We start from the raw sequence: 71,628 nt of genomic DNA, 5'->3' as shown, positions 1-71,628 counted from the left end.
TAAAGACATTTCTGTTCTCAGAGTCTTTTAACTACCTTTTTTGGATTTTGTACTAAAGCGGGCCCTTTTGGCTTGTGTTTATGCAAACCATTAAGCTACTGTTCCATACTGTTTGAATATTTTTTATTGTTGGGGCTTTTATTATTATTTTATTGGTTTTTGTTTCTTGTGAACTTCCTAGAGAGACACAATGGAATAGGTTGCATAAAAGCAGAAATGCTAAGGTTTAATTTATCTGTTTTAAATTTAGATTCTTACACATACAACACACACATATTATTCAATTTTGCTACAATATTTTAATCCTTTGTATGGTTTAGATTTTTTAAATAAATTCAAGCATTTACCAGAAATCCGTTGTGAAAAATAATTTGACTCTTAGCTGAAATGTATAGCTGCCACATTATTATACGTAATAAATATTATTTTTAGTGCACTCTTTCTCTCTTTATATGCATTATTTCATTGACAAGATTACAATTTAGCACTCTTTCCTCTGCTTAATCATTTGTTTCTCACTTATTGTTTTTGACATCAATAACAAAAGGCACAAAACGCTTCATTCTTGCTGGGTGAGTTAACACATGGGGCCTGGTCTAAAGCAATCAGTCCATAACGCTATTGCAAATTGAGATGAGAGGAGCTGCCTAAAGGGAATTGAAATTAGCTAAGACATGCTGTTGTTGCCATCTATGAAGATCAGGGGAGGGATGCAAGGGGAGAGGTGAACCAACACATTGGCAGAGATTCCAATGCGAACCAACACAGCCATTTGAAAAGGATTGCCAGAGGACTAAAGGCTTTTCTGGCCCAAGCTGTCAGACCTCATGTCACATTAATGCAGTTGGCTGAAAGAAAGTGGGTACTGGGAAAGAAAGTGGGTACTGGGAATGCTTTTTCTCCTTCAGTTGCCATGTTACTACAGTGGCTGAGACATAAACTTCCTATTCTGGAAGAAGAAGAAGAAGAAGAAGAAGAAGAAGAAGAAGAAGAAGAAGAAGAATCTGTTGATTCTTCTTGATCCCTTAGCAGCTTTTGATACCATCAACAATGGCATTTACCTGGATTGTCTCTGTGGATTGAGAGTAAGAGGCACTGCATTATGATTGTTCCACCCCAACCGGCAGGGCCAGTTTCAGAAAGCAGCATTGGGTGACTACTTCTTGGCTCCTTGGCTCTGTGCAGTCCCATAGAATACCACCTTGTCCCAAATGCTTTTTCAATATCTATATGGAGCCACTGGAGCTATCATTGGGGAATTTGGAGCAGAGGGTCATCAGAACACTGTTTATAACCAGGAGTATTTCTCTGTCTCATCTGAGCCAGGTGTGGCTATGCAAATCCTATATCTTGAAGCAGCATTGGGAAGGACAAGGGCCAATAAGCTGGAGCTAAATCCAGGCAAGAATGATGCTGTGGGTGGGCAGCTCCCAAGCTCAGGAATCAGAGTTTGCCTGTTCTGGTTGGGGTTGTAGTCTCCCTAAAGGATCAGCTATGCAGTCTGGAGGTAGTCTTTCATGCATCACTGTTGCTGGAAGCTCTGGTGAGCTTAACAGCCAGGAATACCTTTCATCAGTTTTGGCTGTTCCTGGATAATGTTCCTTAACATTGTGGCTTACCACAATGATCCATGTATTGGTAGCCTCAAGACTAATTATTGCAATGTACTATATGTAGGGGGTTATCTTAAGGTTGGCCCTGAAGCTGCAACTGATGCAGAACTTGGTGGTTTGGTTGCTGATTGGGGTGGCCTGTGGACATTTACATTTTTGCTGTTCAAGGAGCTGCATTGATAGCCAACTTGCTACTGAACCAGATTTAAGGTGTTGCTATTAGCATATAAGGCCCAGTTACCTGAGAAAACACCTTCCTCCACATAGGCCTGAGCTCTGCAGATCTAAACTTCCAGGCTCCTTCACCACCTATGAAGGTATGTACTGTAGCCACCAGGGGGCAGGCCTTTTCTACTGTGGTGCCCAGCCTTTAGATAGAATCACCTCCACCACAAAGCAAGGCAGATGCCATCTGAGCATCATTACCCATGTCTTGGTTGAACTTTCATTAACAGACTTTTTGTGAATATTTTAATTGACTTGTTTATGCTACAAAGGGTGCTGTGCTGTTGTAAATGGATTTTTAATATACTGTAAAATTTGGGTTTTAATTTTTGTGTTTTTGTTTTGGTATTCTTGTTGCACACCGTCCTGAGCTGTTGTTTCTAATGAAGTATATAAATGCCTTTAATCATAAATAATTGTGACAGAGAAGTCCAGGGCTGTTAAAATGATTTATCAGCTGGATTTGTCCAAGGACAGTTGTGCTTAACACAGAAGGTCTTATAGTTACTGCTGGGACATAAATAAGCAGGTAATGCATCAATAAAAGACACATGTCTCTTGTCCCATAGAGGTTGTATCAGAAAGAATATTTCCACCAGCTGCATGCGTCTTCCATCATTCAAAGTTCTGGGGTAAATGCATAAGCTGCACCTGGTGGAATTTTCCCTTCCAGCTATATTATACCAACAAGCATATATATGCACATTAAAAATGGGGCTGCTACAAGCCAGTGGGGCCATGCAGTGATGTCCTATGCATGCTTACTCAGAGTTGTTCAACTGTAAGTATACACAAGATTGCAACCTAAGTACCACAATTTCAGAGAAGCTAGAGAATTTACCCTCATACCACCATTTCCAAAAGTGCTCTGGTGGGACAATCTTGCTTTAAAACATTTTGATAATCCATATTGTATCGTTTAACGATTGTGTGGAAACTGCAGAAGAATCCAGGATCAAGCTCATTATAATAAAAATAAACCTTGGACCTTTGCTGCAGCAGCTGCTAAATTGTAGAATCTTTCCCACATCCTCTGACCAGGGAAATTTGGCAAGCCCACTTTCATTGTGCTTTCAAGGTTATTAACCTGGATCCATTCACATGATTTAAAGAATAATTTAAGCTATGCTGTTATGCTGGGCTATTTTATTGTTATTGATGGGTTGTTGTTGTTGTTTGCTTTATTCTTTAATCCTAAAAGTTGGGATATACAGTAGATAAATAGATAGTTCTATACCTACCCACCCACCCTTGTTTTATGGAATCCAAGGGGGATTTTCCAGCCAGTGTGACTAGTACTCCTGGTGAGCTCCTGGTCTTGTTGTGGAATAATGAGACAAGTAGAGACGTTGACACAATCACGCCTAAATGTGTGCTCTAAGTGCAAGGAGCCTGAGAAGCTCCTGGCTTTCTTAGGGACTATGAGCAATGAAATGGGCTTGTACCGTAGACGTCTAAAGATTGGGTGACCTACAACCAAATTGCACTCACTATATGGCAGTGGTGGAGGCAAAGAAGGTGTACTTCTCCATCACAGTGAACTGTCCAGCAGAGCTTTCTTGAATGGTGAGTGGACTACTCAAATCTAGCCTTCAAGTAGCAACAGTTCACCACTCGGTGCTGTGATACATTTGTGAAGCACTTTGAGTTCAACGTAACTTGACACCATGGTTGTTGCAGAACTGAAGAGGCAATTAGTCTGAATGAGATCTGTGGGCTCAATTATTGCAGCATGAGGATGTAGACCAAATGTTTTCAGGGGTTAGGCAAACCACATGCTCTCTTGACCCTTGTCCAATATGGCTGGTAAGATCTAGCAAAGAGGAACTGAGTGGGTCCATAGAGTGATTAAAGCCTTGTTACAGGGGAGAATCATACCACTCTGTTCTTCAGAGCAGTCAGCATGACTCCTCCTGAAAAGGCCCTCCCTGGACCCTGAGTTCTTAGACAACTAATGCCCAGTCAAACACAACCATCTCTCGCCCCTTGCCTAAGAAATGGATGTGGCAGGACATGTCTGGATGAAGAGGACTACATGGACTCGTTTCAGTCTGGCTTCAGGCCTGGGTATGCACTGAAACAGCCTCAGTGGCTTTAAATGATTGCATTTATCTGGGAATGTTGCCCTGTTAATTCTTCTTTATCTCTTGGAAGTATTTGCCAACAGTGTCCTTCTGGAGTGTCTCTGCAGATTAGAAGTTTGCACCTGTGTGTTACAGTGGTTCCATTCCTACCTGCAGAAAGTAGCATTTGGGGACACCTGTTGGTTTCCTTGGAGTTTATGCTGCAGGGTCCCACATAGTTTTAGTCTGCCCCCCTTGCTGTTCAATATCTATGTGAAGCTGCAGGGAACTGTCATCCAGAGATGTGGGGTGTCATCAGTATGTGGGTAACAGCTAAGATCTCTTCATTCCATCTGAATCAGGGAAGTCTGTGCAAGTGTTTGACAGATGCCTGGAGGCAGCGGTGATCCAATAAACTGAGGCTGAATTCTGATAAGATAGAGACACTATGGATAGGAGACTCTTTGAGTTCAGGAATTAGGGAGATGGCCTGTTCTGGATGGGGCTGAAGGAACAGCTACATAGCTTAGGGCTATCGTCAATTCAAAACTGTCGCTAGAGGCACAGGTGGCCTTGGTAGAAACAAGTTTGTTTGTCATATGCGACTGTTCCTGGGCAGGGGTAGCCTACCCTCAGTTATCTATGCTGTAATAATGTTATGAATGGATTATTCAATGCACTCTGTGTTGGGCTGCCCTTGAAGATGGTTCAGAGGCTGCAGCTTGTGCAGACTGTGGTTACCCAGCACTTATGCAGGGCAGCTAGATGAGACCACATAACACTGACAGCATTGCTGTGGCTGTCCTCTTCCCAACCCCCTTCCTCACTTCCTACTCTCCCAGTTACTCCCACTGCTCCACTTATTAGGCGGCAGCAAGAGTGTGTTTATTTTCTCTGTCTCTCTTTTTCTGGACAGCTGGGTGCTGTCTGCAAGTGTCCACTATGAAATACCTCTGAGCCCAAATGGGGCCAAGAGCATTCTGGGGATATTAGCATGCTGGTGGTTGGAGGTCAGCACTTTGCTTTGAAGTGAGCCCAACTCCAAGAGATGCTTTTTTTTTTAGGGAGACACAGGGAGCCTCAGCTGGCACCTGTGGGCCCCAGGCTTACAACAACTGCTCCAATTCACCAGACATTTCTCCATAAAATATGACAAGGGGCAGTTAAACATTACCCTTGGAATCATTTACCTTGGGCCCTGAATCTATGATGCACAAGAGCTGCAGTAAATTTGAAGAGGAGGGAAAACCTTTTGTAAACTGTAACTCAAATTTATGATTTATTCCCCCCCCCCTAATATTTATAAGTGAGCTGTCTGCTTCAGCTTTTGTTTTCTGTCTTGAGGCCAGGAAATTTCTGCAGACATGAAAGACTGCATTTGTTTGTTTGTTTGCCCGAGGGATTCATTTGACACAAGTTTGAATCCAACATTCTAATAACTGGTTCTAATAACTAATCCTAATAAAAGAATTACCTATTTTTCAAGAAAGGGCTGTATGCACAGGAAAGCTGCAACTGGGGCTTTGATGTTTTATTCACAGCCATGCACAAAGAGAAAAGTTTGGCTTGCTTTAAAAAGCAGCTTGTCTTTTCAGTGGTCAATGTCTTAGGACTACTTTTAATTTATTACTCAGCAGTAACACTAAATGCACACATGCAGCATAGAGCCATATCCATGCAGGCTTTACATTTTAATGCATGCCTTGAAATTTGTCTGTGCATATTAAAAGGCACTATCTTAATCAACTTCCATTAGATGCTACTTCTTATCTGAGACAAATGCAGCTACCAAGACAAGATAAATTAAGGGACTGCCTATGCAAATAATTTAGCTAGCTTCCTCTGTGAAGGGAAAAGCACAGCAGCTGTGACATGATTCCAAAGCCGGCACATTTCCAAAACACACAGAGAGAGCCCAATAACAGTAAACCAAGTCCATGTCAGAAGAACAAAATACATAACCCAGAATGAACCGAGATGTCTGCATATAGAAGTGATAGGACTGAGGATAACCAATCTTTAATTCTTAAAAGAACACTTTCCCCTTCAATATATAATTTGGGAATGTTAACTGATATTTAAATCTGAATATTAGCAACATAAATATATAGATAGCTGACAGTGATTAAAATAATGAAGTGTGTTTTGTTTCTTTTAAACAGATTTATTCCCTTTTATATTTTTAAAAATTGTTTTTAAGTTTCATTCATTTGATTTTTTTTCTCTTCTGTTTTTAATATTTTGTTGGGAGCCGTCCAGAGTGGCTGGTGCAGCCCAGACTGATGGGTGGTATATAAATATAATTATTGTTATTATTGCTCTTGCTGTTCTTGTTGTTTCAATTGCAGCATTAAGCACCTGCTGAAATTTCACCTATTGAAATGAATAAGGCTTGAAACTGCTTAACTTCAGCTGGATCAAGATCATGAGTTTTAATGACAGGTACTGTAGAGCTGCATGGCTCTGTTCCACAATATACATGGTGTTGCTTCAGTTGAAACAACACAAATCACTGTTTGTGCTGCTCCAGATGAAATAACTTCTCTGGATCAAGCCATTAGTCCTAATGCACACAAACCAACTCAAATCAAGTGCTTCTGCATAACTGGACTTAGGATAACAGTCTCTGCTTTGGGGAACCAATCATCCTTCTACTCCTTTATGGGTCAGCAGTTACCTTGTTCTGTAAAATTTAATTTCTGGCATGTAATTTATCTACAGATTTAAGAGATTACGCTTCTACCTCAGATAACCTCTGCTCAGCATAGAAGCCTGGTCCTTGCTACAGACCTCCCTGAAGAGAAAAGTCTGCTCAGCGTCACTAGGATAATGAGACAAATACCTTTTTAAACCCTGCAGCTCTTATCTTTTTGCTCATCTACTTTCGGTAATCAGATTCTCCAAGTCTGCTACTGTAAATCAACCTGTACTGTTGACAGCAAAGAAGCTTGTTGCTACATAGCTAGCAAACTAGGTCCTGCAATAGCTGTCGTTTTGAAGAGGAAAATAGCTGGTTTCCACCAAAGGTTCTGGAAGGGGGAGAGAATTCCAGGAAGATTTGAAACATCGCTTAGAGTTGTGTTCAGTTGAGTCTTGCTCAGACCCATTGAAATTGGTTAAGTTAGTCATGTCCATTAACTTCAGTGGATCTGCTCTAGGCAGGACTAGCATTGTAGGACTAGCATTGATTACCACCCATAATGTTTACATTTCCAAAATAGCAAAAGAGGCTTAGTTAAAACTGTTAAATGACCAATTCCTAATATTGTGTTTAGATTTTGTGCTGTCACTATGCAATGGTGTGTGTCCCCCACCCCATTTCCTTCTGAAAGTAGGGTAGGCATTTATTTATTTTTATTTCTTGACTATTTTCTGGTTTGTTTTTTTAAAAAAAGAAGTACAAATGATAAAAAGCCATGAAACAGAACATCATACAAACAGCAAGAAAAGCCCATCTGAACTCAGAATTTTAAAACCATTACAGTACGTGGATAATCCCCCCCCCAGTCAAAAACCAGAGTTCTGACCATAGGATGTTATCTATCTCCTCCCTTCCAACTCTATGCCTATGAGGTGTGTACAGGTTTGAAGCAGCAAAGAACGCTGCTGCAGCAAAGCTATGCTATGCACACTTTCTTGGGAGTAGTTCAGTGGAATACAGTAGGACTTACTGGGCAAACGTACATAGAACTGTACTGCATAAACAGTGAAGAGACTATTTAATGACTTTGATAGAACTGCCACCAGCTTCCTCTCAAAACAGGAAAGAGACTAAGTTTGAGTTGAAGTACCATATTTCCAATGAATAATATTGAGGCTCATCCCCCCCCCCTGAAACCACCCAACTCTTCAAACCATACTTTTAAAGGCTACTGATAACATTGGTAATGTATGGCTCACAACATTTTTTATGGTGTGAAAAATTCCATTTCCATTCAGAACAAGATAATCCTTCAATAAAAGCAATCTAGTTTAATACAATGAAACTGAATTTCCAATGCTGGCAGAGAATTAAGGTATTTAGAAAATAAAAGTGTGTGCAAGATGCCTAATAATTTATTTGGCAGTGTTATCAGGTCTTGAAAAAAAAATATTAAAGGGGAACGTGGGATGGAGAGAATGTGTGTGTTCAGTTACTTTTCCCTGCCTCCTGATCTCCAATTTGCATGTCTTGAAATTATCCTAGTTGGTCATGATGCTGTAATTACTAGTTTGGCCCTTGAACTAAGTAAATATATATTATGTAAAGAATGTTCTTATACTGTCTTAGTCTCAGGAGATGGGGGGCCAAGATAGCATAGCAAGAAGGCAGGAAGGATACAGATATGCTAACTGAGGTTTTTGATGGCTCATTTGCCTCTATACTAACAAACTCACTTGAAATAAAGCTCTTTGTCTCACACTCTTGACTCAGCTCTAGTTGGCTATCAATAAAGCTGGCTCCACAGACAAGAGATTTGGACAAATGTGCTGAATTATCCTGCTCCCACTTTGTAAACCATGTCCTGTTTCCTGACAGAGTTATCTTGAGCACTTCCCTGCATCTGCCAGTGACTTTCATTTGTGTAAAGTGAGACTGCGGAAATGGAGAGGGTAATTATGTCTGGAAAGAAATTACACTACATCATAGAATCATAGAACTGTAGAGTTGAAAGGGATCTGGAAAGTCATCTAGTCCAACCCCCTGCAATGCTAAAGCTTGCTTCATCTTCCATGTGACAGCCCTTCAAATATTTGAAGATGGCTATCATATCTCCAGAGTACATAGCTGTCATGAGCCAGAGTCAGAGATCAGCAATTAAAAAAAAACTACTGGTGTGAGTGAAGTTAACTCTTTATTGAAAGAAACTAAAATAGTGCAGGTGTAGTGATCACAGCAACTCTTCCCAGTAGGTCTTTCTAAGGTTCCTCCCCTGGTTCCTTCCCCAGCAGCCTAAGGCTCTGGCATCTTGCCTCTCTTTGCTTTGCCCTCTTCATTTCTCTGTGTGTTTTGGGAGGGGGGGGGTAGTCACAGCAGGAAGGGGAGATACTCTGGCTTATTCAGCAGCCTGCCTCCAGTCAGCCTTTTTACCTCCTCTTTGCTTCTACATCAGAAGTCACAACTGCACTCTGCCAGAGAGCCTCCTCCTGTTCACTAAACCCTGTTACCTCTTCAGCTTCTGACACCTCCTCCTCCCAGTCTTCTCTTCTCATTGTTGTCCAACCACCAATCCCCTGGCTCTGAGCTTTCTTTGCCTGGAGGTTCCCTTGGGAGTTCCCCAGCTAGTGCCTCACATTACTTCTCTGCATCCAGCCAGTCCATGACAATGTCTGACTGCACTCAGCTTTCCCCTGCCCTTGTATAATGAAACCCAGTAGCACATGATTACTTCCTCCCAAGATTCCTAGTACTTCCACTTTATCAATTAGTTCTCCCCTGTTGGTGAGAACCGGGTCCAAGATAGATTATTCCCTTGTCGCTTCTTCCACCTTTTGGGAAATGAAATTGTCAGTGAGGCAATGGAGGAATTCTTGACATAGTTTGTGTTCCAACAGATATGGGGTAGTTGAAGTCTCCCAAACTACTATATCTCTCCTTTTTGAATGTTAGGTAATCTGCTCCAGGAAGGCTTCAGTCTGGCTTGGAGGTTTATAGCAGACACCCACAGTAAGGCTAGTGTTGTTTCCTTCTCCTACAAATCCTACACACCCACAATCTGCCTTCCATGCTCCAAGTCGTGGATCTCTTCACAAGTGTGCACATCTTTTACATATAATGCTACTCCTCCTCCCTTCCTGTTTGGTCTGTTTGTTCTGATATATACCATACCATTTCTACATTCCAGTAATGGCTATTAGGTCATATTTGCCATACTGTATTGAGAGCTCAAATTTGTCCTGCTTGTTTCCCATACTCTGTGCATTGGTAGAGACAACTGAAACCATGAGTCATTCCCTCCAGCTGTTTCCTTCTTGTAGTTTCTTGCCAGTTATCAGGTTTCTGTAGCACTGCCTCAGTTTCCTGTGCATCAATGAAGCTATTATCCCCAGTATCAGGTGCTTCCCCGTCATCTGTAATATCGACTCCATCCCTCTCAGGATTTAGTTTAAAGCTCTGAAGGGAATGGGAGAACTCAGTTGCTCTGTGGGCAGTTGTTATTTTTCTGCTCTGAAGCAGTTGTAACAACTACGTCCGAGTTGTAGGAATGAACACAACACATAGAATTGCATAGGTTGCATCAAGGTTATGTCTTGGACCAAAAATGGTAATACAAATGTATTTATATCAGTTAATATTAACAGCCAATCCACATGCTCATTTGATGCACTATGGATGCAGTCCTATACTTGTTACACTAGATGAGAGGCAATGTGATATATTGGAAGCCCCACTCTGCCTGCACAACACTAGATGACAGATACAGCTGCACAAAGCCTCAGATATAATGGTGGGGCACTCTGTCAATGCAGATGTAGCATTGATGAATATTGTTAAAGATGGAATAGATAAAATAGGCTAGAGTCATGCTTACAATAGTGGTGGCACAGGGAAGGAACTATTTGGAAATGGTTTGCATAAAGCATTTTGCCTCCAGAAAATCTGAGGAAATTGCTAACATATCTCACCTTGGGATGAGACACAAACATCAAACAACAAACTTGGCTTCACCTTCACTTTTTTCTATTATCTTGCATATTCTTTCCATTTTCTTCACTATTCCTTTCACAATATCCATTCAATCTAGCTGCTCATTTAGGTACACTGAAATGCCCAGTTATGAAAGTACTATGCTGCTGCATGCATATTTTACTCAGCCTAGAAAACAGTTTCCTGAACTTTTATCTATTTCATGTGCCAAAACATCTGGGCTCCAAATGTGTCATTGAAATCCTGTTTCCTTTGTTTCCTGTGACTGAACATTGACACTGTTGTCTCTGGGATTGCTTTCAGTGACCTAATCCAAAATTATTTGTTGTAAGATAAAGTAAAATATATTTTTGAATTTTATATTACAGTTTACATTTAAAATTAAAAAATGAGTAAATACTGCAGATTTTAAAGCAACGCAGCAAATTAAAAACAATTTCAGCTAACAATTTACAAAGCTTTTTCAGTGGTGATGCCAAAATAGTGGAAAGCCTTCATAAAGATTTACTAGCTCCCTTTCATTTTCTGTTTAGATCTTTTCTTAATAACTTTTTATTTTAGAAAAGTTTCCCATGTTTAGTAATTTGCTGCTTTCAAACAGGCTGGGAGATCTCAAGTAGCAAAGCAGGGCCAAACGTAAACAATTTAAACTTGGATGACATGGTACCACATTCAACTACTTTAAATAATACAGTATAGAGATATTTTCACTTGCCTTTCTTTGGACAGCTGCTGCCAAATTAGGCAGTCCTTGGCTAGTAGAACAGTCTAATTTATCAGGAAGTTTCTCACATAATTGTGGGATTAGTCAGCAAATGTGACAGTGTCCACATGGTAGAAAGATGATGCAACATGGTATCTTTAAAAGAAAAGAAAGTTGGGTCCTGCTTCACATACTTACAACTGAACGCTAAATGTGCATAAAAAGATTCAGAGTCACACTTGCCCTTTTATTTCCCTGAAGCAGATGTAATTGCTTCTCTTCTACAATTTTAGTTGGAGCATTGCATGTTGCTTTGTCAAAGGCAACATACTTTAATTTCTTACCCACATCATGCCCTACTTCAAACACTCCCTTCTAATGGAATAGTCAACTTGGAATAATCCCCTTTCCCCCAGCACCATTCATTCATTTATTTATTTAGCATTATTTGTTTTCTTTGTTTGCTTATTTATATTAGTTGTTAATGTATTGTTTATTTATTCACACATCAATACTCAAGGCATAATGCTTATATAACATCACCCATATGCACACAGGCAACACCCGTTTTATTTTATTTCTTCCCCCACTCCCACAATCCCAACTTCTAAAGGAATCCTTGCTAAAGGAAAGTAGCTACTCACTTAGCACCTTCATGTGTTTTTGGTACCATTACATCTAATTTATATTCCTCCCCACCTCAATCCCCTTTTGATTTACCTCATATATGCCCAACTGAAGAAATTTTTAATCAGTGTTGCATGCCCCTCCACTGAAGAGAAAGAGCTGCTATCCTGCGCAGGATAACACCTTAGAGATTACCGGTAATCTTCCCCAACCTGGTGCCCTGCAAATGTAGCTGGATCAGATGAGTGTTTCTAGTCCAAATTATCTTGAGGGCGCGACGGTTGCCTTAGATATTTCAAAAAAAACCCACCTCTTTCCCTCATCTTTTACTTCAGACCTGCCTGGCCTATATTTTATTTTCTCCTTACCTTGGGTTTCTTTTTATAAAAGCAATAAAAAACAACCCGTGAGCCACCTTGTTGAAAGTAACAAATAATATTAAGAAAACGTTTGACATTCACATTCCCCGCCCTCACAGCTCTTAATTGGTTCCCAACGTGGGGCACACGCCCCACGGGGGGGCAATTTGATTTTTGAGGGGGGCAATTCGAGAATGAGTTACTAACATTTAATGGCATTTTAGCCTTCCTCCACGTGAATAGGAGTTCACTTTTTGAATAATAAGAATTATATGTCACGGGGAATCAGGATTTCAGAGATGCTTAGGTGGGGCATGGCCAAAAAGGGTTTGGAACCACTGCCTTCCTTATTTATTTACGACAGCTCTTAAATTACCTTGGACCCAGTGGCGTAGCGTGGGGGGTGCAGGGGGGGCCGGCCACACCGGGCGCAAGATCTGGGAGTTAGGGTTAGGGGGCGCAAATCCACGGGTTAGGGGGCGCAAATTACTTGCCTTGCCCCGGGTGCTGACAACCCACGCTACGCCACTGCTTGGACCAAACTGCCTCCCCCCCCCCTCCTTTTTTTAAACTGCACTCTCTTGCTAGGCTATTCCTTCTCAGCAGCCCCGATTAACCCCCCTTCCTTGCTCCTCCGCTTTATGACTAGCTGAAGAAAGCGAACCCCTCCCGGCCGCCGCCGGGCACTCCCCGGAGTGTTTCGGGTACCATTTTGCGTCTATTGTGCCTTCTTCCCTCCTTCTCGGGCCCGCCCTGAGCCCGCCTCTTTCTCCCTTCCAGGGCCTGTCCCTGTTGCGAGGGCGGGCCGAGCGGGGCCGGCAGAAGGGAGGCGGGCCCCGAGCGGAGCCGAACAGAAGAGAGCTTTTCTCGGCGAGAGAAGGAGGCGGAGGCGGCTCTCTTGTTTTCTTTCGCGGCAGACTTAGCTCAGCTGGGCTGAGGGGACCGGCTGGCCGCCTTGCCCCGCCGGGTGCCATGAGTGGGTCGGGGCTGCCCGGAGGCGGCGGCGGCGGCGGGTCTGGGTTGCCTCCCCTGCCCAAGAGCCTGAGCGGCTTGTTGAATTCTTCTTCGAGCGGGGTCGGCCCGGGCGGAGCAGGCGGGCGCTGGCGGGACCTGCAGCGGCTCTACGCGCAGAAGTCCCGCATCCAGGACGAGCTGAGCCGCAGCGGAGGCGGCGGAGGGGGAAGGGGATCCCCGCGGCCGCCCAAGCCTCCCAACCTGGACGCCGCTTTGGCCTTGCTGCGGAAAGAGATGGTGAGCACCCGCCAGTTTTTGCTCTCTTTTTTTGCGTGTTTGTGCTTGGTGCAAGTCTTCCGCCCCACCCCCTTTTTAAAACTGCTCAGTTTTGAGTCCCGGGGCCTGGCACGAGAACGTCGCCTCTGAGCGCGTGCAGAGTTCAATTCCGGCGCCGGAAGGCTGTTGGCGATTTCTGCTCCCCTCGCGCGCATGCCGGTACGATGCACACGGTGGAAAGGAAACCTTTTGTTTGTGGCAGGCAGGGTTCGAGTTTTCATCCCAGCTCCTTGCGCAAAAAAAGGCAAATGCTCTTCTCTACTGCGATAGCAAGAGGTGGCAGCACCCCAGTTGCTGGATCTGCTTCCTAAAAGGAAGTGAGATTGGCCTCTTTTAGGTGGGCAGCTGAGGGGGCAAGTCCTAAGCCCTTGCCTGTGAGTAAGCACATGGGTGTGGCCAGTGCTTTTTCCTGGGGGTACGCAGGGGTACGCATACCCCCTAAACATTTTGTGAATCTGTTTGGCCTCATTGAGGGGCAGTTTTTCAATATGAGTAGGAAAATGAGAGTACAGTACCCCTAAACATTTTTTTAGGAAAAATCACTGGGGGGGGGTCAGCTGCCCCCAATCAACAACAAAAAACGGAGGTTCTGCCCCCCCCCCACGAAAGGCCTGCCCCCCCCAAATCCTGACTATGCCCATCAGTAAGCACCATTCAATTCTGGGGAGATATGGTTAGGAATGTGCAGTAAGACACTTTTCCACCAAGCCCTTAGTGTTTACCTGTTGCAGACTCGTTTTTTTGCTCTCTTCTTCTTACTTTAATACTGTTTTTAGTTGTAGAGTTTTTAATTCTTGTAAATTGCATTTGGGGCTCCCTCTTAGGTCCAAAAGGCCGTATATACACATTTTTTAGGGATAAAGATATAAAATCTATTTTTAGATAGATTTAAAAGCGATAAAGGTGGAAACTGGAAGCTGTTTTGCTTATTAATCACTATGGCTACCTTAGCTGTGCTGAAGACCTTGGGCAGACCCTGTGGAATTTTTATACTTATTTATTTACCCTTTGAACAGTTGTGAAACTGAGGAGTTCAAATGGAGAATTGCCAGGAGGTAAAGGGGGGGGGGGGCTGCCATTCTAGAATGACAAACCCAAAGGATGCATAGAGCTGGTTGTGCAATTCTTTGGGCCTAAGCCTGTGATGCTTACCCAAGTTGCAGTTAATGGATGCAAGACCTATCTAGGGATTGTGACTGAAACATTCCTCATGTGAGAGAGAAAAAGAAACTCAAATCGAAAGATTGGCAAACCAAAAAAAACCCCACCTTGATAGCATCTGAAGTATGTCACTATTATCTTCCCTTTTAAAACTCTTTTCTCATTCTGTCCTTCTCTTTGTTTCCTTCTAAAATAAAGTACCGTACTTAAAAGCTATTTCCTCTAAAAATGATCTTGTTCATTCTTTCAGTTCCTCTACAAATTCTTTTAGTTAGAACTAATTTTTCATTCTGCGCTCTAGTCATAGTTGCATATTGTACAAGCACACACCTGTTCTTTATATTCACTATTTGGATCAGAAGTGTTTTGTTCTGTTTCAGAAACTGGAATGTGACTTCTAGTAAGCAGGCTGCTTCTTTCCCACCTTTGACTTGTCTTCTGAAATGTAGGTTAATTGGCTTAATGGGCTTTTACTTTGCACAAGATTGGTACTTGGGCTGTGCACCAGATTGCTTACAGCAGCAGATTCACATTTGTTTTTAAAGGCGACTAAAAATTGAAGTGCTTCAAATATTGTTACACTAGCAGATCATGTAAGCAAACAAAGTATGGGCTAGATTCATTTTGAATATCAAGCATGGCTTTTTGTCTTATAAACCTATAAAGCAAGTTAAGAATGAATCCTTTCATTGTCCCAGAAAAGCTTTTGCAAAACCCGCAATCTAAAAGGTTTTCCCATTTTAAGTGGTACACATATGCCTTTCATGAGACAAAAGCTTCAGGTTAAACAAGCAACATTGCTCTTAGTGAAACATGACTGAATTATTAGGTATGCAAAACTTTTCCTTTGGATCGGTAACAAGAAACTTCCAAAGGCAGCAGAGATCTATGCCTGTCTGGCACACCCCTGATTAAGTAATCTGGAGCTATCTTTTTTCCTGCTGTAGGAAGGAAGTTGCAATGGTTGACAAGTTTTCTTAGAATTAGGATGTCAGCTCATGAATACTCACAGCATGTGATCACTCTAAATCTGGCTATTTTAAGATGTGATTAAAAGGTATTTTCTCTTTGCAGTATTTGTGGGATACTGCTATCAGTCTGCACATGGTCCTTGGAAACAGAACATGAAAGCATCATAGCATTGTCTAGCTCGGGCCATATGTGGTGTACGTATGGCGCACTGTATGTTAGGATCCTGTAAACTCCCTTCAAAAAACAGCAAAGTATCACTTTAAAATACAGAGTATTAGAGTCAGACACCTTCTCTTACACATGTCCTCTTTGCATTCATGACAGTGCCCACCAATCACAATGTTGCATACTGATGACACCCTCAGCTTCGCTGCACAAGGAAGAAATTATGTGTGGTGATGGTGAAACATCAACATCACCTTGCCCAACCACACAGATAAGATGCAGCGCTGCAAACACATACTAGAGTGCCCTTACCACTGTGAACCACTCTGGTGCGTCCAGTCCAAATCCCATAACTGGGATCCCTGCAGGTGCCCTTGCACCATGCACATGGGCCGGAGATCAGCCTTTGGACAGGAAAACATACAGGAAGGATGGGCATTCCTGGCATATCACCCAGCCTCACTTTTGCATGGTGAACCTTTGGCCTCCCCTTGGCAACCATTCAGCCCCTGATGAGGAAAGTGTGTCTTTGTGAGAAAGAAAAGAGATCTTTTGCATGGTAGGAGGAATGGAGATACCAGGTGGTGGGTGTGTAAACAGAGTAAGAGGAGCTGGGGCAGTGGATTTTAGCTCTCCATTAGCTTCAGTAGGAATGTTTTTAATTTACACACAGCCAAGCTTAGGGAAGCTTTGAAAACCTGTTGTTCCTCCTCCTGACACACTGCCCATTTTTTATCACTCTGCTGGTGGAATTGCACCCCGTAAGCCTGGTGCTATGCCAGTGTCAATCCCCATCACCACTGTTTATCATTAGCTAGTGCAAAGAAACTGACTGGCATTTTGACACCACTCTCATCTGCAGTACATGGTGCATAGCTTATTACTGTAAGTTTGTCTACTACAATTTGAAACTGTAGATATTCCTGACTTCACTAATGCCATTGCTAGTCAGAAGGTGTATTTATGGAATCTGGAGCCTGGCTGTGTGGTTTCTATTTAATGTTGAGATTATATCTCAAAGGTAAAAAACAAACAAACCCTAATTAGATGGTATCACACCCTCCACTATAAATCTTACTTGTATCTTTTGTATAGAAAAAGAAATTGTATGTTCTGGTAAGAGATATAAACCCAATTGTTTAGATTGCTTTTCTGATACCTAGCCTGCATATTTGTCTTGCTCATCCTTCACCCACTTTTACCTATAATTCTTAATCTTGCCACCCCCACAAATACCTGCAGTTGTTGTTTACCTATGATTCATTTCTGTTTTCCTTATGAATAACTAGTTGAACTGTAACACGGCTAGCCTTGCAAGTTAGTTTTGCCCATTAGTGGGAGGTGAGTGTTTTGCTTTGAAGGGCAAATGAGAAGTCATCACTAGATCCACCTTAAGGGGAGAAAAGCAAGCTTAATTTCTGGTTGTAATATCATTTTTGAAAGGCAGAATAAAATAATGTGCTGTGATCTTGGACACTGCAATGCCTATGCTATTTTTCTTTCTCTACTTGGGGGGGGGGGGGAGCCTGGCATGAGTTGTGTGAAAGGCAAGAATGAATGATGTGAGGTGTTTGATTATATTCATATTATTTTCCTAAATGTCCTTGTGAAAAGCTGCCCGTATAAGCTGAAGGTAGTTGCATATGGCTAAAAAACAGAAGTCCTATGGACCAAAAAGTTAAATACATTAAAAAGAACATTTATGGCATAGTGCAGATAATACAAAGTACTCTTGTCTTTCACATTCATTCAGTTCTCCATTACTGTGTAGGAAGGAAGGAGGCGGGTAATATATGATGAAGTAAGCCCTGAAAGAAGTTCTGTAAAATGCTCAAAGACTCTTGTTATACCTTGGGCAGTTTCTGTATTTAATTCAAGAATTTTAAGCGTTCAGAACAACCTGGCTTTGTACTTCATTCCTGTCCTTACTTTAAGCTACCCAGCTTCTGATGGAGCTGTCTTTTAAAATGCTTGTGTGAAAAGCTGGGAGTAAATAGGATGAAATTGTTGTAGTAGCTGGCTGCCCTCCACAAGTGCTACAGCAAGCAAGCATCAAACTGAGTGTTCTTCAAGGGGCAGACACGCCCACTCAGGATTTTCTGGGCCCATGTGGATTATGGATTTTGCCTTACTTGCAAAAGAGGGCATACATTTGCATACATTTTGTGTCATACGCAAATTTGCATTCTCTTTTGTAGGGTGGAGGACCATAAGATAAATCGGGGGCCATACAGGAATAACATGTCTGTCCAACAGAATGGGTGGTATCCAGCTGACTGCTTCCATTAGTGCAAATATTTCTCCATTTCTTTCCCCCCTCCACACTCCCCAAATTTGCTTTGGGAACCCCCAGAACAGATATGAGGGGTGTAAGGAATGGAGATGGGGAAGTTCTGGATTTCTATATAAGGAAAGGCATAACCTGTTAAATTACTGCTTGCCACATAGCCGTTAAAGGCACAAAAGCTCAGTTCTCCCTCAATGCTAACCCTAAACCATGCAAAGAACTCATGTTCCATGATTTGTAAACCCCTTATGATACTGTATATCTGTCATCAATTAATCTTAGGCTAGCAATACCTCATTCAGTACAAGACCAGACATGGTGTTTCAGCTGGCTGGCAGTGGGGGTCACAAGAGATTTTAAATTTACAGTTATTTTGGTTCAGATGTCTATTCTTGGGTAAAGATTACCGTACATTGTTTTAAAGGAGGAGTGTCTTTTAGGAGCATATGTTACAGCTATTTATTTATACCTAGTAAAAACTACAACAATATTACCAGCCAAGGTGAAACAGCCATCTTTTCTTCTTTTTAAGCAAAAAGGAGTAGTTGATCCTTTGACATGAATATATTCATTTAAGTGTATTAAGTGCAGCACCTTGCTCCCAAGAATCCCCGTTTCCTTCCCCCCATGAGTGGAAAAGCAATCACCTTCCATGTTGCTGCTACACCTCCCCAGCTTCATTTCTGTAAAAACAGAGGCACACACTTTTACGAGACTAGAATACACTGAGCTACACTGCAGGGTTGTCATACGGTATTATCTTCTGCCTCCCCGCTATCCAAGCAATATCAGCACAGCAACACAACTTTTTTGCAAGGATGCTATAACCCACACTTTCCCAACCTCACCACACCCTCCCCCTGAGGCAATATGGATAGAGTAATGATGGGTTGTATTTATATTTGCATTGGTAGGATTTTTTAAGTTTGCATACTCAGGGGAAAAATAAACTAGAGTTCAAAAGAGAATGGACTCTTTTCTTTGCTGGTACTTTTTGCTTTGGGGTAGACATGTTGTTGCCCAATCACAGCTATGCTAAAATCCTGGATTTCTCAATTATTTTCTTTGTGCAACAACCACTTATTTACCAAGGAAGATGAACAGGCACCCTCAGAATGAAGCAGACAGTCTCTGGAGAACAGTTGAGTCATACAAGTACTAGAGAAGAAAGACCCCAACATGGCTTCAAAATGAATGTGGAAGTCTATTCCCATCGACCCTTAATTTCTCAAGAGCACTTGTGAATCAGAGCTCTGCTTCATGTATGGGGGGGGGGTAACCACTGAAAGGCAGGAATAGTATATCTCACAAAGCGATTGCTTTGAATGGTACCTACACACTTTGCTTCATCATTTTCATTCTACAAGGGCTAGAGACAACTGCCCCCCCCCCGCCAACCAATCAAATGAAAGTGTGGAGCTGGGCCTGATACAGCGGTCATCCCTGCACCAGTTTGTCAGAATTGGGTTTTGTTGATTTCCTATGAAGTAGAATTCAAAGCATATCGAGGGAGGAGGGAGAGAACACTGAATGTTTCCTCAATTCATGCTTTCGTTCCCATGAAGTTGCTTCTCTCCCATAGGGACACACTGACTAGAACCTTCCACCAGGGGAGTAAAAAACAAAAAGGAGGGAGTTTCAGTCCCCCTTCTCCCACCAGCCCAAGGTGCACCTTAAACTACATTTATTTCCCCACTTTATAAGAAATTGGCAGTGACCCACTTCTGACACAGGTCTGTGCTAATCACATCTGGTTTCTCCTTAATGCAGTATCACCTATGGTTACACAGATCCTCTGCTATTAAAGAGGGCATGGTAACATGACTTAAGCATCAGGAATGTTTTGCCACGCTGCTTCCTGCATACTCCAGCTTCCCCCACAGCTGTTTCTTCCTTACTTCGGCAGGGTGGAATCTCCCACGTAATTTAATTATCCTGCTCATATTGTGTAATTGTCAGGTACAACACTGATCTTCTGAGTGAAGTCATTGTGGGGAGCAAAATGTGCAAGCGCTAGCATTTTAGAAGTAAAATTAAGCCATAAATACTAATATGTGTGTGTGTTCTCTTCTACAAGGTTGGTCTCCGGCAGCTAGATATGTCATTATTATGTCAACTATACTCCCTTTATGAGTCAATTCAAGAATATAAAGGTGCCTGCCAAGCTGTATCAAGTGCAGACTGTGCATATGCTCTGGAAAATGGCTTTTTTGATGAAGAGGAGGAATATTTCTAAGAACACAGCCGTTCCCTGGAGTAGAGCTGAGATCATCGGCGTCTAATTGGAACTTAAAGTGCATTCCTGCCTTGTGCTGAAGAAAAGACGCTCTGCTACTTTGCAGCCCATTTATTTCTGGCATGCTGTCAACCCGAGTTACACATTGTGTGAATCCTCCTTTAAGGAAAGCCATGTGCGACAAATTTTAAGGCGTCCTCAAGCATGTTTGACAGGCCATGTCAGTATAATTTGTGAACTGGGTCTTTCCAGTTTGCACATGTTGGAAAATGACTTTCTATTAACTGTGGCTTGGGATCATGCAAGGAAGAAATGACATCTGGAGTGTTCTGACATGTAAAACATTATTAGTAATAATTATATATGTATTTTGTAAACATTTGAATAGTGTTTGAACTGATGTTTTGACTTTTTATAGAAAATCTTGTTAAAAGCTCAGAGCATTGAGGACCAACATGTACCTTCTCCAGTACTGTATTAGATAGACTTTTAAAAATCTCAGATACACTTCTGAAAGCCTCTTACCATATTCTTTTCCATTGCAAAGTTTACAAATGTTAGGAATACTACCCTCTTTCCCCAGTGATCAGTTCACTCTTTCACTCACATAAGTTTTAGCTATTTTAATCCAATCAATTTAAAGTTTTGTAACACTTGGTATATTTTTACACAAATACAGTGAAAGCAAATGGGTCTTCCTTTTTGTGAGCTTATATAAGTGTAATTAGATTGCTTATTCAGTGAATAGTAATATAAATTTCACACAAACTGAGACCAACAGCAGTATTTTATACTCCTTAATGCTTGGAAGAGAGCTGTGAACTTTGTATCTTATAAATCCAAAGGATGTGTACAAATTATTTGTAGGTTATTCTATGCAGCTTTGTTTTTTTATACTATTGTAACAGAAAACTCAAGCTTGACCTGTAATTTATTAAACTTTATACCAAACATGGTGTGTGTGTGTAAATAAGTAAAATTATCTAAGTACAGCCAGGCCTGCTTCCTTCACAAATAAAACACAAACTGCCACCTCAGTCATGTTGTCAGGTTTTGCACAGAGGGTGCTTCCATGAAGGAATTTTCAGGAAACCAGTACATTCGTACCTTGGATCTCAAGCGCCTTGGCTCCTGAACAAATTGGCTCTCAAACAATCAAAACTCAGAAGTGAGTATTCCGGTTTTTGAACGATTTTCTTAAGTCAAATGTCCAGTGTGGCTTTCGCAGCTTCTGATTGGCTGCAAGAGGCTCCTGAAGCCAATCGGAAGCCGCACTTTGGTTTTCGAATGGTTCCGGGAGTCAAATGGACTCCCAGAACGCATTCTGTTTGAGAACCAAGGTACCACCATACCAGGATGGTCACCTGTGAGACTAGATACAGAATAAGTCAGTTGCAATGGGACTTAAGTGTAGCTATTTTAATCTGGCTGTAACTTATAAATTCTTACTATGTGTAAAGGTGGTGGAATTTGCTTGGCTTTGGCTTTCCACCATGCACACAAAATATATTAACAGCATGAACACTTGAATAGCTAGTTTAACTAGTGACCCTGCAATCACCACCAAGTAGGGCCTTTGTTGGTGACAGTGCCTACATAGGGATGCAACCAATGAATTTGTAATGAGGGCACAGACCTAGTACTGATTCTTGTATTGCAGACACCACAGTGTCCCCAATCCATCAGTAACTTGGGTAGCAACATGTCCCCAGGGCTACCTGCAGACAGTGGTCTGAATCTCCTTCATGCTTCACACAAGCATTGTTTTGGAGCACAATTCACACAGCAAGGAAGTGGAGCCCAAGCTACAACGCACTTATGTAGCCTATAGAGCAGTGCACAATCTACCTGGGATAAAGCCTGAAGCTCTATCCAGGGAGAGAAAGATTCGTCAAGTAACCAGAGAGGTGCAATAGCAGCTGTAGACACTGACAGTAACAACCTCTAGTGGCTTTGTTGCTTGTTGGGAAGTAAGGAATATGCACACATAGCTGAGCCTATTGGGAAGATTGCTGCATACCAATAGCCTATCTGCTGCATTTGGCCCATTCCAACCACATGTAAACCCATGTGATGAATCTCCCCACCACCCTTGCTATTTTGCCTGATAGGTGAGCCTTGCTGGATAGCAGTCCACATTTCTGCATACTTCCTCCCTCCCACCCACTGCAACTGCTTCCTGCACTCCGACAGCAGCATACACCTTATTTACACATTCTGATATAAATGCCCCTTCACAGGGAATCTGCATGTTGTTGCAAGACTGGGTTTGGACCCAATCTAGCTACGTTTTCTGGATAGCTAAAGGACATTGCAGGATTTAATCATAGAATTGTAGAATTGGAAGGGGTCCCCCAAGGGTCATCTAGTCCAACCCCCTGCAATGCAGGAATCTCAACTAAAGCATCAATGACAGATGTTTTACATTCACTTACAGGTATTTATACCTCCTCCTTCAACTCTAAAAAGCCTTACACTTGGGAAAGAATGCTCTTTCCAGAGTTGATGGTGGGGAATTTTGCAATCTGATGTACTTTACATATGTATATTGAACCAAGCTGCAGGGGGATATAGTCTTTTAACAAGATAGTATTTTTAGCTAGACTATGTGCCAAGATACACACTTGTTTACTCAGGAAAGCCTTGAACTTACGCAGGCTTTTGCATTACCAAAGAAAGCAAGGGAACTGTTCTTCATGACATATCTGCAAAACGTAAATCCTGCTATTGAGATTCCTATGAAACTACACAAAGTTCAGATTGCTCAACTTCGTTGTTTTGGTCTGTTTCCACATATACTGAGCATTCTTTGGAGAGTCACAAAAACAGCAGGATCTCAGGGAAGCAACGAAATGGCTTCCTGCTGTGGGCTTCCCTCTGTTGTCCAAAAAAAAGAAGTCAATATCTCTTGTGTCAATATTTTGAAATGTAGTTACATTTATTTTGGGCGAGCTACAGAGAATTCATTGGGATAAGCTACATTTAATGGCCTTATTAATGTCTTCAGCAGTTAAAAGACTTATGAAGATGTTTTCAATTTAAAAAGATGTAAATACTCCAGTTTTTCTCATGAAGCAAAAATACTGCAGGGAAAATGTATCGTACAATGCCAGTTTAATGTTCAATATCACCCAGAAGCCTGCCCCTCCCACCCCCAAAATATGCTTTTAAGGCTACAATATTACGCACATTTTTCTGACAGACAATCTCCATTAAATACAGTGGGGCTTACTTCTGAGTAACATGCATAGATCAGTAGCAGGACAGCAAAGAGGAAGAAACAGCTATGGCTGATGCCAGAGGTCAGTCAAAAACCAAGACTTGGAAACCAGTAAACTGCTCACTGAGCTGGTTATGCTACCATTTTAATTTTGCATGGGATTCCTGGCAAAGCCAGATGTCGTGTATGTCTTTCTCTTATTCTGGCCTTCCCAGGAGCCCAGCTGAGAGAGAAGAACCTGTCTGTTTTCTCCTCCTTTTCTGCAGTGCACAGATGAGTTGTCATGGAATGGCCGAATGCAGAGTTGTTGTGTGGGAAACCCCTCTAGGGAACCCCCAAGGGAAGAAGGCTCCGAGCCAGGGGATTGGTGGTGGGAAGACAATGTGTGGTCAGATGGAAGAGAAGACTGGGAGGAGGTGTCAGTGGCAGAAGAGGTGACAAGGTTTAGTGAACCCAGGGTTTAGAAGCTGTGGCAGAGAGCAGCTCCGACTGACTCTGAAGTGGAGGCTAGAGGGGAGAGTGGTCAAGAGGGAGAGTTGAGGTTGCTGATGAATCCAGGGAGTCTCCCCCTCCTGCTGAGACCTCTCCCTCCCGGTCTACCAGAACACGCAGAGAAATCGAAAGAGCAGAGATTGATTGTGCACAGACACAGTCTCAGATTGCTTGGGAAATAACCTGGAGAGGAGGGAAGTCAGTCCTCGCAACTTCCTCACTGGGGCAAGACTTGCTGGGAAGAGTTGTCGTGATCACTAGGCTTGCTCTGTTTTGGTTTCTTCGAATTAAGCATTAACTTACCTGACATTGTGTTTTTTATCGCTGACCTACATCTGACTCCGGCTCCTGACAGCATGTGAATTTTACCTTTATAGTAGGCTAGTTTCTATACACATCCATCTCAATCTTCAATCTAAGACAGCAAGAAGCATCAGAGTTCAAGGACACATCCCAGGCAGGAAAAATACTGGAGGTACAAAGCAGGGCTGTTGAGGGGTGTGGCTTGGGGAGAGTCCCAAGGACCTAACAGCCCTGGAAGGCCCCATTTTCTTCTGCAAGGCCACCAGATGTTAGTGGACTGCAGCTCTCATCACTGCCTACCGTTGGTCATGCTGCTTGGGGCTGATAGTTCAGCAACATCAGGAGGCCCACAGGTTCCCCACTCCTGGTTTAGAGTTTCATGCAAAACAGGCCAGTGTTAACTATAGTACAAATTAATGTACTAAGGCTGAATTCCTATACTTGGGAGTAAATCCTTATAAACTCAGCAGGATTATTTCTCAGCAGTCATGCATAGTATTTCACTGCACTTCCCCTTATTTGGATGTAAGTTTCATTGCACTCGGCAAACATTTTGGAAGGAGAAAGTGTTTTGACACTAAATGCTATCTTGTCCCTTTTTGCAAAGTCAAAATTTCAAGATTTAATAATGCATGTTTTATTGTGTTATGACCTCTTGTTTGTATATAGCATGTCTGCTCTTAAGTCTGTGAGGTTTTATTTTGGGCAGGATCCCTCCCTCACCTCAAAAAAATGTTTATTTATCTCATCAGCCCAGTGTTCAAGCACATAGTGCTACCCCTCAAGGGTCAAAGAAACCATTCAGTGGAGTTGAGAGGACTGGCCCATGTGCAGTAATTCATGGGTTCATTTTAGACTTCCGGAGCTAGGCTCTGTCACAAACAATAATTATGCCTGTCTGAATTGTGCCAGCTATTGCTTAAACTGTTTCGACTGGTTAAACACAAGAGCCTTTTGAATCATTTAGAATCCGGCAGAGCCAGAATGGCTGTATCAAGATTCCAAGAGGAGAAATATATATTTTTAACTCCGTCTATGGCTCTTTTTGTTCAAATTCATTCAGCCTAGTCACTTCTGATTTAAAATGTACTTAATGGGAATCAAGCTGAATATTTTAAATTAATCCAGTGAAACTTTGCGAGATTGGTAATTAAAATGACATGTTAGGATATATTAAAGAATGTAAGATTAATACACTTACACTTGGAGCTTCTGGTATGGTACTAAAAGCTACCCTTTCAAGAAGCTGAAATGCAGCTTGCTTTTTCAGTGCCGTGGTATATCTGAAGAAGTGTGCATGCACACGAAAGCTCATACCAAGAACTAACTTAGTTGGTCTTTAAGGTGCTACTGGGTGGTATATCGACAAACTGATGTTTGGCTGGCGATATTGTTGAAAAGCTTATATTGCCCAGCCGTAGTGGCTAGATTATAACCTTCTTCCTGACATCTACTTAGAGGGGATTTTTCAAGATGGGGGCTTTCAACTCCCCCTCCCACTTAAACAGCAAACCTGCTCACCTCCATATCACTGAGAAACAGCTTTTGAAACTGAACAAAGCTTCAAAAGCAGTTTGAACAGCACATCAGGTCAGGTTAGCATATCTGAAGGTTAAAGATTATACAGGGTCATCACAAGTCCCTTGAAGGATACCAACTGTTTCTTAGATCCCAGCAAAAGCTTTTACAGTTATGCGCCGAGGAGAGAGATGACTGGTTGTGATCTTTTACTGTTTGCTTTTATACGGCTTTGTTGTCATCACTGTGTTATTTAATTTCTTTAAAAGAAGTAGTGCTGTGTATTGTTTTATATATTCTGTTTTGTTCTCTCAAAGATGTAGGCCATGGAAAGTTTCCAGCCCAGCGTGGGGCTGACTGAGTTCTGTCCTCAAAGCTGCTGAGGAACAACAGATGGGAGGCTGGGAAGATGCATTTTGTTGGCACAGGCTAGAAGTGGCAGTTTATCATTGGTTTAAAAATATTTTTGACATTTTAAAATAGTTGCATTTAGCTATTTTAAAGTGAACATTTCATTATTTTATTCTTTTTGTAAATCACTCTTTTTTACAATCAAGTGGAATATAAATGTTATTAAATAAAAAATAAAAACAAAATAATGGCATGGGCACAAATGATTGTCATATGGGCTGTGGATATCCTGTCTACAGAAAAATTCCCTTAAGTTCAGTGGTAAAAAGAGGATTCCTGTGCCACTCTAGATACAGGGACCACCAGGAACATTTAGTCTTTAGCCTACTTGTTGCCTTTAAGCATAATAGAGAACAGCTGACATTCTTGTCTATGCGAGAAGATCATAGACTCATAGAAGTGTAGAGCTGGGAGTGCTGCACTTGAGAAGAACACTGCAATGGGGCAAAACTTATGGGATGAACCTGCCTCTGACCAGGTATTGGCTTTCCTTTTTTTCCTTCTGCTTTCTGATTTGGTTTTAATAATTGAATTTTATTATTTTACCTTTTATATGTAACTACTTGATAGTTTATCATAGAAATGACAAGTGACATATAAATTCTCAAAATAAAATATTCTTTGAAATGAAAGGCAGTACAGAAATGTTACCCAAAAAACAAGGGTAAGTAAGGATATTAAACATCAACACAGATTCCTAATACCTCTACTAGTTCTGAGTCATCGAGTTCACTGCAAAGTTTATCAAATATATCAGAGGGCTTCTCACTGAACACCAAAATTCACCTAGACCACCTTCTTGTTTGAACCTTATAATTAAGTATAAATAAAACAGATGCCTCAGCTTCTACGAACACAATTCCATGGAAGAGAACTGCAAAGCCATTGGGTGGGGAGCTCCAGAAGTCATCCTTCTTAACCCACTTGGTTTGGGGTAGAAAAAAATTAATAGCATATAACTTTCCAAGTACAAGCTATTGTTTCCCAATGCGGCAGTTAAGTACAATTAATTTTGGGAGACAATTATCTATTCCAGCTACCTCCTGTTACCATTGCCCTAATTAAATATGCTATCGTCCACAGAATGAAGTTTTACTGTACATTCCAAACACACTTAAATCATACATAGGCGCCACTCATATGTACCCAGGTAGAGCTTACTTTTGAGTAAACATGTGTAATAACGCTGTCAAGTTCATTTTCAGGGAAACATAAGAACAGTACAATTCTTTATGCACTTACTCAGAATTAAGTTCCATCACATTACTCTCAGGTAAGTGGGTATAGGATCACTGCTTAAATCTTTTCAAAAAGAACTTTAAATATGCCTCTTACATAAACATCAACATTAAGAGATTTACAAATGAAGCCCACAAAGCATCTTTATTATTTGAGGATGTATCAACATCAAATTTAAAATGTGGTTATCCCTCAAATAAGTAGTGCAGCTGCCAGCAATATCAATATCCTTGCAAAGGAAGCAAGTGCTCCAGGCTTACACTTGTCTACTCAGAAGTTAGCCCCACCAAATTTAATGGGGCTTACTCATAGGTAAACAGAGGATTTCAGCCTTAACTTTACTGCAATCTGTATGCCATGTCATAAGCATTGGTTTGCTGTTCATTCTGCTGTAACAGCTTTCAAAAGGTGGTCAGACTAGGTGTCATAGGATATCATTTTGTCTTCATTTCCACAAATGCTCCCCCTCCCCCCTCATAAACTACTAATCAGGCTTTTCTAAAATACAAAACACTAAACAGTGTAGTAGAAAAATGGACCACAACTGGATCCATAAATATCTAGGACAGCAGTACCACCAGTCCAATACATTTTTGACAAATGAAAAATACTGAAGTATGTTATAGAACTAACTACATTCCATCAGTGCATCATTGCACTTTTCATATTACTATCTCCTCTTCAGCATGGAACTTTTTTTTTATGTTCATTGTCTCTTTACCACTGCATTTATAACGAACAGGTAGTAAACAGTGGCAAAATAAATGACTCAAAAAACATCATTTCCTTTATATCTTCAAGTAATTCCACCTAAAACAAACTAAATCAAGATTGCTTCAAACATTCCATCCTATCCTCTGGAACAAGCTGATGATAGCATTTTCAAAAATTAATCCACTCACAATAGCCACCAGACAAAGTTTTCGGCTTGTATTCAAGGTAACTGCAAAAGAAAGGAAAAATGGGGTGGGTTCAATTCCTAGTGGTTTTCCAACTGTGGTTATGAATGAATTAGTCTGGACAAAATCACATTTCTAGTTAATATGTGATGGCTATGTGAATAAAATATGCATGACTGGGAACAGGTAAGTTGTGTTAAACATTATCACAGTTGCAAACTAATCATTTAAGCAGGAGTGGGCAACCTTTGTTCCATCAAGGGCTGAATTCTTTTGGAGCTAATCTCTCAAGGCTACATGCTGTGGGGGTCAGGACTTATCACCCCCCCCCATCTGTTAATACTATCACCACCCCAAAACCACCCTCCCTCACACTATCTCTCTATCCCTCCTCCCCCCAATCTCTTTCTTTCTCTCCCTCTCCTCTCTCTGCCACCTCACGTTTGCCTTCCAAGGGACCACAACTGCACTAAGGAAAAATGGCACAATTTTGACCCAGCATTCCTTTCTAGTAATCTAGTCGTTTCTGTGAGATCTTTTGCAACCCAGTTCCTTCCCAGTGATCCAGCCTTCACCATTACTGCCAGGAAAATGAGAAAGAGGCAGTCCAGACTGACCACAAAGCACAGTACTACTCTGTACTAGGCCACTGTGCTACTCTACCTACCATGCTCTGCGGTTTGACACCTGCCTCTCTCTTGTTCTTTTTTGTGGCAATTATATGTTTATGAAAGAACGGCATTACTTGAGGGGGAGGGTGAAGAAGCAACACTGTCCTTGTGCCACCAGCTAGATCATTGGGAAGGAACCCACTTTTCCTGAAATACTGCATCAGTGATACAGAACACCTCTATACTTGCTAGAAGAGACAAGGGCAAACAGACTGGTTTACCCAAGTATGGGATGTAATGCATATGAACAAACTAACATAATAGTACATGTTCAAGGCAAAATGAAAAACTGTTATTCCTTTGGATTATTGTGCAACTATTGTTGTAATGTCAGCTTTGCTAGAGTCAAAGATTAAGCTTTCAGTCTTTGCTATCTTTTGCACACTGAACAGATTTCACATTTCTTCAAGTCTGCTGTCGGGCACTACAATCTCTCTAGTTTCCACTCTCTGAATTAAGTTTCCTTCTTTGATGTTTTACATATTAATGCTGAATGCCGGCCTCATGCAGTCAAAACCATGAAGATGGGGTGGCACCTCTATGTCTGGGCTGAACAAGTGTCCTGACTTGCTTTACAACACTATTCTACAAGAGTAAAATTAGGAATACCTCTAATTGCTTGCGAGTTTGAGGTCAAGACAAACACTTTAATGAGCAAGAGACACAAATGAGAATAGTCATGTTCCCAAATAACAGCTGGAATCAACAGAAGTTTTCCATAGCTGGATAGCAGCAATGCTTTCAGAAGAAAGGTGAAATCTGCCTTGGTTGTCAGGACTACAGCTCTTGCTAGCCACAAAGCAGTGAAGATGCCAATCAAAAAGGCAGTTTGTTCTGAATGAGAGAGAGAGAGAGAGAGAGAGAGAGAGAGAGAGAGAGATATTAAGGCATTTATTAAACAGTTAGTCATTAGAAGGTATACCAGACAAATTTACAACATAAATTTGCTAGGTGCCTTTAAGTAGTTTTCTGTGGAAAAGAGTACATTTCGGATTGGATTAGATGTAGCAAGATGTGTGTATGACATTTGTTAGGTACTTTACCTTGCCCAAGGCAACTCAAAGCAACTTACAAACAAATGAACAAAAAACCCCACATAGATACATTAAAACCAGTTGCGGAGGGGAGGGGGAAAGCCCAACAACTTCAGAGAATGAGCAGAGCCATGGGGAAGGAGGCAGTCCCTAGGCATCATGCTTTGTGGAAGTTTAAGATATGATAACCAACACTTTGCACTGTGCTTAGAAATGGGGAGCTGGGCATGACAAAAATCAGAAATGGCCAGAAACAGGCACAATTGACACACCAGCTGAAGCCGAGCAAAATTACTTCTGGTCACACAGTCACTGAATATCCAGGAGCAAAGCTGGGCCCATGAGCACTCCCAAACTATGAACCTCATATTTCAAAGGGAGCACAGCCCCATAGCACCTCTGTCATGTCCAAACTGAGTTTCAGCTTGTTTGCCTGCATGTATGTAGCTTATCAGTAACCTCAAGGAATGGTTCAAAGCCTCCACACCCTCCCTGTGAAATGTTAAGCTGATAGAGAGCTGCATACCATTCACACACTAGTGACAACCAACTTCAAACTTCTGGGTAACCTCTCCTATGAGTTTTAAGGTGGATATTAAAGAGCATATGGCACAGCCTTGAACCTTGTTAGACACCACCAGTCATCCCAGTGCAGGTCAACCCACTACTGAACCACCACCTAGTTCTGCTCCCCATCACAATTTTGCAACTGGCTTCAAATGGTGGCTCCTGGGATTCTAGTGGGAAAACAGTAGAACTGGAAGCCTGAGACCTGACCTCCTTGATGCAGGTCACTATTGTTCCAATTTGAAAAGAGTCTGAGAAACAAGTGATTTTCACAAGGCTAATCAAGGGGCTTTTGGCTGAAAATAGATTTGGGCTCTGTCTCCCAGACCCAACCCCAACATTCTCTGCTGTAAAATACTTGCACTCACAAGTGCCTGCAATACTTTTTCATACATAACTACCCATTCAGATTGGTGGAATACTGTCAATTCTTGATTGTTGAGCATCCTCCAAGCAGATTATGTGAAGTCAAGTGAGACATTATGGAAAAATAAACTAACAATACAACACATCCATTGCACACTAATAATTACAATGCATTCAAACCAGTTTAAAATGTTTAGATAAAAAGAACCTAGAAATAATATTTGGAGCAATGACAAATTATACTGGATCTTACCCAGAGACGCTATCCCAAACATTCGATAAAAATCCCATTCCTTGGCATATCTAATTAAATCATCTGGTTCAGTGCTTTGGCTTGAATCCTGTAACTGCAACCATCTGATATAAGCCTCACAAAGCAAACAGAATATGCAAAGCTTCCCATGAATCTGAAATATGAAATAGCATTAGTTTCAGAGGCCCATGGACATCAAGCATTTAACACTATTGTTTACCATTACAAACTATGTTGTTTTTTGCAAGTTTTATTGGTGTTAGATGCATAAGTCATCATAGAAGTCAGCTCTCTCATACTAGAAGACGCAGAATGGAAAAAGGAAAGACTGAAGGAGCCTAACTGAACGCTGCCTCCACAGAGATGTGATGGTGCACACATCTTTCCCATCCAGGGACTTGCAACATACATATGGAAATGCACTGACTGCAAGAATAACTAAATGTTACTTGGCTCATAATCAGACTTCTGAATAACAGAACATCTTCCAGAGCACTGCTACACACTGTGCTACCCAAGGAACTCAATTATTATTCATTCAGTTAATATGTTATATGGGCTTTAGAGTGACTTTCAAGAGTTGTAATTATTTTTTGCCGTGGGGAACAGGACAAGACAAAACTTCTAGAAAAGGATGCAAGCTGAAGTTAATATAAGTACTACATGGAAAGGAAGAAGGAAAGACCAGTTTCACACCAAATATTTTCATTATGCCTCTCATAATTTTCTAACAAGAACCGCATATCTTACACTAAATTAAGATAAAAAGGGAAAGCCCCCAGGAACTTACATTTATCTTCGTATTGAACAATATATGTCTATAAGCCTGTGCTTTGCATAAGATAGCATTTATTAAGATGATAACAGGATCATATTCTATATACTTGTCCACCGGTTTCTGACAGGATTTCTGAAAGCAACAGAGCAAGAGCAAGTTAAAAACATCACACAGTAATATTGCAGTGATATAGATTCCATTAAAGCTCTTGATAATTCCATGCAGCCTCATTTTCAGTCTAATACAACAAAAAACATTCATCTGAAAATGCTGCCTTGATAGCAAAATATTTATACCTTCACAATTCATCCAACCATAGTGCTGGGTATGGTGCATGTTTTTGACTCAGCACACCAAGTTGCAGTGAACTGCCAGACATAGAAAAATGCATAGAAGCTCATAAAATATTACCACCAAGGCTGTCTATTTTTATCCACGTGAACAGGAATTTACATTTCAATATTTCATCATACACTGTTGAAAGACAGATATTTTAGGCTTAATTCTATACTACTTATTAGATCGAAACAGAGTCATGTGTTATACAAGATGATCTGCAAGGACCATAAAAATATCTGCAAGCTTCTTTGAGTCCCTGTCAATGAAAAAGATGGGGCATAAATTGATGATGATGATGATCCAGTCCTTCAATGCTTGGCACAGATGCATTCCAGAATTGCAGTAGTCGTAGCCCATGGGGTGGTGGTGTGTTGTAGCAGCAGCAGCACTAAAGACAAGTTTAATGTTAATAATTATTAGAAAGAGACTAAAAAATAAAATAGCAAATGCCAAATTAATATTATATGCCTGTGGTACAGTTAATCTGTTCCTGATACCATCATCTCAAAAGTATTGTCGAGCTGGAAAAGACTAATAAAGGCAGACTGATAGAGGCTCATAAAATTATGGACGATGGAGAGAGAATGTGTAGAAACAAATTATTTTCCCTCCCAGAACAAAAGTCTGTGTTCTTCAGTGAAATTGGCTGGGGTCCACAAACACCATCACCAAGTAGCTAGCAGTGAAAACTATAACTAGTGACAGATTATGCTGCCATGTATACACTATGACTGGAGTATCTACATTTTCAAAAAACCACCAGCAACAAAGCATAGCAGACAGTAATTTTCCCCCCAAAATAGCAATACAGTGCACTTGTACTGGATTTTTTTATTAGTGTTATGTGCTGGAGAAGGGTTGTTACAAACCCCAAATGTGTATATACTGCCCAATGTTCTAAAAACTCCTTGCCAGGCAATGATGATACAGAAACATTATATTTCCCTCCTTGCATCAGGAAGCATGGATGCCTCACCAGTCACTAGAAAAAATGGTTGGCTGCTGTATTGTTGGATAAACTCATGACCATATCACAATGCACACTGGTAGGAATAATTTCTCTCTGGTGGTATTGCTACTTACTAAAATTTTCTTTGACAAAGATGTTAAATTGTACCCAGCAAAATAGAAAGAGACACTTGCTCCCTGAAAATGAAAAGTATGTGCCAACAGCAAGAACAATCAGTCATATCAAAGCATTCATGTTCATGCAAAATTTACAAAATCTGCCAACTTCTTTTATGCAAGCAAATACTGGATTTTGTATACTTTCTGCTGGAGGAATTGCTTTTGTCCGGAAGACAGATAACATGCAGCAAAGACTATAAAATAGCACTTCCATTTTAGTTTTTATGTGAGGAAAATACATTTTCCTAGTAGTTAAATGATAATAAAATGCTGCCAAAGGACAGTTTGACATTGAAAAGATGTGACAGTAGTTAAAATGTGTTTTATTGCCATCTTTCAGGGCAGCTTCTTTTATCTAGCTTTCCCATCAACTACCTTGGCTGCCAGTTATTATTAATAAAAAAGTGAGCTTTACATCATGCTGTAAGCCTTAAGGACATCCAGTTTGCAATTTATATTATGGTATGTACTGAGCAGGACCTCAGCTATCTAGGTTCTACCCTTTTCCCCATCCAAATAAGAGCTTATCAGCCTCAACTTGGTGTCCACACTATTCCCCATTTTCAGAATGGTGGATCACTGTTGGGGAGATGCTTAAGTGGTTTTAAACTTGTGCTCTGAAGATTCTTCAGAGATTAGTTAGCAATGGCTAACTAATCATTTTGCTGCTATCGGAATGTTGGTCGTGTTCTAGGCCAAAAGCTCATTCCATGCCAAAAATCAGTGAATGCCAACAGACCAGGACAGCACCTATGTTTCTGCCTCCTCTGCCAATATTTCCCTTCCCACTGTATACAAATAAGAAAGGATATGAGAGAAAAGCCCCTCCTATAAAAAAGTCCTATTTTTATTACTATTTTGCAACCCATTCTTATGTTGTCTGAGCTTGTTTCCCTGTTACTTTTTTATTCCACACCACATACTGGGACTTAGAACACTTCATAATGGTCACCATGACAACTATATAAATACATTTAAATGCCATCATAACCCTAGCCATACAATATTCTTAAATACATTCTATTTCAAATTCTATTATTGCTTGGTGTTTTTAGACCATATGCTGCACTGAAGTTGATGATGAGATGAGAGAGTCATTTGTTAAACGTCATACAATACAGGGAAAGCAGAGTGTTAGAATGTTTGGGTGAGGAAGATCCAGAAATAAAGGGATGTACAGGAAACAGCCAGGACAGTAGGAATACAAGACAGAGGAAATACAAGAAAGAGCAGAGTAAGAGGCAAGATTAAGAGAAATAAACTGATACCCTATACATTTACAGCTCTGTTATACCACTTTATGTAGTCATACCTTTCCTCAAATAATCCTAGAAGTTGTAGTTCATTAAGTGTTCGGAGAGGCAACCCCCATGTTCCTTAAAAAGGTAAAGGTAAAGGGACCCCTGACCATTCGGTCCAGTCGCAAACGACTCTGGGGTTGCGGTGCTCATCTCGCTCTATAGGGCGAGGGAGCCGGTGTTTGTCCGCAGACAGCTTCCAGGTCATGTGGCCAGCATGACTAAGCTGCTTCTGGCGAACCAGAGCAGAGCATGGAAACACCGTTTACCTTCCCGCTGGAGTGGTACCTATTTATCCACTTGTACTTTGATGTGCTTTTACAGAGCTACAATTCCCAGAGTGCTTAAACAATCCAATCATCTTCCCTGGGAACTCTGGGAACTGTAGCTCTGGGAGGGAAATAGGATGTCCCAACAACACTCTGAACACTTAAACTGCAGTTCCCAGGATTCTTTGGGGGCAGCTATGACTGTTTAAGGGGGTATGATACTACTGTACTTTTAAATGTGCTGTACAGATGGGGAATAAATAAGGATACATCAAGGTAGGAGTTTTAATTTCTGTTATTAACTTTCTGCACAAATAGTTCATCAAGAGTAAGACAATATTTTCAGACCCTGAGAGGCAGATATTTATTTAGACAGCTCTTTACTACAACTAGGTTCATAGAGAAAATGTGCACAAGTTTCTTTTTTTACAAAGTTTTGATAAAGAGGCTCTCTATGTTCATGGTATGTGCCTTCAAGCTCTACAGAAGAACTGCCAGTGTCAACTCTACCTTAGAAACTTGGCTGCTGTCAAGCAGCACAACAAAATTCCTAAAGTAACAGGCAGAAAAAGCTAAATGGCAGCATCAGATACCATGAGAAGTACAAGAGGTACCGTATTTTTCGCTCTATAAGGCTCACCAGACCATAAGACCACCTAGTTTTTGGAGGAGGAAAACAAGAAAAAAATATTCTGAATCTCAGAAGCCAGAACAACAAGAGGGATCGTTGTGCAGCAACAGCAGCGATCCCTCTTGCTGTCCTGGCTTCTGTGACAGCTGCGCAGCCTGATTTGCTCCATAAGACGCACACACACATTTGTCCTTACTTTTTAGGAGGGAAAAAGTGAGTCTTATAGAGCAAAAAATACGGTAAGTGAAAGGAAAGCACAAGGTATAGGCATCCTGAAGCCCCACAAATCTAACTAGAAAGATGTCCATAGATGAGTAGTACAGCAAGGGACAAGACAATTTGAAGATCCTTTGCTTTGCTAGACAAAATAAGCTGCAGTTTATATTAAATTTTATTTCTAAAAATGTTTGTAGTCAAGACAGATAATGAAGAATGCTTGGATAAAAATTCATTGCAACACTCATCCTTTGGGAGGTAGAAACAGGAAAGAGTTAAAAGAAAATAAAAAGAGAAAGCCAATTAGCCAGGCGCTTTATGAGCCTGAAACAGAGAGATGGACTAAGGACATGTTTAATTAAATATAGCATGAACTCTATTAAGGAACAGATTATAACTATAATTAAATGAAGTCATGCTGGTTTTTCAAAACAAAATCAGAAAGCATGTTCTAAGAACAACAGATGAAAAACAGGTACAGGATGCAAAACTCAAGAAGTCCTTCATCCTTATTCAGCTTCAGATCCTTTATTTGCATTGTATGTTAAATATCTGAAACTGAATAAGCAAAAATTCAAATATATTTTGATTACTGAAGTTTAGCTGTTTGGTTATAAAAAAATTATCCTATGTGAACTGCCCTAATAATTATTTATTCAGATGCTTTTGGAATACGCAGGCATAAAGCTTACTTAAGTACATACACAAAGTTACATGGTTTTTCATAAGCCTTACAAGTTGAAGGAACCCCCTCTCCCCCACCCCTTTAAACACACAATAGGGCATTCTCTAAATAACAGTGCATTAAGTACATTCTACAATTTATGGAGACATATATTACACTTGAGTCCCTGTTTTGTGTATAAAATCAACAAAGCAAAATTCATGCAATAAGCCTGTCAGAGATGTATTCTATCAGTCTTTGATAAAGAACTGCACTCAAATAATTGTGTAACAAGTATGTCTAGATGAACCAATACCCCAATTTCTTTTTCTGAACTGCAGTCATAATAATAATAATAATAATAATTTTTATTTATACCCCGCCCTCCCCAGGCAAGGCCGGGCTCAGGGCTTTATTGTCATGAACAATAAAGGTTGTTCAGGCAGTGATTTGATTACCAAGGCAAACCACATTGAAGTTTTATTACAATCAAGTGATATATGAATCTAGTTAGTTAGTTAGTTAAAGGTAAAGGGACCCTGACTGTTAGGTCCAGTGACAGATGACTCTAGGGTTGCGGCGCTCATTTTGCTCTATAGGCCGAGTAGCCGGCATTTGTCAACAGACCGCTTCTGGGTCATGTGGTCAGCATGACTAAGCCGCTTCTGGCGAACCAGAGCAGTGCTCGGAAACACCGTTTACCTTCCTGCTGGAGTGGTACCTATTTATCTACTTGCACTTGACATGCTTTTGAACTGCTAGGTTGGCAGGAGCTGGCAACGAGCAACAGGAGCTCACCCCATCGCAGGGATTCAAACCGCCGACCTTCTGATCAGCAAGCCCAAGGCTCTGTGGTTTAGACCACAGCACCTGGTTAGTTAGTTAGTCAGTTAGTTGAATGAATGAATGAATGATTTTAGAAGATACAAAAAGGACAAGGGGGAGAGAGACCACTTGTATCCATCAGCAGAAAGGTTCCTCAAGCTTATGGAATAAATTTTGGGGGCACACACAGCAGGTTGCCACGAAGTGGAATAGGCAAAATCTGCTTCTCTCCCCATTACACTGTACAAAAGAGCCATCCATAAGCACAAATAATGTCATTGGATACAACCCATTGTAACTGCAATATAGTGCCAGTAGAGCTGTACCCTCAAGTCGGCATAATGAAGGAATTGCCAATTTTTGGAGGCCTATGGACATATCTGAAAACTGGAAAAAACTGTTGTTAGTGCCACATACACTACTGTCTATATTACTGGTTACAATACAATGTTTCCTCCAAGTCTTATTTCACCTGGGACACATGCACAGTGGGCATCTGGGAAAGCCTCTGTGAGTGCATGTGTGCCTGTGGGTACCAAATTCCTGGCATAATGTGGAAAGCAGTGGATCTAGCTCAAGGCCAGTGGATCATCTTTTACCGTTTATACAGTGTTTTTATTTAAATAAATAAAACCAAAAATACAGCCACTGCCCAAAAGGTTACAAACCATAAGATGAAAACATAAAACAGGATATGGCAAGAAATAGGAAAGATTTTGGTTGCTTTCTGCCCTGCCCCCACATGCAGTGTTGATTTATTTCATTTGCACAGAGGTACAAAGAAAGTAGGAGACAGTAGAAGAGCTTCTGTTGTATCTTTCCTTCACCAAACCACAGTACAAGTGAGATATATTCTTAACCACAGTACAAGTGAGATATATTCTTCTCACCTAAGGGATGGGGCACTTCTGATAAAATGATTTTTGTATTCTTAATCCAAAATGTAAAAACTAGAACACAAAGACGAACTAGATACAATTTATTTAAAAACAAATTAAGGAAGGCAAAAAAAAATAGGAGAGAAATATGGATCAGAAATGCCTTTTTTTAAAAAAGGAAATTAGTGGTTTCAGATATCAGAACTCATCAATGCTTCAAGATTTTTTTTTGGGGGGGGGGTTATTTCCTGTACTCCTTAAGGAGACAGTAGTGGAACCACTGTCTGAGAAGCCTAGTCTAGATTCCTTGGCTTTGGGGAATCCATTCAGTTCCAAATCTACAATATCTGAATAAGGACACCAATTATTAGTTCTATTCCAGGCCAAACTGAGACAAAATCTGCCTTGAATGACTTAAACCCACGGAAGATGATGGAGAGCCAAATGGGACTTAAAGGCACAATCTTTCTCAGGAGGACAGACCCAGAAGGTGGTACTAGGGGACTTTCTTTGCTTTATTCTTTGGCCACTGAAATTTCTAGTGCCTCAAGTTCTGTCTTCTCCCTCATGCTTATCAACATTTATATGCAATACATAGGCTTGGGCTGATAGGCTATCAGGGGAAGCAGAACTACCACTCTTCCCCACCGCCTAATATGACAGTTTCAACCCTAAACAAGTGTCTTGGGTTGATAGTAGGCTGCATCAGAGCTAACAAGATGAAGCTTCATCCACATAGAAGGTTATGGTTTAGGAAACATGCTAATTTTGATGGAGGCTGAGATGTGACTTTGGCCTCAGTACTATCTATTTAGGCGCTGGTGGTGCTGGTTGCTAGGAGTGCTTTTTTTTAGCAGGTTAGGCTGGTTCAGCAACTATGGCCCTACCTAGAGGAAGCTGACTTTGTGGCCTAGTTGATGTAGCCACATTGATACATGCCTTGACCGCATACATGTTGGATTACTATAATGCACTGTATGTTGTTCCCTCCCTTGATGACTGGTACAGAATGCAACAGCTAGAACACTTGTGAAAGCTAAGTGTGCAGATTGTATAACAACAAAAACAACAATTTATTTGTACCCTGCCCATCTGACTGTGTTGGCCCAGCCACTCCAGCATATATAAAAACATAGTAAAACATTAAACCTTAAAAAGTTTCCCTATACCTTCAGATGTCTCCTAAATATATATATATACAGTGGTACCTCGGTTTACGAACTTAATCCGTTCCGGAAGTCCGTTCTTAAACCGAGGTGCACTTTCCCTAATGAGGCCTCCTGCCACCAGTGCCTTTCCACCGTTCGAATTCTGTTCTTAGACCGAGGTAAAGTTCACAAACCAGGACACTACGTCCGGTTTTGTGGAGTTCGTAAACCGAATCATTCGTAAACCGGACTGTTCTTAAACTGAGGTACCACTGTAATTACTCATCTGCTTGACATCTGATGGGATGGTATTCCACAGAGTGGGCGCCACTACCGAGAAGGCCCTCTGCCATGTAAACACAGTAGCAACCATCCAAATTATACTGGGATTTGAATGATCAAGTTCTACTAAAAGTCTAGGTGAATAAGATACATTTTTACATGGCAGGCTGAACAACCCTGAGAACACCTGTGCCTTGAAGGGGTGAGAATTCCACTGCCAGGTGAGAGACAAGGAAGGCTGACTTTCATAAACCACACTATGAACTCTGCTTGCTGGTGAGACTAAAATACTCCCTCCACCCATCTCTACCTAAGGGCTTGCCCTGCCACACTTATGCAAAGTCTAAACACCTCACTTCAGTTCCACGCACGTGGACAGCCACGTGCAACCCCCCACGTGGACCGCCATAGTACAACCCACATGCCTTTTCCTACTTGCAGAATTAGCAATCCTAATACGTACCCATAGAAGGCGGATACAAGTACGTTATTGTTGTTGTTATTACTGTATTTGAAGTGCAGCCAATCCATATTCTAGTTACTGAAGAGCTCGGAAAACTATTCGCATATGTTGCAATCTATTACTAACCCCACCCCCGTCTCCCTTCCACAGGCAAGTATCTCTACCACCCCCCGATACATTCCTTTTGGTCAGTCAGCCCCCCTCCATTTCTCCTCGCTCGGCCCGATACTTCTCTCTCAAAACATGACTCACGCAAATAGAAATACGCAGCACGCCACGCTGGTAATCCTTGTACAGCTCAGGAGCCTTCCTACTGCACTCAATGCACCTATAAGCTCCGGGTTCTTCCATCTCCCTCGGTAGCCCTGAGTCGCAAGATCCCGTTGCCACAGAAACGGCCGTCCCCTCTCCTCGGCCTCGTTCACTTCCTGGTTCCGCGAGCAGAAGCGGGGAAACAGGAGCAGCCGCAGAGCATCTTGGTCTTCGTAGTTCACGAGCCTCTCGAAGCTCCGCGGAGACCCGGCTACAAACTACAATTCCCAGAAAGCAACCCGGTCCACCCGTTCCTCGCCGGGTCCCGGCGCAAAAGAGGGAAACGCAAAAAAGTTAAGTTACTGTGCGCAGGCGCGCTGGGAAGATGGCACCTGCCGCTGCGTTCGGGGGCCGTTGGCCAAGTGTCAGCGCGCCGTCGGGGCTGCTCTCGACGCTGCTGTGGCTGCTGGCGGCGACTCGGCTGGCGCTCGCCCTGACGGAGCAGTACCCGTCGTTATCGCTTCTTAGGCAGGAGCCGCGCCGTCAGCAGGGCCAAGGGAGCAGAGCCTGCCCGGAGTTCCTGGCGGCTGAGTGGGGAGGGGAACAGTACGCGGCGGCCGCAGCCGGCGACTGTGGTGAGTGACGGGAGGGAGGAAAGAGCCAGCGGCGGTTGCTCGGCTTTCTGGCGGGGAGGGGGAGCCACGCCGCTGCCCTCCTCCCTCTTCGGGTCCTTCCTGAGGCGGCGGGATCCTGAGGCGGCTGAGTGGGCTGTACCATTTCAGGGCACAGGTGGAGGGGGGAGATAAGAAGCTCTCTGAGCCCAACAGGCAGAGGGGTCTCTGCTAGAGCCTTCCATGCTTTGCTTTGGCTCTTATCTACCTAGAGGACCACCCCACCTCCCAGCAATTTCATATTCCGCGCCTGCATTTTGAAGTGGTACAGCCCGGCTCTCCGCCTCCTTATGACTTGACACTTCATTCCACTGCATGTGTGGACCGGGCCTGAGGGGAAGAAGGGCAGGGCGCGCCCTTCGCTTCTCTTTCCGAAGTGTGCTCCGCTCCGCTTGCTTAAGGGAGAGGCGGCAAGTCTCGGCTGGCTAGAAAGCGGCTGTGTTGAGTGATGAGCTGCTGCTGCTCCTCCTGCTGCTGCTGCCGCCGCCTCCTCTCCCAAGGGGCCAAACCGGCTCGTGCAAATTCACCTGTCAAGTTCTTTTGAGTAGCGGCGGAGAAGCGGAAAGCTCTTCCTGACTCTTCTCTTTGCTTGCCGCGCTCTGCAGAATGTCATAAACCGAAGCCCTGAGGCGCTTTCAATGAAGCGAAATCCAACTCCGTAGGTGCACTTTAATTTGCCCTTGCCTTCCCCTTCTGATGTTTCATTGCGGGGACCTAGTATACAGTTAAACAGCAGAAGAAGGAGAAGGCAAGGGCAAATTAAAGTGCACCTACGTACTTGGATTTCGTTCCATTCAAGAGCAAGGAACTAAAGTTTCCTTGCACATTTTACCTCATCTAGGTGCACACCTAAACATGTAGAGTGTTCTTTATTTACTGCATTTCCCCGTGTATAACACGCCCCCTATTTTTTGAGACTCCAAATAAAGAAATCTCCCATATGCAATATCCGTGTTAAACTTGAAAAAATAGTCTTATACACAAAAAAGGTACGTTTAGCCGTTGTATGGCATCCCATAACACAAGGTGCAATATTTGAACTATTAGCCTAGAAATGTTCTTTCCATGTGAACAGTTGTATAATTAGCACTGCATTCCTTAGTGTCCAAATTCTGTAGCCGTTCTAAGCTGAGCATACCAATTAACAGTGAAAATTTTTCCATTTTAGATTCTTCTTTTTTGCACTTTCATGACTCAGACTGTGAACTACAAAGGTCTCCCTCTTGTGAATCCCTGCTTTCCCTCAATACTGAAAAACTTTTGGTATGTTTATTTGTTCACTGTGTATAGCAAGGAGACTGCTGATGAATTTTTGCTGAAGTGACATATCTATTACAATGATCATAATACTTAAGAAATGTATTTATCAATCCAAAGGAAAGGAAATCAAATTTATTAGATTACATACACTGTTTGAAGACTGTAGAGGTTAAGATGCTAACAGTATTTGAACTATGAATATCACTGAAACTATAAATATTTTAACTTGTTTTAAAGAATATATGTTATTTTCCAGATCCATTAGAACCAACTGTTCTTGCTTTATCTGGTGTTAAATTTTGATGTGATAAGCACTTTGGACCCAATCTAGCTAAGCATTTTTAAGTCACATGATTTCCATGGTAGAATTAAGCCTTTGCTTGACACTGTTGCAGGGAAGTCATTGAGACTTAATTTAACTTTGGTTTGTTCATGTCCTCAATTTTTATTTTGGTGGTATTAGTTTAATTTGGTAAATGTTTTGCAGAGTCAAGCAAAGTCACTTGCAGAACAAAAAAGATTTCCATTTGCCACAGATGATGACAATACCAATGAAGAATTAGGTAAGAGGTTCTGTGTGTGGTTGGTGATCGGTAGTAGCTATATATAGTTGAATTATATCACTTATGAGTGCTGCAAAATGTTCTGAAACTAGTGGTACTGAGATCTAATAATCCTAATTCATTTTTAAATACTTGACCATGACTGTCCACAGAATAAAATTAAGATGAAGAGCATTAGGTTGTATTCAGTCCTGTCTGAGTGGACCAGACTATTACTTATGCAGTGGGAGTTCATGGTCCCCTCATCCCGCTTCACCCTGCCTTCCTGGCAGCCCTCCACATACCTGAAAAATCTGCTCTAGAAGGTTGGTGTGCTGGAGGACAGATTTTGGAGGATGGTGAAATTCCTGTCACAGGTTTGGAAGGCTGCTTGTGTAACATTGGAGTCTGCCCATTGACACTTATAAAATAATTCATTTTTGCATTCTGTCCTCTTAACCTGAATTCTCCAGTGTTATGCTCATGCTGAGTCTTTATGTAATAATTATTGTGGGTAGATTCATACATGCAGTTGGATGTGTTAACCATTTGACTTTTATCTTATCTTTATAGTAGAGATAACCACATAGGTGAAACACAAACACAGGCCTGCACATGTGAATCCAGCTTCACTTTTAACCTGTCACCAATCTTGCTTGTTCCAGCTGCTTATAGCATCCATCCTGGAGTTGGTCTTCTAGTCTAGCGGCATTGCACTGCCACCCTGTCATTATCCTGTGAGCATTTTTATTTACACATAACACTGGACTTCTCTGCTTTCAGTGGTACTTTAGTCAACTAGTTGTAAGTATGTCTACTTGGAAGCAAGTCCACTGACTTCAGTGGGACTTATTCCCAGGTAAATGTTTATAGACTTGCCTTCTGGAGCAGATTTACAGGGCTCACAGGGGATGTATAGGCAGGGAAGGTCCACTGTACAGCTAAAACTCCTTGCAGTAGTGATGCTGTTTAATGGGAAACCACATTAAAGACTTAAAGACACAGACTTTAAGATGGAGTGGCTTTCCAGGCTTTCTCAGTCCTATGTGGAGAAGCTAGGTTAATATCTTTATTGAATATTTCTATGGCTTTATCCAGATTGCCTGTTTGCACTTCAGTTACCCCCATAGATGCCAGAGATTGAATCGGGGACCATTTAAATGGGTGGGATTGGAATGTTTTTCTTTGTTACTTATTGCTGCCAAGTGGAAATTTTAAATTACCCAAAAGTGTACAGTGATGCAAAGTGTGGTTTCAAGCCTTGGGCTACGCTTTACAGGGGAAAAAAATCACTGAATATTTTAAATGTTGATACTTTAATGAAACTATTTCCTTATTATTATGTTGTATTTGATAGCTTATGAAATAACTTCTATTCAAAACTCTCTTTTCAGAAATCATACCCCTCAATTAAACTCTTTGGCAGGTATTCAGCAATTCTTATATGCATGGCAAATGTGGAATTCATAACATAACACTAACCCATAACACTATTTTGACAGCTTTCGCTTATGTATTGATTGGCAGTGGCCTTTATGATGAAGCTGTGCGGCACTTCTCCACAATGCTCCAGGTGATTTTTCACTCCTATTACATTGCAGTTTTAGACTTAGATAGTAGAACTCCCCAAGGTAGAATACCTGCCTTCCTAGAGAAGAGTGACAGATGGCAGAAACTGCGTAGCCTATGGGTAGACAAACTAAGGCCCAGGGGCTGGATCCGGCCCAATTGCCTTCTAAATCCGGCCCGCAGACAGTCCAGGAATCAGTGTGTTTTTACATGAGTAGAATGTGTGCTTTTATCTAAAATGTATCTCTGGGTTATTTGTGGGGCATAGGAATTCGTTCATTCCCCCCCAAAAAAAATATAGTCTGGCCCCCCACAAGGTCTGAGAGACAGTGGACCAGCCCCCTGCTGAAAAAGTTAGCTGACCCCTGGCTTAGCCTATATACTGTAACATAATTGAAGATGGATGGATGGAATGGAAACTTGAATCTATAAAAGGGAAATGGGTCTGAGGCAGAACTCCTTGAAGGTAACAGAGTTAAAAATGTAAACAGAAGGATATAGGTTGATGTGAAGAGGGATTTGACTGTTATGGAAATGTTACATGGGGAGGCAACTTAGCTTAACTTGACATGCAACTTCTTGGGGTCTTGATAGGAAAATTTCACAAACTATAATCGAGCAGGCATGTCTACTCCGAATCACAGCCCAGTATGATTACACTATTGTAAAAGTTCAGGCTGGAAGCTTTTGGTAGGTTGAATTCCTTAGTCCATAACTGCTGCAAGTCTCAAACTAGATATGACATGTGTGTCCATGTATGATTTTGAGTGGGGAAAATGGCTGGCAGAGAAAGAGTTCAATAGTGCTACTATTCTTCTACTCAAATTCACAGCCACCTAAAGCTGATTTTAGTGGCAGTGGGAAATGTACCAGAATGTACCAGAATGTATTATTTAATATATGAATATGAAATGAGATTTGCAACTACAGTATAGCAAAGAAGAGGTCTGAAATGAGCAATGGTTTTTAAAGTAATAAAACTGCAGAGGTTAATAAGGAGTTTACAGAGACAGTGCAAAGACTAAAGGAGCACACACACTCCACTCCTATAGTAGTTTCCCCTTTTAAGCATCTTCTGTGTAAAACTGCCCACCAAGCTGCTCTTTAATTGTATGCAGAAGCCCAAAGGAACTCCTTAGAAATGCAAATGAATGTGGATGAAATGCATGAATTTTGGCTTTGGTTATGTATGATGGAATGTAGCATTCACTATTAGGACAAGTGGAACCTTCTAAAGATTATTTTATTTTGCTTCAAATAGGAGCAACCAGAGCTTGTTAGTGCAATTTATGGACGAGGGATAGCATATGGAAAGAAAGGGCTGCATGTGAGTATAACATTTTTAAAGCCAAAATAAAGAAATTCCTTCCAGTAGCACCTTAAAGACCAACTAAGTTAGTTCTTGGTATGAGCTTTCGTGTGCATGCACACTTCATCTGAAGAAGTGTGCATGCACACGAAAGCTCATACCAAGAACTAACTTAGTTGGTCTTTAAGGTGCTACTGGAAGGAATTTTTAAAGCCGCACATGATAATGAATTTCATAATATATATGCATTCACCAGGGCTGGCCTAAGGCATTTTGGTGCTTGAGGTGAACAAAAAAAAGTCACCTCACCTGGTACTCAGAGAATAGACTGCTCCTGAACCTGGGGCCTCTATTTGTTTCTTACAGTAAGCGGTTAGAATTGCAACTTTGCCTAAGACAGAAGATTTGCAATAATGAGGCGGGGGTTGGTATTGGTTGGTTCTAGACAGCCGTGTGAAGGATTCTCTTTTCCTTCAGGATTGTTGGGATCAGACACTGCTGTCAATCTGCACATTTTTAGTGGACAACATCAGTTGTGTGACGTTTCCTTCTATTCAACTCCATGACTCCATACTCTCCACTTCCAGGGAAGCAGTTCCCCCGGCAGTGGTCATGGCACTCTAGCCGCGGGTAGTCAACCTTTTTATACCTACCGCCCACTAATGTATCTTTATTGATGTTAAAATTTCCTTACCACCCACCAGTGCTTGATGGAAGGAGGATTCAGCTTGTGCCGTAGAACCCCCTACTGCCCACCTAGAATCCTGTAACGCCCACTAGTGGGTGGTAGGGACCAGGTTGACAACCCCTGCTCTAGCCAATGATTTTTGCTCAAGAGGAATGTACTTATTCCAAACCCAGAAGTTATTTGTACAGTCCCTTCACTTCCGATTGCTTTTTAGGATACATATTATTTTTGCAACTACAATAACGATAAAATATAAAGATTTTTATTTCCCTTCTACCATCTGAGGCAGTTGCCTCATGGTGCTTCATGGGCAGGCCAGCCCTGGCAATAGCAGATTCACGATGGTCCCATAGTAACTGGAATACTTAGCCTTGTTTGTTCTGATGTTGCATGTATGTGACTCTTATCACACATCAAAATATTCCATGATGAAACCAAGAATTTTGATTCACTGAGTGTTGTACCATTTAAAAATTGTCACCATAACCTCCCTATGACTAAGCATACATTGTTACTTACATATTTCCCCCCCCCCCATTTTTAAGGATATAAAAAATGCAGAGCTAGCTTTGTTTGAGCTGAGCAGAGTCATTAGTCTGGTCCCAGATCAAGCTGAAGTGTTTGAGCAGCGAGCAGAGGTATTTCTTCCACTTTTAAAAGATTTTCTGATGTCTATACCTTATCTATACCTTATTGTTATTTTGTTTATCCAGTTATTTTCTGTATGTTTCTATATGTTTATTGTTGAAAGTTCTTGGTCATATTCCTAATAATATATGAATTAAGATTTGATGTTAATCAATATACAGCTATCAATACATTAAGACAAAAATAAAATAGAATAAAAATACCAAAGCTACTCACTCTCCTGAGGCAACGTTCTTCCGCTATTTCATCCAGCGGATTCACGGGACAGCCCATAATATCTTGTGCTGTATTCACCATGCTCTGTAGGCGCTTCCTATCAGATGATGTCAAACCAGCGTACCACACCGTGATGCAGTATGAAAGGACACTTTCTATTGTTGACCGGTATTTTATTTCTATTGAAAAGCATAATTACACTAGTGTTTGTAGCTGTCAGCCTTCAGAGGGTCCGTGAATGTCATTAACTCTTCATTTTCTTTGTTAATGTATAGAAGGATGCTTGTAATAATAAATGCAACAATTTTCTTTTAAGCTATACAGATGGGCTTAGAAAAAATTTAGTAGGAAGAAATACGTCATTTCAGTAAAACCCAAACCCACTTTTTCTCCTTCAGCCCTTTAATACCTGACAAAATTAATAGGACTTAGTCTGCTTTTTAAAGTTAAATAGATGTAATGTAATATATGCATGTGCTCCAATCTCCAATTTTAATGTACAACTTTTTTATGTAAATAATGCACTTGTTTAATTACTCAACGCAAAATTAATTTTTTGTGCATAGTTATTACATATTGCTACCTAAAATCATTTTGAAAATGAAGGATTATTTGTACAATCTTGCTCAAAGTATTATCTTGGTTTTACAGATACTGTCTCCTCTGGGTCAAATGAGTGAAGCGCTGGCTGACCTCACTAAAGCTATTCAGCTAAAACCCTCCGCACGACTTTACCGACACAGAGGTACTCTTTACTTCATATCTGAGGTTAGTTTTCAGTTGAGCACCTGCAGAGAATGAGCTGGGATAGGTGCTTAGTCTCAAGGGTCATATTTGCAATGTATTATAAGCTACAAGCTATTCTATCTATCTCCTTTAAAGAGAACTGAGTTTGGGAGGCAGGGGGAGATCGCCTATTCTCTTGCCCGATCTCTTGCAACAAGATAGCCTTACAGAATCTGTCTGAGGAAACAGATTCAAGTATTTTAGACTGAGAGAAACTGCTGATACATAATTTTGTTCAGCACCTATTTTTGCAGGAAGGGTGTACAAAAGCAATTTTCGTGATGATTTTTTAAAAGCATTTAATTTGTTTATTTAAGGCACATATACACTACTACTTCTTTAAAGAGTTCAAGGCCGAACACAATTTTTTTTTTAAAAAAAAAGTTTCATTCTTTTAGAGCACCAACTTAGTTACAAAAGTATTATTTCAAAAAGTAGAAGGAACAGCTGATATCTGTAGAGATTTTGGCAGCAGATTATTTCTGGGGACTTTTCTTGACTTATTATCACTCCAGTTTCTTCAGTTACCATAATTTAGGTTGCTTTTCCCCTGGAACCATTATAAAAATAGAGGGAACATATTTCTTTTGCAACCTACTGAATTCAGTGAAACTCCCAAGTAATAGGTCGAGGATTGTAGCCCAAGACCACCATAAACTGTTTTTTCCCTTTTAAGAGTTAATAATTTTGTGATATGGAAGGCTTGGTATCCTGTAACTACAACATTGTTTGTGTTGCCTTTGTGTTCAATCTAGCAGTTTTCTGTCTGATGGAAGTTGTTTTTCTGTCACAGGACTATTCAAGTGCCCATGAAGACTTTCAGAACTCCCTTGAACTAAACAAAAACCAGCCTATAGCTATGCTTTACAAAGGTTTAACATTTTTTCATAGAGGACTTCTAAAGGTAATTATGTTGAATAACTGTGCAATTTCTACTATATGTGTGATGAATGCATATGCTTGTTTGTTTGTTTGTTTGTTTATTATTGAATTTATATACTGCCCTTTAGCTGGAGGTATGTTACCATTAGCAATTAACAAAGTCTGCTTTATGATTGTTCCAATCCAGAGTGTTTAGCCTTATCTACTCCAGGTGTCTTTCCAAAGGTCCAGACAGGGGCCTTTACATAGCTTTTCACAGCTGTTAGTTGTAACAGAGTTGTTTAATGAGAATGGAACACTTTTGACATGTCAGATTCAAAATGTTTCAGCAGTAACTACCTTAATTTGTATCTAAGAGACTTCACAGTAACATAATTGTATCAAATAATTACATGTATCTAATTTATCAGTTGGCATTACATCTATTTGAGTGTTTGGATTGGTGCTTAAAATATCTGATAAATAAATATAGAACAGTCTAGAGAGATTTTAAAGTTGTTTAGTCCCCCACTCCTGTCCCTGATGTTAGTTATTTGTTGAGTTTATCATTTGGTTGATAGACCTTAGGCAAATTTGTGATAACAGAAATGTATATTAGTAGATTGGTTGTGTGATCCTAAGAGAGACTAAGCTTTTTGGACATTTCATATTTCAGTCTCTGAGGACATTTTTGCACATGCAGTTATAAATATATTGTCCAATGTATTGCCTTGTGTTTACCTGTACAGATCTCCCACAAAGTATTTCCATAATTATTCAAAAATCCCAATAGGAATCTTAATCTTAATAGCACAATATTTTAATTAACAAGAGTAAATGGTTGTGTTTTACCCAGGAAGCTATTGAATCATTCAAAGAAGCCCTTAAGCAGAAAGCAGATTTTATTGATGCATATAAAAGTCTGGGGCAGGCCTATCGGTAAGCAAAATGCATTTACATTTCACTCTTTGACCCTCAAATGTGAATTCTTTAAGGAACATATAGAAGGGAGGTTTTCATCCAGGCTGTGTTATGCTGGTTTGTTAAAATGTTCGGATATCACTTTAGTGATATTATATGAGACTGAAACGTAATTCCAATAATTTAATGAGGGGGGCAAGTTATTTTAAGATTACTTTGGAGTAAAAAGACTTCCTTTGCCTTAAATAATATATACTTTCAAAGTCATTTTCCTGACTGGTCTTTTTATATCTTAAATTAGACAATACAGTCAGATACATATCTACTAAGGAGTAGGAACAATTGCGGCCTAATCTTCAGTACATGCATGTAAGATTGCTGCTTGAAAAAAATCACAGATTTATTGTTAAAAATATTTTTAATATGATACTGATTTTTAGAGCCCACGTTGGTTAATTTCAGTAAATAGCAACTTAGCTAAATAAACATTTTAATTGCTGTTTTTTGCTATTTATTTATCACTTTAGAGAGCTTGGTAACTTTGAAGCTGCTACAGAAAACTTTCAAAAGGCACTGATGCTAAATCAAAATCACGTTCAGACAATACAACTTGGGGGAATGATGCTTTATCATCATGGTAGCCTGAATGAAGCTCTGAAAAACTTTAAGGTAAGCAATTGTGACGAGTTACAGCAGTTCCATCATATATACTCATATCTGTCTGTGCTGTGTGTGGTTATTATATATGCAAACAAACATACATACATAACTGAGACAACTTTAGGCTACTAAGCTCTCAAATGTGCATACAATCAAAAAGACTTTCATGTTCACTGTCATATATAAGAAAAGTTGCAGCCTTCTTGAGGGCTTCCTTTAGATTGAAAGACTGTCTTGAAATTTCTGTCCAGTGGATAACAGTAGAAATGGACTGGACAAAAGCCTTTCCCCTGTGGAAGGTTTCTGCTTGTTTGTTTTAAAAACTGGCACATCGCTTCTCCTTTTCTTCTAACTTCCACATAGACTCAAGATGGCTGGGACAAATTACTTTTCTACTGTTGTGGATGTGTGGATAAAGAGTAAATAAAGATCTGTGGTTTGTATATCTGCAATCTCACAAATGTATTGATTATTCTCTTTTCAATTTTCTAGAGGTGTCTGCAACTAGAACCATATAATGAGGTGTGCCAGTATATGAAAGGTCTTAGTCACGTTGCTATGGGGCAATTTTATGAAGGAATAAAAGCTCAAACTAAAGTTATGTTAAATGATCCTTTGCCTGGTCAGAAAGCTAGTACAGAGTACCTGAAAGTGAAATACCTCAGAGGTAAGTTGCTGCTAATGAAATATTCATTGTTTCATACCTAGATCCAGGACTTTTTTCAGCTAGAACTCAGTTCCGGCACCTCTCGGGTGGGCACCATTGCCATTATAAGAGAACAAGGTTCATGGTGTGTTCCAGCACCTCTTTTTCTAGAAAAATAGCACTGCTGAAACCTATGTTAACTTAAGTATCAAATTTGTGCACATTTTTTTAAAAATTGCTGTACGTACTGTACTGTGAAATTCTTTACAGCTTTCTTACCTCAAAGAAAACATAGCAGAAAGTTTTTTTCAGGTTTACATACGGTGGTAAAAAGTACTTATTTAGGCTTGTACATCAATCCTAGCTATCCATGAAATTTATTGCTAATTGGCATGCCCTTTCTGTAGATTTGTTTTTAATTGAAAATATAAAGTTATGTATATGACTACTTACGTAACTATTGGCTCAGGATATTTTTTCCTTAATAAAGACTGAATTTGTGCAGTTGTCCATATGTACCCTGATCAATTGGATACAGTTTGCCAAAGAGTTAAGTATGTATTTCAAGGAAAATGAGACATATTATTTTAATTATTTAGAAAATTTATCCCCCCAAAAATTCTTCAAGTAGAGTACATTGAAATGGCATTGTGAAGTTGTAAGGTTTAGTGGTTGCAGTGATGAAAGTTCCTCACTTAAAGAATCTCTGCTAATGGAAGAAATATTAGGGAAATGATCCACAAGTTTATACTACTTTAAGGAAGTACAGTGCTTTTGTATGGAAAGGTCCCCAGTTACAGCATGTAAACAGTAAACAGTGACATGGTTGTAGTTTGTGTGTGGATTTGGGGGAGAGCCATAGATCAGTGGTAGAGCATGTGCAGAAGGTCCCAGTTCAATCCCTAGCATCTCCAGGTTGGGCTGGGAGAAATGCCTTTCTGAAACCCCGAAGAGCCACTGCCACTTAGTGTAGACAAGACCAAGCTAGATGAATCCAGCTCAGTATAAAGCAACTTCATATGAGCTCCTTACGTATTTTTCTTCAGCACTGCAGATCGCTTGAAAAGCATTTTGCCTAGAGATCATTTAAGCTGACTTGCAGGAAAAGGGGCTAAATGATATTTACTTCCTTCACAGAATATTCTCGCTATCTGCATGCCCACCTTGATACCCCACTTACAGAATACAATATAGATATGGATCTTCCTGGGAAGTTTAAAGATCACTGGGCCAAAAATCTTCCTTTTCTCATAGAAGACTATGAAGAACAGCCAGGACTACAACCACATATAAAGTAAGTACAGTGGTGCCTCGCAAGAGTCTCTTCGTCTGCGGTTTTTTCGTCTTGCGAAGCAACCCTATTAGCGGCTTAGTGGATTAGCGCTATTAGCGGATTAGCAGCTATTAAAGGCTTAGCGGCTAAAAGGCTATTAGCTTAGCGGCTTAGAAAAAGGGGGGGAGCGGAAAAAAATCGGAACACTCGCAAGACGTTTTCGTCTTGAGAAGCAAGCCCATAGGGAAATTCGTCTTGCGAAGCAGCTCAAAAACGGAAAACCCTTTCGTCTAGCAGGTTTTCCGTCTTGCGAGGCATTCGTCTTGCGGGACACCACTGTACCGTATTTTTTGTTCCATAAGATGCACCTGACCATAAGATGCGTGTAGTTTTTAGAGGGGGAATGCAAGGGGGGGATTATTTAAAGGGAGCGCTGAGCAGAGCCTGTATGCATCCCAGGCTCTGCTCAGCGCTTCCTTTCACAAGCTGCGAGGAGCGTGTGTGAGGCACTTGCAGACTTTTCCCCAAGGAGGGAGAAGCCCCCAAGAGCCGCACACACGCTCCGCGCAGCTCTTTAAAGGGAGTGCGGCTATCCCAGGCTTTTGCGGGAGGTGGGGGAAGGGACAGAGGGGCTGCCCTATCCCTTCCCCCACCTCCCAGAAAAGCCCAGAGGCTCCCCGTACCCTGAAGAGGCTTCGCACGGCTAAGCCAGAAGCTAGAACAGCAAGAGGGAGCGCTGCGCAGCGATCCCTCTCACTGTTTTGGCTTCTGGGATAGCTGCGCAGCCTGCATTCGCTCCATAAGACGCACACACATTTCCCCTTACTTTTTAGGAGGGGGAAAGTGCATCTTATAGAGCGAAAAATACGGTAACTAAATTTACCAATTCTTGGGCTCTACTGGAAATGTTTGCTAGTGGTAGTTCAAGGTTTAACTTTAATCGCATGGCTTCAAATACAATCTATGGTTTTATAGAATGTGTTTGTAACAGGTACAAGTTGATTTCTAGCCTGCACCAACTCCAAAAATGTGTTCTGCTGAAAATGGACCTATTGAAATAAATGAACTACTCTGAGTATGACTTAGTCATAACCCTTTATGTTTTTTGTTGTATTTCAGATTTCTAGCACCAATTTCCCAATACTAGTTTCTTGCTGTTCTATACTACTTTTATACTGGTTTTGTGCTGGTGTTGGGTTTTATGTTGGTTTTACTGAGTTAGTTTATGATGTTTAATATATGTTGTTTGGTTGTATTATTGATCCATAACTTTTTAACCTGCCAAGGGGACTTAGTTGGTGGACAGCCTAATAAGTAATATTAATTTATGGTCCATTTTGTTCTTGAAACTGAGGAAAACCAAATACCTCAACAATCCTAGAGGTCCAAAATAATGAAAAGCTAGTGCAGAAAGTGGCTTCATTGTTCTACAGTATGCCCTTTAGTCTGTACTATAAACAACAGTTTCTGCAAATGTTTCGATTTTTTTTATTTATTTTTCACAACAATTCAAATTTTAAGGTGTGTTGTGGCTCTGGAGCTGTCATTTCACTTAAGAAAGGCAACTCTGGATTATTCTTTTTCCCCCCAGTTGTATTTCCTCAGAAGCTAAGGACTCTGTATAGCATGTGACATTCCTGCAAATGAAAGAATTCTGGAAAGCAACTCGATGATCTCTGAAACAGAATTTGTTAGATTATTTGTTAGAGGCTGCTTAACTATTGGTTGTTCAGGGGATCTCTTGGAAGTTGTGATCTTGGTATTCTTGCTGGCAGGATAAGCAGAAGTTAAGACTCCTTTAGATGGATGTGAACAGGCGGTCCTTGACCTTTCAATATGTTTGTTGAACTCCATCAGATCCCATGACTTCTATGGTTTAAATACAACAGATAACAGGGTCACTTATATTACAAAATTAATAATTCCAGTCCAACACAGAGCCTTTATGTTACCCCGACTGAATATTTTCCCCTCAGCTTTCATCAAGGGCAGATATTTAAACATCTCCAGAAATGATAGACATTGCGGATGTTTTTCGAATTTGCTGGACACTGTAGAAGGTATTATTTTCTACTGTCCATTGTACAACCGCTATGTAAATGCTTGCTATCCTCTTTTTTTGGGGTAGTCTAACATCATGGCACAATGAAAATATCATATTCTATTGGTCTGACATTAACCCAGAAGTAACTGCCAGGGTGGCTGAGTTTTTGTCAGTAGTATCTCTTAGAGTGGAAAGAAACTCCACCAAAAATCCTCGTTATTAAATATTTTACATGCCTGTTTATTTGTATATATAAATATATATATGGATGTTTTATGATGGCCTATATTTGCAATGCCTAATAAAGGTTTGGCAAAGTAAGTAAGACTCAATCAGAAAAGAAATAGCACAGTAGTTTTCCTGTAGGACTAATTGCAGTCGTTAACAGTCAACAGGTTTACCATATCCATTGGGTCAATCACCCATCTCCTACTACCCTTATGAGAAAAAACCCACCCCACCCTCCCACTATATATAAGGGTCTAGTGACTTCTGTTTCAGTGTATCTGAAGAAGTGTGCATGCACACAAAAGCTTATATCCAGAACAAACTTATTTGGTCTCTAAGGTGCTAGTGGACAATTTTATTTATTTATTTATGCCCAAATAGAGTTATAAAAAGGAAAGTTGCAATAAACCTTGGCAGGGGTTGGTAATCTTAAACCATATTTCTAATGTTTGTCTATCTCACGGGCTGCTACTAATATAGAATCTATGTAAGAAATCATCTTGATATTTAATCCTGGCTTTATTTGTGATTTTAAGGGATGTACTACTTCAGAAATTTGAAAACTATAAACCCGAAATGCAAGAGATTATATGTGTTGCTGATCAGTTGGGTTCCCTAATGCAATATGAGACCCCTGGATTTCTTCCAAACAAGAGAGTACATAGAGGTACACTGGAAAAACTTTATTGAAATATGGAATTAAAAGTATAATGGCGCTTGCTGTGATTAGCATTGGATAGTCAGCAATAAAACATGCTCTATTCATATGGTAGTTCAGCTTATTCATACATAAAAGAAAACTACTATTACAGTCCATTATGTACTGTAAAGTGTGAATACTTAATGAGGCAGCAACCTCCAGTGATATTAAATATTAGATCCTATGCAGTCATCCACTTGCATCTCTTAGACTGCAATTCTATGCTCACTTACTTAGAGAGTAAGCCTTACTGAACATAGTAAGGGCATGCATAAGGTAAAGGTAAAGGGGCCCCTGACCATTAGGTCCAGTCATGACCGACTCTGGGGTTGCAGCGCTCATCTCACTTTATTGGCTGAGGGAACCGGCGTACAGCTTCCGGGTCATGTGACTAAGCCGCTTCTGGCGAACCAGAGCAGCACCCGGAAATGCCGTTTACCTTCTTGCTGGAGCGGTACCTATTTATCTACCTGCACTTTGAAGTGCTTTTGAACTGCTAGGTTGGCAGGAGCAGGGACCGAGCAACAGGAGCTCACCCTGTCGCGGGGATTCGAGCCGCCGACCTTCTGATCGGCAAGTCCTAGGCTATGTGGTTTCACCCATATAGCCACTCGCGTCCCTCAAGGGCATGCATAGAATTGCACTATTTTGATGCTTCAGCTTCTGCCTCACGTTTAGATGTCAAGTATAAATGTGAGTGGGCTTCACTGGTAACCTACTTCTGTTTGTTGTTCAGCAATGGGGCTAGCTGTGATAGAAGTAATGCAAGCTGTACAGAGAACGTGGGTGAACTCGAAAGTACGAATTAATGGAAAAACCAGGCTGATGCAGTGGAGAGATATGTTTGACATTGCTGTGAAATGGCGAAGGTAATAAAGAAAGAAATCTAGTTTGTGAATTATTATTATCAAGAGTACTAAACTGTAGGCTAAGCAAGTATTGACTTTATAAAGGCAGAGGCAAAGTGAACTGAGGAAGTATTTATAGATTTTTGTGGTTCCTACATCATTACTTCTGCTGTTGATTACATGATTTATAGCCCTGTCTGTGTGACTACTTCACAAAACCTGTTTAATTCTTCTAATAAGGGCCATCCCTGGAGGCTGGAGGCCACAGGGCAAATCATAGTGTTTGGACCTTCCTATACTGCTTGACCCAGGCATGTTGGGTTTTTCTTTTCTCTCTTTCACAATGCTTTCCTCCCCCTACTTCACCCCTTATGCAAATTCCAATTTTACATTTCATAGTAGTATGCCCATTGTGTATCATATAGGGCGATGCATAACTTGAATCTTTAATCCAACTTCTTAGATCAAGGAACAAAAGTTCTTTCTCCTTGCAAACTAAAGTAAATAAAGTTAAGTCCATTATTTCATTCCTCTTAACATTTCAGATTTGGTTATAGCAATAGTTGTACAGAACATCACCAAGATAACCTTGATTTCCTGAAGAGCTAACCAGTTTTGTAAGATGTAAAGGCTCAGTGATTCTCCATTCTCTCTGTCCTTCCCATTCTCTTCCTTGGCAGTGTTGCCAGCTGTCTTCTGAATGCAGACGTGTTGCAGTCGGGCCCCAATCCTCCTCCTATGCTTATGTTTTTGCAACTGTAAGAGGGCTTCCAGGTCAGCATTTGGGGTGCATTCCCAGGCAGTGCTGCTGGCCATGGGTTTCATTATTGGTGCTGTGTTATGGTGAGGTGCCCCCCCCAAGTCCACATTGGTTGCCCAGGTTCCCACCACCACTGCCCCACATCCCTTAGGAATTAGTTTGATTCTGATCTCCAAGTTAATTTCCTCTAACTCTTGAGGTTAGCCCATTATTGTAGGTGGAAGAAAGCAATGAAAGCTTTCTTTAAAAATAGATGAAAAAATTAAACCTGAATTAATACAACTACCAAATCTGTAAGCAGTGTTGATGTTGTGTCTCTTTACAGGATAGCTGACCCAGACCAGCCTGTACTGTGGTTAGACCAAATGCCAGCTCAAAGTCTTAGCAGAGGCTTTAATAATCACATCAATCTAATCAGGTATGATGCTTTAGTGAAACCTTGTTTGCATAAGAAATTGTGCCAGAATCACACATTTTGCACATAGGAGTTCTCGGTGTTGGGATTTCTGAACTTGTATTCTGACATTTTCTTCTTCAAATGGGTATGTAATGTATTGCATGTTTTATAGCCCCCTTTAGATATTTCTTTTCCTTTTCCTGAGGAGCTGGAATTGTACATCTACACTGTTTGGAGTCCAACAAATAAATCCAATATCTTTCAGTACTGCCTTCTGTTAGGTATTTTTCCTACACAGAAACCCACAGCTACACTTAAAATCTTGCCAGGCATTTCTGAAAGGTAATATATGCAGCACAGCTGATTCATTATTGTATTATGCTTCATCACAAGCCCACTTCTCTTCAAAGCATAGCTTAGCAATTGTTGTATGTTCCCTCTTCCCCTATACTACAAAACAAGATATCTGGTATTAGAGCAGCCACAAAGAAGGAAAGGCAGAGAACACTACAAAAATATTGTCAATCACAGGGGTTTAGACTAAGGAGCATATATTTAAGCTGCCAAAGTTTGTAAGTTTCCTAGTAAGAACTTCTTGCATTCTTGCTTTGACCAATTACTTCTATTTCTATTTCTTTGTCCAATCTTTACCAATAGCATCAACCTTTCACTGTACAAGCTGGAAATTTTACACTCAGTTTGGGTCCTTCCGATTTTTATTTCCTTGACTTCATTTATATTCTTTAACTAGATCCATATGAAACTTTTCTGAAAATCTAAAGTCAAGTTCTAAAATCTGCTTGGCATAGATATATGCTGACTGCATAACTACAAGGCCTACCATGAAAGTGTGGTAACTTCTAATTCACTTGTAGACTCACTGCATTCTTACTAGATCCATCATAGCTTATTTTGTAGTGTGAAATGTCTTGTCATCAGCATAGAAAGTGTTTGACAGGCAGCAGTGGGTTGTGCTAGAAGTGGAAAGTTTGAATAAATAATTTGGAACTATGATATTCTGCTAATATGATTCTTGCTTTTCCATTTACTGCATTGATGAATCTGCCTTAAGCTGCCACTTTTTTCCAGGCTTCTTTTCATCACTATTATTATGCAGTTCTTGTTTAGTCATAGCAGGTTTAATTAAACTAATTAAGCACCACTGGCTCAGGTAAGTGAAATTAAAGACAAGTGGCCTAATTAACCCCTGTGATTGACAAGTAGCTTTGTCTCTTGGTATTTGCGGCTATAAAGCTTGCTCTATGAAATCTTGTTTTGTAGACTTGGAAACGAGAAGGGACTTCAACAAGTGCAATAATGGTATGTAGTTTTGCCTTTGGTATATGTGTTTGTGTGGCTAGCTGCGCCCTAGACATATCTTTTTACTGTTCATGAATGTTTGGACAATTACATCAACAACATTCTAGATGGAAAACAAAAATTCGTGTTTGCAAGCAGTGCTCAGAATGAAAATTTAGCTGGAGAGTTTAAATAGATATAAGCAAATATAATCCAGTGGGCATAAATCTTGAAATGAATGATCAGTGCATGAGTTTTCATTCATTTCATTTCAATGGCTCTGGTTTGGGGGAAAATATTGATGAATTATGGGCAGTCTGTGTAACCATATCCTGAGCAGGGCTGAAAAGTTGTATTAGGTGAAATATTCCCATGCCTAAAATGATTACAGCTTTCCAGTGCATGCATAATGTTGAGTAGCTCAATAAGTTCAAAGGGCTCAAGTTTAAGACTTCAATATTATAAATAATGTTTTATAGATGTAGGACCTAATAAGTATTGCTCCCAGTTTTCTTAAGTCTGCTTGCCTGTAAAGACAACCTCAGTACAGAAACAAAATAAAACTCAAATTAATTTTATATAGTTACATCCTTTTTCTTCTAAATGCTAACATTGACTCTTGTCAGTTTAATATTTTTAAAGAGAATACACAAATTATCAAAGATTAAAACTGTGTGGTACAATCTGCTATTTGTCAAAGTTGCCTTGTAAATATCACTTGAAAAATGTTCTGTTAACAGTGCAATCTATGCTAATTTACTCAGCAGTAAGTTCCATTATTTCAAAGTCTCATTGAACCCAATGAGTCTCATGGAACCCTTCTAAGTAGAAACACACAGGTTTTTGCTATAACATGTCCATAATGCTTTGCAATGCACAAAAGTTCTCTGGCAAGTAGAGCCCCTTGAACAAAGTTTGAACTCCAGTGTTTTACCACATAGAAATCTTATATGTACTTTCACAAATGGTATGTAAATGCTTGCTATCTGTTTAATGTCCCGTTTTAAAAATGTTCTTCTCTGCAGGGGACAAATTGTTAACATAAGATATCTGGAATATTTTGAAAAGATGCTTCATTTTATCAAAGACAGGATCCTTGTTTATCATAGGTAAATAAATTATTCCTTTTCCTGCATTAATACGGCAAATTTTTAAATAGTGTTCAAGAATTAGGTGCTGCACAGTAATATTTAAAACAACCTGCCTGCAGGCTTAAAATCTGAACAAGATGAGACCATGGGGAGGGAAAGAAGAGATTAGAACCAAATATTTAGGAAATGGTTTGAAACATTGCATAAACAATTGAAAAGCAGAAGGGTGCAGATTTCAGGTGTCAGTGAAGTTCAGAGAAAAGAGAGCAAGTGATGATGGAAACGTGAAATGGAAATGACTTGAGATTTTTCAAAGAAGAAAGCATTGGCTGAGCAAAGATAATAATGCAGCGAGAGAGAAAGAAAAAGGGTGACAGAGAAGGAGGGGCTGAAAGGTAAAAGCATAGTAACGAATAATTTCTGATAAGGAGATGAATTTCAATAAATGGATGTAACGCAGGAAAAATATGGGCAAATTGAGATACAGAATAAACCGAATGGGCAACAGAGTTAAGAACAGAGAGGAGAGGCTGAAGCTGAAAAACTGGCAAACAAAAAAAAAAAAATATATGAGAGAATAAACAAATGCTTTTCCAGTAGCAGGAGACAAAACTATCAAAATATAGCAACGTTGAAAACTTGGACGTTGGCAGTTCTGACTGTCAGATTGACTGTATGCAGCCAGGAGGCTGAGGCAAGTTTGAAGATGATGAAGGAAAGGTATAAACTATGGTCAGGGAAAGCCAGGCCAATGAGAATGCTGAAGAAGAAGATTTTAGAAGATCTATTTTTGTTATCAACATAGAAGAGAATGGAGTAGCAGCAAAAGGGGAAAGAAGACTAAAAAAGAGCCAAGAGAAGAAAACTAATTTGTATTTATTGAGATAATTGTTTTTTAAAAGTCTTAACAGGAGAGAAGATGATGAAGAGTAAAGAAATGGAAGCATGAATGTGTAAGGAGTAAAAGCTGAAGAGCAGCTGGAGTGTCAAGTTGAATATGGGAAATGCCCTTGCTCAGTGGTGAAGCTCACTCAGTGACTATGAAGATGCCACTTTATTTCACCCTAAGAGTCAGTCACTGTTCCAGAATCCTTTAAGGGTGGGGTAGAACATACATATATATTAAGATTACAAATGAAAATAGAAAGATGGAACAACGGGTCAACATATATATTTTTAACACAGGACAATATCAGGAAGGGAAAGGTGTAGTAATAACAGTATGTACTGCTTCAGTCTGCCTTGTTCAACATAACTCTAAACTATATTTTAGTTATTGCTGTGGAAATAATCATGGATGAGCCTCAAGTTCCCATGCTCCTCCTGTGGAGCAGCTCTGATGAGATCAGATGTGTTTGTCCCAGTTTGGACATAATGGTAGACTGTGGTTAGTTTTAATGATGGTTGAGGTTGCCTTAATCAGATAAACTGTAGGTAAAACTAAGGGCAGTTTAGCCCTTTCATACCTACTGACAACCATGATTAGTTGAAAATGGAAGCAAATGCTTTCAGTCTCCTTGCAGTCACATCAGAGAAGGGGACACGGGCTCATTATAACATTAAACTATAAAGAGTGGTGTGAAACAGGGCTGTGTTCTCGCCCAACTCTCTTTAGCATATTCTTCTCCCTGTTGCTCTCATATGCATTCAGCTTGACTGAAGACGGTGTGTTCATTCAAGGAGCAATGGGGGTCAGTTCAATCTGGCATGTCCCTGCACCAAGAAAAGTGCAGCGGGTCCTTATCTGAGAGACATTGCTTGCAGATGACACAGCCTCACAGTGCACTCTGAGGAAGCTCTACTGAGACTTATCAACTGTTTTGCCCAAGCCTGCAGGGAGTTCAGCCTTACCTGACAAAGACTAATATCCTAGGAAATTGCAAATACCAAAATGAAGGTCTACCAGACTTGCATGTTGAGCATGCTGCTTTATGGAAGTATGTTGTGGGCAACTTACAACCATCAGGAGTGATGCATCAATGCCTTCCATATCCACTGTGTCAGGAAGATTTTGGATACCACATAGCAGGACAGATTTTCAATCAAAGATGTGCTTTCCTAAACCCACATTCCTAGCATGCTTGCACTCCTGTCTCAGCAGCGTCTACACTGACTAGGTCATGTCCACAGAATGGAAGATGGTAGGATCTCCAAGGGCATGCTCTAAAGGGAGCCCACTTCAGGCACTAGGCCCATTGGCAGACCAACTCTGCCAACAATGTCTACAAAAGTGATATGCATGAACCCTGCCATGTGGGAATCCCTTGCAGATGACAGCAGTGCCTGGAGACAGACAGATAGTTCAGTATCCATAATGATGATTGGTGGAGGAATGACCATTGGGAAGAGCGCAAAGAGAAGAAATCCCGTGGTGCATCTGCATCAGCACAACCAGACACCTTCATCTGCCCCAGCTTCAGTGAAACATGTCTCCCCTGTATCTCTCTCTACGCCCACAGCACACTTTTCCATCGTCTCCCAAGACACACGGATGCCAACCAGGTTTAACTTTGTATATAAATAGGTTATCTTGTATAGGTTATTTTCTCAGTAACATAACCTAGGTATGCTAAAAAGCTATTGTGTTTTCTTGTTAGAATATGTTCACATTAATATAAAAACTAGATTTTTTTTTGAAATTCTATTGAACCCTTTTGTCTAACCATTTAGTGCTAATAACCACAAAGAACTAGTAGACGTTCGAGAAGCTCTGGAGCAAGTGCAAAAAGTAGAAGATCTTCTCCCAATAATGAAGGTAGTCTTTCTATCTCCCCCCCCCCAATTCCTCTCCCATCCCGCAAAATAACTGTATTTTTGTTAATATTAGAAATAAGATTATGGAAACAACATTAGTTAGTGATGATCCTTCAAATTTCATGTGAAAGTGGAAATGGACTTAAAGTTACCATTTTAAACTTGGATATGATTTTTTTCTAGTACACAATGAGGGTTTGCTGAGGAAGGTCATTTTGCAAGGGAAAGCTCACTAAACTCCAAGCTAGTTTTCTGTGTATTACAGTGTTTTATAACAAATTGTGGGTGTTTATTAGTGTCTCTTGGAATGATGAAGGGGTTTTTAATTGCAAAATTGTCCATAGTAAAGAAAATAAGCTCAATGGATCTTACTGCATTTTAAGTAATTACAAGGAAGACTTAACAAATACCGCATAAATGAATAGATACAAATAGCATGAAATGAAAGAGGTGAGTAACTTTGAGTAGGAGGCCAACACTTCATTTTGTCAGAGTGGGTCATGTGTTACTTATTCATAGGGTCAAACTGGCAGAATTTCACAATTTAGCAACCGTTTCAGCGAAAAATAATCCCCTCTGAGATTGAATGTATAACCTTGAGGGTGCTGTTTTCTATTAGTTGAAAGCAGTTAGCTGAATAATTCAATAATTCTCTAAAGACTGTTGACAAAATGGTTTTCCTGTGCAGGTCCTGACTTCCATGTCGGAAGAAGAATGTCAACATGCATCTGATATTTAAACAGGAAAATATGAAATAGCCCAAGTATCAACAACTAGGGAAAACTATTATCTTTTCTATGTTTTTAGCACATCTCTGTTGTGTGGTATGCCTAAAAAGAGCTCTAATATATTTGCATATGTTTAGGGAGGCCATAGTCCACAAACAGCAAACCTTCCATACTTTCAGGAGCCCTCCTGAGTGCGATAGGTGAACTTCTTTTAGCAGTGAGAGAGAGAAATGCATGTTAGATGTAAACTTTAATGGGAAAGAAACCTTGCCATAGTTTTGGCCACATGACCTGGAAGCTCTCTCGGCCAATAAAGCGAGATGAGCGCCGCAACCCCAGAGGTGTCTGCGACTGGACCCAATGGTCAGGGGTCCCTTTACCTAGCTATGTAGTATAAAGGAAAGCTGAAATTGTCTTAACTGTAATATGGAACAAACAAACGAAATCCACTTTTTGATATTTGTTTGAAAGCAGCTCCACAGTAAAACAAGAGATGGATTCACGGTCAACACCAAAGTCCCAAGCCTCAAAGATCCAGGAAAGGAGTATGATGGATTTACTATCACCATAACAGGAGATAAGTAAGCTAAGTTTCTATTTTATATCATGTAAACTACAGGCAAAAGCTTACTAGTCTTTATTTTAATTATTTTTTAAAAAAAATAAATTGAAGACAGTGTTATAGCAGTCAAAGGTTTGGCAGATTTCAAATATGCTTGGTTTTCCTTCTGTAGTAAACTTTGTCAGCAAAGCTGCATTTTATGTGCTTCAATGTGGTATTAAATTAATATATTTACACCCATATAATCCATGCAAACATGTCCTAACAGACTTTATTAACAGCTTGTAAGTTGTATACACTTATTATAGTTTTATCCTTATCCATATTGGAAGCTTCTCAGGTATACAGTTTGGATGGCACATGTTACCCACCCTTGTTCTTGCTGCTTATGCTCCCCAATTAATATACTAGTATAACAACTCTTCTTCTGTGAAAAAAGGGGGGGGGGTATCAAAGCAATATTCTGTATTTTTCCTTTTCAGGGATACTCACTAAATTTTTATATAGGCAATGTAGTAGCTAAAGGGTCCGTTCCACCAGGTCCTGCTTCTGCCCATTCATAATCATCTCGCCATATTTGTGCGAGTGTGTGTTTAAAAAAAGATTAAAAATATTACCAACTAATTAACAAAAATCTGCTTTGTCTTTTTATGTTGCTTTTTCAGTTTTGATATTTGGTCAAAAGCCAAAGTAACATTGCACTCATTTCTATATTCAACTGGAAATTATTGAAATACATTTTAGAGCAACATAACCAATCATATATAATCTGTAGGCATTTGTATGTGTTTGTTTATGTATGTGTTGTTGAATGTATGTGTTTATTTTAAAACATGCCTCTGATGTAGACATATATTTTCAGGATTGGGAACATACTATTTTCAGTTGAAACTCAGACAACAGAAGAAAGAACACAACTCTATCATGCAGAAATAGATGCTCTTTATAAAGACTTAACTACTAAAGGAAAACTACTTGTTTCATCTGCAGAATCTGGGGTAAGATCTTCCATTATGTAATTACCCGTATTTTTCGCTCTATAACACGCACCTGACCATAACATGCACGTAGTTTTTAGAGGAGGAAAATCCGTAGGCATGCCACCCGTAGGCATTCCCTCCATAACACGCACAGACATTTACCCTTACTTTTTAGGAGGAAAAAAGTGAGTGTTATGGTGCAAAAAAATACGGTAGTTTTTAGTATCATGAGCCCAAAAGGTCTAAGAGCACAGGCAGGCTGATACACAGAGAGATGTTTCTTCCAATATTTGCATCCCAAGGCATTTGTGAACCAACCTGTGATCACTGGTTGAAGGGTGGTATGGAAATTGTCATCATCACCATCATCATCATCATCATCATAGGCTTGGCATGTCAACATCAGCACCTTTAATTTTGTCTCAGAAGCATATAGGCAGCTTTTCAAAATGTTTCAACAAACCGTACCAGTTCACATTCTGTCAGCCACGTTCTGCTCCAATTATAGCTTTTGTATCCCCTTCAAGGGCAACATCATGTAAGATGTTGCCCTTGATTTTCACATGTCAGTGTTTTTTAGACCAACTTTCTTAGAGCCAAACTGGACACAATGGGTGGGTGGGGGGTTGTTGTTGCTGTTATTGTTGTTAATTTTTTGTATCTTTATTTAAGATGTTGTTATGGATGTTGTTTATGTGGAAATTGTTTCAATTTGGTTGTTTACTTTTTGATTTTTTGTTTATGACTATTTTTGTTATGTTCATCATTATGTATTTTTTCATGTTGTAAGCCACATTGAGCATAGTTTTAACTCTGGAAAGATGGCAAGCAAATAAAATTATTTATATATGTTAGTCCAAGCACACCACTGAAGTCACCTGAGCCTCAAGTGAGCGCAGGGTCAAGCACAACCCCAGACTATGCATCTAAAGCTATATGTCCAGCCAATTCTCAGACCTGAGAACCAACCTACCCATAGGACCTGTGTCTTGTCAGGATTCAGCCTCAGTTTATTGGCCCTCATCCAGCCCATTACTGCTTCCAGGCACCAGTCCAACACAAAGTATTAGTTAAAACACATGCCATCACTATAAAATATTTAAGAGATTACTCCTATTTATGGTTAAATGCAATGCATTGTTTAAACATTTTAAAATTTATTTTTGTTGGGCTGGATCCAGAGTGTCCTTTCTGTGAACAGCCTTTTTCCATTTGTGGAACGCACTGAGATACAACAGAAGCTCCCTCGGAAGGAAAGGGGAGGCTCTTTTCTCTCATTCCCCCCAAATGCCACCTCCCACACATGGATGCCTTTTCCTCCCAAGAGCTATTGGCTTAAAATCTGATCCCCACCCTACCTTCTTCCAGCAGGAATTCTGCTCACAGGAGCTCTGGATCCAACCCGTTTTTAAAATCTCTTATCTGTCCTTTCTGTTCCATTACTATTCATGGTAACTCACAATCTGACACCCCCCCCCCGCCCCCAAAATTAACATGGCAGATTAAAAAAATGTTTTTTAGCACGGCTTGAGAAACAACCACATTATATACAAAGCTTAGAAGGCCTTAGCAAATGAAACATGTCTATATGGCTTACTGTCCTATATACACCTTTTCCTGCTTGAATGCTGCTTCTTGTCATGCTACAACTACCAACTTAATAAAGAATTATACAGATAATAAAATACTGCATATTGCAGAATGAAAACAGTTTATTTCCACAAATTCCATTCATTTAATTTAATTTGCTTGGTGCATGCAGTTTTCTATTGCTATTTTGATTTTTCATGTTAAATACATGGTTTTATTTTTCTTAGGAGTCGGATGCTGTGTGCAGTCTAATCCTGTCTCTCGTATATTATTTCTATAACTTAATGCCTCTGTCCAGAGGGTCCAGGTTAGTATCTTTCTTCTTATGTAATAACTGTATCCATAAAGATTACATTGTGCACAGTGATATGAGATCTTACCTTACCAGTTCTTCTTTCTCCTGCCCCAAGTCCTAAACACTTTTACATAAATGTTGGCAGTCATATTATTCTTGTGTGCATCTTTAATGAGAGAACATTTTCTCCATTTTGTAGATGTATTTCTCATTTTGTATTTGACATGTTAAAACTTTAAAACTTGTCTTACACTCTGCAGTTTTTTAAAAATACACTTGAAAGTAAATCCTGTTGCACTCAATGCATCTTACTTCTGTACAGGATTGCACTATTAAGCTCGATATAGCAATATTGAAATTAATACAGCCAGGTCACAAGTACATTGCATTGATTTTAAATATTTATGAAAATGGAGAATCTCTTAACCTTTAAAAGCAGTAAAATATGTTCTTGTGTTTCCATGGAATGCTTTGTGTGCATTTTATTTCTTCTGTTTTTGTTTGTTTCACAGTGTGGTGGCTTATTCAATAGTCATGGGAGCTCTAATGGCAAGTGGAAAAGAAGTATCAGGAAAGATTCCAAAAGGAAAGGTACACTCTGAATAATATGCCCTGAAATTTAGAAAAGAGCAGCTTGTGACACCCAAGTTTTTCCCGCAGGTCACACCTGTGTCCAAAAAAGTTATTTAAAGCATAATGTGGGGCTAGGTATGAAGTAATGCAGATGTTCAGGAAGCAGTTTGTGAATACCTGCAACTTCTCAAAAGATAAAGACATGTTATTTTGAAAAAGAAGTGAGATGTGTGAGAGAGCATTCCTGTTTCAATGTGAGAAGTAGCCCTATGGACTGGAAACTGTTGGTGTAGCAAAATAATTAAATAAAGCAGCAATCCTAATCTCAGAAGGTGATGTCCAGTGTTGTCTACCTGCAAATGGAATGAGAACCGTTTGCAGAAGTTCTTCACCCTACCCTTTCCCCCTGACCTGCTCTGGAGGGTTAGGGCACCATCTAGAACTAACTGGAAATTTGCATTTGGCAGTGGGGTGGGGAATAGGAAAAGAACTTCCATTGCATGAGTGAACTTCCTCTTGTGCAGTGTTGGATATATCACACAGTGGAACTTGCTTCCTAGTAAATCTATTTCCTAGATTTAACTATCATTAGGTAATGTTCCTGTTATTGTTCTTGGCAGATGCTAGAAGTGATGGAGTGTGTTGTAAATGAGATGATAGTTTCTATGCTATTAGGACAATAGTAACTTCTCTTTATGATCAAATGAAGTTTTTCACATTTTTTGCTTCAAAATAGTTTGGAACTTTGTGTCTTGCAACAGGAAGCATCATCATCAATAATAATAATACTTTATTATTTATACCGCACTCATCTTGTCTCTTGTGATGATGGTTTTCTTTAAATTTTAAATCTCCCCCCCCCCCTTGAAATCATACTAGCAACTTCAGCCTTTCATTGTTATACCACAACTGCTAAAATAGCATATTTAAAGCAAACAAATCCAAAGCATACAGTTCAGCTCTTCTCGTCTTCCAACTTCCATTACAAATACCTTTTCGATGGTGCTAAATGTGAGGGTATGTTCTGACAGTGCACTTATTTTTGCATTTAGTTGTTTATATTTAATGTGTGTTCCAGCTGATTGATTTTGAAGCTATGACAGCAGCTGGATCAGAGGCCTTCAGTAAAGTGACAAAAGATTGGCTGAATCTGAAAAGGTAAAATTGTTAATGTTGGCTCAAGGTTTTGCATGTCCTAAAAAAAAAAGTCCCAGCTTTCCTCAGAAAGGCAGTCTTTGTTACTTTGAAAAGTTGAGTTAACAGAAGAGTGCTTTCACAAATTCCAACTTATGGCAGCTATTGCATTTCACCCTCTGCCCATATATCTATGGCTGCTGCTTGTGACACTACTCAAATATAGTTTGTGATAACAATGTAGTTCTTGTTAAACTTAAACCACCACATCTAAAAGGCCTGGTTCCTATTATAAATTTAAGTAGTGCTAAAGTTACATGAGGCAATAGACCCAAACTAGAAAGAACTGTTTGAATTTGGCACACCATAGAGGTCTGCATGTGTGGCATTTTACTCTCTAGCGGAAGGGAAAAATAACCTAATACATTAAATTTCTTTGTGGTTTTCTGGATTAGAACCATGGTGATAATTAGCTTCCTTCACTGATAGTTATCATCGCAATCTACTTAACAGTTCTTCTACAATATATGGTGTTAAATGTCTGAAATAATGAACCATACTATTGTGAAACTTGGTATTTTAATGCTAGAACATTTTGAAGACAAAATGCATAGGTAGTCACTTGCCCCAAGACTTGAGCAATAAAGTTCCAGTTGAGTTAAATTAGCATTTTTGGAGTGCTTAAGCAAAAATACAAAATATCAGGTTTATTTCAAACTTAAGTCATGGACTATGTTTCTATTAATATTTGCATTTTCCTTTTCCAGCATTTCGCCTTCTTACAAGAGTCTCCCACTGGTATCAGAATACTTTCCAACATTAAGAACCATGATTGAAGCATTAAGTACAGATTCAGCTCATTGCCTGAAAAGACTTTAGTTGCTGTGTTAACTTACCTCAGTAAAGAGCAGTGACCACTTTTTTTGTATGTTGTTGATGGTGCAAGTCCTTTGTTCCCGATTATTTTTGTGAATTCTAAATAATTGAATCACTTCCTTTTAGGAACCCAACAGAAAACAAAATCCTTTTCTATAACTGAGAATTATTGGATATATCCAGAAGAAATACAGCTGATTTCAGTGAAGAACCAGTTGCCAGAAGGCAAAAGTGGCAACACAGGGTGCTGCTCAACTAAGTTTTACTCAGAGTAGACCCCAATTACTGAACATGACTTGTTTATTTCATTTGGTCTACTATGAGTAAAATTTAGTTGACTATCACACATACATCTGCCACACATTGTATGCACTGTAGCATAATTTTAGCCTGTTCCCTGCACCGGTTTAAATTTCACACAGTCACCCAAAAGAATGATTTAATAGGTTGACACAAAAGCCCATTTTATTACTTAGATGTATAGTCTAAATTTTGACCAAACTGCGGGAGGCAGTGGAAGACAGAAGTGCTGGGCGTGCTCTGGCCCACGGGGTCACGAAGAGTCGGACACGACTAAACGACTAAACAACAAAAAGTCTAAATATCTATAAAAGGCAGGCATGGCTTATTAGCCCTCATTCTGTCAATTACTGCATACAGGCACTGATCCACTTCCTCTCCTGTATTTGATGAAAGTGCTGAATGTCACCTGCATATTAGTGACACCTCCTCTCCCAGTGATTTCATGTAGATGTTAAATAGCATGGAGATGAAACCCTGTGTGACAAAAGTATAACCCCCCCCCCCTTTTTTTGGAAGTGGCCTCTAGGTAAGAAAGGAACCATTGCAAAACAGTACCTCCAACACCCAACTTGGACATCCTATCCAGAAGGATACTATGGTTGGTATCAAAAGATCCAAGAGCATCATCAGGATTACACTCCTTATCTTTCTCACAGCAAAGCTGTGTATTCCAAAACCAGGCTTAAAACCCAACTGAGATGGAGCCAGGCAATCAGATTCAGGCTGCAGAAGGATCTTTGGCAAGTAATTAGTTTTTTCCAAGTCTTCTGACACCATTTCATTTGTCATAATATACCCAGTTTGCTTTGTTAGACCAGTTTGGTTGGTTCTCTCTACCCATTAGTCAGCAAGTGCAGTAATAAAGGTCTGGTAATAAAGAAGTCTTAGTATACTGTTATACTAAGATTTATGTACAGTGGTACCTCAGGTTAAGTACTTAATTCGTTCCGGAGGTCCGTTCTTAACCTGAAACTGTTCTTAACCTGAATCACCACTTTAGCTAATGGGGCCTCCCACTGCCACCGTGCCACCAGAGCACGATTTCTGTTCTCATCCTGAAGCAAAGTTCTTAACCCGAGGTTCTATTTCTGGGTTAGCAGAGTCTGTAACCTGAAGCATATGTAACCCGAGGTACCACTGTACTGGAAGAAAATACTTGGCATTTGCTCAGAATGAGCACAAACATTTTAGCATAATTCTCGGACTAGCTCAGGAAGAAGATGCAAATGCCTTGCTGGGCAATTTGACCACAATCCTTGGCCTTTCAAACTCTGGTTTGGTTTACGAACAAATTATTTTGGATTACGACTGGAGTTTTTTGGAGGCCCTATTGGTGAAAGCGCACCTTGGGATACGACCTGTTCTGGTTTACGAACGGACCTCCAGAACGAATTATGGTCGTAAACCAAGGTACCACTGTATGAGGGAACAAACAGTACAGTGGGAAAATAAGTATAAGATATAATGGAAAATAGAGCATCTTTTTCTATCATGTCCAAATCTAGAGTCCTTGGGAAGAGTTTTAGCCACAAACTCCTTCAGGGATTATATCCAGTTTCATCCAATGCATCACTGACTGATGAATCTTTTACCTGCTGCTTTCTTGTTGAAGGTGCTCATAACTTTTCTACAGCCACACCCGTAACAACTCCCAGACTGTTTAAAGTGGTATGATACTGCTTTAAATGTATAGTTCAGGTGGGGCCTGATGGTTGCTAGAGTGTCACAGGAGGTCTCTCCCTCACAAACATATAGGATGAATATATTAAATTACTAAATTAGTATAGACTACAGTATAGGATTACTTGGTAATTTATTCATAAAGCATCTGGTTACTCATATTGCCTGACAATACAATAATTTCAAATATGCTCGACTAAAGTTTTGGCTCAAATACCAAAAACCCACCAGAGTTAAGTCCATTCAAGCACCACAAAACTGGG

The 71,628-nt window shown here is 40.3% G+C and overlaps 3 protein-coding genes and 1 long non-coding RNA gene across 6 annotated transcripts; 2 read left to right on the top strand and 2 right to left on the bottom strand.

The window, feature by feature from the left end:
* The first annotated feature begins 13,045 nt into the window (after window positions 1-13,045).
* FAM89A (family with sequence similarity 89 member A) lies at window positions 13,046-21,280 on the top strand. The gene is made up of 2 exons (XM_082217046.1): window positions 13,046-13,469; window positions 20,171-21,280. Exons 1-2 carry the CDS (start codon window positions 13,191-13,193, stop codon window positions 20,327-20,329), a joined length of 438 nt encoding a protein of 145 aa, XP_082073172.1. The 5' UTR covers window positions 13,046-13,190; the 3' UTR covers window positions 20,330-21,280.
* A 5,594-nt stretch (window positions 21,281-26,874) lies between these two features.
* On the bottom strand, window positions 26,875-40,603 carry ARV1 (ARV1 homolog, fatty acid homeostasis modulator). Its single transcript, XM_082217016.1, has 5 exons — window positions 40,474-40,603; window positions 32,093-32,212; window positions 31,303-31,456; window positions 29,692-29,916; window positions 26,875-28,455 (listed from the first exon to the last, which is right to left on the bottom strand). The coding sequence occupies exons 1-5, from the start codon at window positions 40,570-40,572 to the stop codon at window positions 28,349-28,351; spliced, it is 705 nt and encodes a 234-aa protein (XP_082073142.1). The 5' UTR covers window positions 40,573-40,603; the 3' UTR covers window positions 26,875-28,348.
* On the bottom strand, window positions 36,604-38,456 carry LOC309529219. The gene is made up of 2 exons (XR_014218134.1): window positions 38,341-38,456; window positions 36,604-38,304 (listed from the first exon to the last, which is right to left on the bottom strand). It is a non-coding gene; the product is annotated as an uncharacterized lncRNA (long non-coding RNA).
* Window positions 40,604-40,851: 248 nt separating the features above from the next.
* TTC13 (tetratricopeptide repeat domain 13) lies at window positions 40,852-69,434 on the top strand. Of its 3 annotated transcripts, none has more exons than XM_082217004.1 (23): window positions 40,852-41,108; window positions 42,313-42,407; window positions 42,892-42,967; window positions 44,449-44,519; window positions 45,777-45,842; window positions 47,058-47,150; window positions 48,028-48,144; window positions 48,956-49,066; window positions 49,880-49,962; window positions 50,472-50,613; window positions 51,097-51,271; window positions 52,388-52,544; window positions 55,332-55,462; window positions 56,232-56,364; window positions 57,429-57,521; window positions 59,825-59,908; window positions 62,561-62,645; window positions 63,847-63,953; window positions 64,797-64,932; window positions 66,732-66,811; window positions 67,312-67,390; window positions 68,451-68,530; window positions 69,274-69,434. In XM_082217004.1, the coding sequence occupies exons 1-23, from the start codon at window positions 40,859-40,861 to the stop codon at window positions 69,383-69,385; spliced, it is 2,556 nt and encodes an 851-aa protein (XP_082073130.1). In that variant the 5' UTR covers window positions 40,852-40,858; the 3' UTR covers window positions 69,386-69,434. The 3 variants fall into 3 exon arrangements, with proteins under 3 accessions (XP_082073130.1, XP_082073129.1, XP_082073131.1); XM_082217003.1 differs by having other exon boundaries at window positions 63,844-63,953; XM_082217005.1 differs by lacking the exons at window positions 40,852-41,108; window positions 42,313-42,407; window positions 42,892-42,967; window positions 44,449-44,519 and adding an exon at window positions 44,842-44,981 and having other exon boundaries at window positions 63,844-63,953.
* The last annotated feature ends 2,194 nt before the right edge of the window (window positions 69,435-71,628 follow it).

This window comes from Podarcis vaucheri, assembly GCF_965113315.1.
Source record: "Podarcis vaucheri genome assembly, chromosome: 3".
NCBI classification, from domain to species: Eukaryota; Metazoa; Chordata; class Lepidosauria; order Squamata; family Lacertidae; genus Podarcis; species Podarcis vaucheri.
This window is presented reverse-complemented; position numbering and strand designations above follow the sequence as displayed.

Coding starts and splice junctions, on each gene's coding strand:
- FAM89A (XM_082217046.1), top strand. CDS start 13,191: ATGAGTGGGTCGGGGCTGCCCGGAGGCGGCGGCGGCGGCGGGTCTGGG. Junction 13,470..20,170: donor CCTTGCTGCGGAAAGAGATG/GTGAGCACCCGC, acceptor CTCTTCTACAAG/GTTGGTCTCCGGCAGCTAGA.
- ARV1 (XM_082217016.1), bottom strand. CDS start 40,572: ATGGAAGAACCCGGAGCTTATAGGTGCATTGAGTGCAGTAGGAAGGCT. Junction 29,917..31,302: donor GTTTGGGATAGCGTCTCTGG/GTAAGATCCAGT, acceptor TCTCTCATTCAG/AACAAACTGCCTTTTTGATT. Junction 28,456..29,691: donor AAACTCGCAAGCAATTAGAG/GTATTCCTAATT, acceptor TTTCTTTTGCAG/TTACCTTGAATACAAGCCGA.
- TTC13 (XM_082217003.1), top strand. CDS start 40,859: ATGGCACCTGCCGCTGCGTTCGGGGGCCGTTGGCCAAGTGTCAGCGCG. Junction 50,614..51,096: donor AAGCTCTGAAAAACTTTAAG/GTAAGCAATTGT, acceptor TCAATTTTCTAG/AGGTGTCTGCAACTAGAACC. Junction 66,812..67,311: donor CCTCTGTCCAGAGGGTCCAG/GTTAGTATCTTT, acceptor TTTGTTTCACAG/TGTGGTGGCTTATTCAATAG.